This window comes from Aricia agestis, chromosome 16 (genome assembly GCF_905147365.1).
Source record: "Aricia agestis chromosome 16, ilAriAges1.1, whole genome shotgun sequence".
Lineage (NCBI taxonomy): Eukaryota > Metazoa > Arthropoda > Insecta > Lepidoptera > Lycaenidae > Aricia > Aricia agestis.
Genome location: NC_056421.1, coordinates 14,860,611 through 14,911,164, shown reverse-complemented (window position 1 = coordinate 14,911,164; position 50,554 = coordinate 14,860,611). Strand labels below are relative to the sequence as shown.

The following is a 50,554-nucleotide window of genomic DNA, read 5'->3' as shown; positions in this document are numbered from 1 at the left end:
CAATATTGTAGAGAATTTAACAATATATATAATATTGTTCTTTGACAGTTTTCTGATAGCTGAACCCGTTTTCATAAAAAATAAGAAAAACCACGATTTAGCATATATGAAGGCGAGGAGGGAATGATGGGGGGGAAAAAAATATTTTTTTGGCATGCTTCTATATCCACATTAAAGCACATATATGACAACTACATAATTTTCACTGTATTTTACTGTATTTTTAATAAATTTCTTGAAACCCTTAGCTCTAAATCTAAGCAATTGTAAAAAGGTAAAAAAACGAGTACTTGAGTCGGACGCGGCAAGCTGTAACTCTGGAAGTAATGCCTCTACGACTATGAAATAGGTGTCATTTTGTAGCTCAGTGTATAAGGTATCTAACTTCTTTAGCCTATTTTAACACCACTCTTGTCGTTTTCCTATAAATGGAGCAAGAAAAAAAAGTTAGCATTTTTTTACAATTTCCTAATACGTTGGTGGCTGTAAACAGAAATTTATTAATCTTACCACTATATAATGTATCGTTGTGTAGGTAATTTATCGACGATGATTTCTTCTTTGAAGAGTAAACTCCTCAGTCTTATCGTTCTCGTCGAAAATTCGAAAAACCGAAATGAGGGAGATAAAAAGAGGGGGAAGGGGGGAAAACATTATTTCTGGACGTGCTTCCATATCTACATTGAAGCACACATATGACAGCTACATTCATGCCAATTTTCACGCTTTCTTCAGGATGGGACCGTATTTTATGTTATGGACTCCTACTATAGGGACACTGGCTCACTAACACACCCAGTACCACTGCGGAGCGCACGTCTATCCGTCCGTCACTGTCACTGTCACTATGCAACTGATACTGACTACAGATATTGACTACTTGACAGATGAATTATATAGACTGCATACCTACTACTGGTGTTTATGAGACAATGTTAAGTATCTACTATGTAGATATGTCGCAGGCGGATTGTATATTTAGCCGTATTACATTACGGCTAGCCGTTTTAAAAAACGGCGCCGTTTTGTAATGCGGCGTGTCGACGTTTAGCCGGATTGAGTGCGGCTGAATAAAAAACCGCCGGAATGCATTCGGCGCTATACGTCATTCAATACGGCTAGCCGTAATGTAATAAGGCTACAGACAATGACATAAGAAGTGTTTCTTATGTCATTGGCTAGAGACTAGTCGCCTTTTTGACAGTTTTAGTTTCGTAATTCGTTTCTTAACACTAGGGAATGTTATTATTCGACAAATTTACTATTCGAATAATTCGAATATTTTGCAAAAGTTTTCGAATAATTTGAATATTATTCGAATATTTAAAATTTTTTGAAAAATGCTGAAAACTCTGAATAAAAGTAACAAAATAGGTTGTACATGGTAAACACTTTAAAATATATATTTTATGTCGGCTGTACACTCTCGCCGAGAGCTCTCGGGCGAGAGTCTCGTGCGAGAGCCCCTTGCCCGAGTGCGATCATGTACATTCGCGCTTAGTTCAATTGCAGTTATGAACTCAGAGAAGATGGACCATTATTTTTCTCTATGCATCGAAAGATATCAATGTAATCCAAAGATCTATAATCATATTTAATTTTATTTCTCACAGATAATGACGTTTATTATTGTTATTTTTCTGTTCTGCACTGTCTAGCGGCGAGACTAGTAGTGAAAAAACGCGAGAGTGTACAGTAATGCGCTCGCTTTCCTCGCGAGACCCTTTGTCTCGGGCGTAAAATACCGACACCGGACCGAGAGGGTCCGAGACAGGCGAGACGAGGCGAGCGCACCCATTTACACTCTCGCACTCGGGCCGCCTCGCTGTGTCTCGGCGAGAGTGTACAGCCGACATAAAGGTTACAGCTGGGCAATTAACGAAAGGCTGTAAAGTGTAAACCGTTTTCGATCATAGCACCTTTTACTTTTCTCATGTGATTATGCTTAATCTTGCTAGACAGCAGTTGAGATTAAATAATAATAATATGATATTCGACGTTATGGTATCTGTTCATTAATACTAAGCCAGCTCATCCGTCTTTTTGATATTTTCAATCCACGTTCACCTAGTTCACCTTCACCTGTGTCAACGTGGCTCGAAATTATAAAAAAGGGCCACTAGAAAACAAACACCACAACAAATAAAAAATATTGCAACGAAACCCTAGGGGAGGGTGAAACAATCCCAGAGCTGGTGACTTTAGTAATATGAAGTTTGATAACGCTAATAACATAATATTAAGGAGCCATCGACATTTTTGATACTGTGCTAACTGTTTCAATTATCAGTCGAGTTTTATATACACCCTTCTTCTTCAGAATTTTTTGCTTATTCTCTGAGTGCTTACCAAAATTTAATGAAGTATAGGCCACTCATTGCAGCATTGTTTTATTTTGCAATCATGGTCACTCTATAACTTACGTAGGAGTACGATGCGGCTAAACGTGGGCCGCCTTATTGAAGAACGTATCGCAATTACAATCCGGCTAAACGTCGACACGCCGCATTACAAAACGGCGCCGTTTTTTAAAACGGCTAGCCGTAATGTAATACGGCTAAATATACAATCTGCCTGCGACAGATACACTGCGCATACACTACAAGCTATATTATTGTAAAGTTTCATTAAAATCCATTCAGTAGTTTTTGCGTTAAAGAGTAACAAACATCCATACATCTATACATCCAAACAAACTTTCGCCTTTATAATATTAGTAGGATAGTATTATTTTATAATATTAGTAGATCGATCTGTAAGAATATGAATTTCCGATTATGAAATTCCGGCTGTGTGAGGCCAGCCTTAGGCTGCGTTTCCACTGAAGCGGAGCGGAGCTTAGCGGTGCCGAATTGACCAATCACCATGCTCGAAATCTTCTTCTGAATTGGTTAATTCAGGCACCGCTAAGCTCCGCTCCGCTCCGCTTCAGTGGAAACGCAGCCTTAATGTCCTTTACGTCGATATTCGTACTGACAGACATCGACCTAATTTTAGGGACTACTGGGCCTTCAAGGGTTTGCGTTTTTTGTCGTCAAACGTCCTATCTCGTATTACCGCTCATCACGATCGCCTCACAAGTCACAGCCACTCACAAGACAGCCGAGCGATGTACGAATTGTCACGCCATGTCACGTCCCTCGTGTTGCGGATACGCACGTTACCATTGTTGTGGCAGAGCGGTCAATTCGCCGACGTGACTACACAGCGTCGCCTGACGACCGCGGCGACCGCCACACTCCATCTCAGACGCCGCTGCACCAGGATAGTTCTATCTTGGACAAGGTTTGTATAATTTTGTTTTTGTGTAAGTATAAATTGATACGTAAGCGGTACAGTCGGCACCGTACGTTGGTCAATTACGTGTTCGATACGATGATGATGTCCCACAAGGGCACAAGGATGTTTTGGCGCGTGGCCGAAACGATAGGTAAAGTTCCACTTGTGAATTGAGTCAACTTGATGATTGATGATAGGTTCATAGAAAAGAACAAAACAATATTCTCTTCCTTTTTAACAATTGACAATTTAGGTGAATTTAGGTAGGTATTTATTTTTTATCATAATGCTACAATGATATTCTATGTTACTAACGTAACTAGATTGGAAGTTTACGGTAGCAACGCGTTGCCACTTCGAAGATGCCTGCAGGCATATCTCATATACATAATGACATAACGAATATATGACTTGACATTGTCTTTTGAACAAAAAAGTGGTTACGCATTTCTGAGAATCTTTTGTAAGACATTGCTACTCTAGTACCTATTTTAGAAACTATTGTAATGCTACATTAATTCTGCTCTATCCCGACTCCCGAGTTCCTACATCGGCCCTAGCCCCGATCGAGCGACCGGGCCGTCATAATTCATTTATTTATATAACATGGGGCCCTATTATGAGCTCTTAAATCCATTCACTTTACGTCCTTATACAGTCAGATAAGGACGTAAAAAGAATGGATTTAAGAGCCCTTATCATTATCTTTGACAAAACCTGGGTTAATCCACGCAGGTCAGTAAACAGTTGTAAAGTAAATGGTTCTGTTTCGGTATCATGTCCACTTTTACTTCTGAATGGTTTTAACTACGACAGTATAATATATTATGTCTATGTTTTAACCTGTAATATTTGTCTCTGAACTGGATTAAGAAATGTCAAACACGAACGTCAAATTTGACTAACCGAATTGTTTTTTTTTTTAGGAATTGAAATGGCTTAGCCATAACGACTAACGGAAAAATTGTAAATCAAGATGAAAATATAGTTTAAAAAAATATTGATATTTTATATTATAAAATATACTATTTTCTAATATATAACGTGGTCAATGTAGGAATAGTTACTTTTGCACCGATTTATTGTATTTAAAGGTAATTATTATAAATGTGTAAATGGTTTTATTTATATTTTTTTGGTATTTTATAAGCCCTTTATCAAAACACTGAGAAAATAACACTCCTTCATGTTTATATTATCACAAGCATGGCGATCTAGAGGAGAAAGTATTCTCTGACATTGGCAACTAACTGAGTCGGCAATTAAAAAAAAGAAGAAGAAGGAGACAAAAAAAATAATAATAATTAGATATTGATAATAAGTATAAAGAGATTATGTTTTAAGCAAGAAATTGATAAGTTTATTATTACCTATACCTATTTGATACTTACGCTAAATAATCTACCTTAAAAAAGTCTTAGAAATGCATCAAACTTGTAGATTACAATTACATGCATTACAACAGAGTTGATGTCATGAGTTGAACATAGTTTGTTGAACTTGAACTCATTCTTGAACACCTACGTTTTTTTGAGCTTTCAAATAGGTATTATTGTAACATAAACAGGCAATTTATAAGTTTAATAATCCCCTTTTCGTGCCTTGTAAGGCATTTTACATTATTAGTACTGTGTACGCTGAACCAAATATTTTTCAGGATAAAGGATGATTGCTAACACTGAGATACTATAAGTACTACATTTTATAATAAAGAATTGCAAGTGTAATGATGACGAAGTCCTAGGAAGATAATATATATTCACTCAAAAGCTTAAATTAAAAGAAATTTAATAAATACTCGTTTTTAAATGTTTTTAGGGTTCCGTACCTCAAAAGGAAAAAACGGAACCCTTATAGGATCACTTTGTTGTCCGTCTGTCCGTCCGTCCGTCTGTCAAGACCCTTTTTCTCAGGAACGCGTGGAGGTATGAAGCTGAAATTTATATCAATTACTCAGGTCTACTGTCCCTTGAAGCTGTGAAAAAATCAAACTTCTAAGCCAACGCAATCAAAAGATACAGCCGTTTATGCCGCAAATTTTCGACACTTGCAAGGGAATCAAAACCTACAGGGTGCTTCCCGTGAACTCAGAATCTTGAAATTTGGTACGAAGCAACGTCTTATAGCATAGATAAAGGAAAAATTACGAAAACCATAAATTTTTAGTTACATCACATAATATATTTTTTTTAATAATTTTAAACTTACTACCCATTTCCTCATAAACGCGTAGAGGTATTAAATTGAAATTCATACCAAATACTCAGGTCTATAATACCTTTAAGCTGTCGGAACCCTCGGTGCGCGAGTCCGACTCGCACTTGGCCGGTTTTTTTTCATTTATTTTCTCACTTAAATATACCTACCTTAGATACATATTCATACACAGCTTTCATCAATAGGTACTATATTTGTCTTACACCTTATTATCAACCTAGTATCAGAAAGGCAAGTGTTAAATCTCTTTTATATTATACTTATAAAAATATTTATACAGCGGAAATCTTAAACAAGGTCTTGTCACTTAAAATTAAAGAAGATGAATCAAATATCCCTTGTGTAAATATTAATTTATTATTATTAAAGGAGTTCAAATACAAACTTTTGATGAAAGATAAAAACAATATTATAATTTCAGACTTTTATTTGGCAAACCAATAACAATTAGAAACTGCATTGCAAGTTGCAACTATGGGAAATTGCCTGGGATATCTCAGACAGAGAGCGGTCAAGGGTTTTGTGTTCTTTGTGTTGTATTATGTTGTAGAATGCCTCCCGTGTGAGTATCTCTATATACTCACACAGGAGGAGTTCTGAATGTGTCAGAATTGCTCCTCAGTCACACACTGACTGCTCCAACGCAAATGCTTCAACGCGTGACCACTCTGTCTGATAGGTCCCTAAAACGACCACATCTTTTTAAAATGTATAATACATGAGGACTTACTTAAGTCCTCATGTATTTTAAATTTTAATGTAATAATATAAAACTAATATTATTATTATTGAGGTACAAAAGTATTTTTGGTAATCCATACTAATATTATAAACGCGAAAGTATCTCTGTCTGTCTGTCTGTCTCGCTTTCACGCCAAAACTACTGAACCGATTGCAATGAAATTTTGTACACAGTTATTCTAGAGTCTGAGAAAGGACATAGGCTACATTTTGATGTGGAAAATATCTTATTTCCATGAAAATATCGATGAAAATTAATTCGCATTGCGCGTGGCCAGCGCTCATCCCGGGGGTCCTGGGTTCGAGTCCCGCAGGCGGAACAAAAAGTTTTCAATGTTCCTGGGTCTTGGATGTGTATTAAAATAATATTTCAAAAATCTTAAGTATATTATTTTATGTATAATATAAAAAATCCAGAAATATATAGATGCAATGAACATTTTAGTTCTAATACGATTCAACAGATGGCGTTTTATTTTTTACTTCATTGTAACATAGAACTAATCATACTTATTAGTTACTAGCTGTTGCCCGCGACTTCGTCCGCGTGGACTTTAGTTTATAGCGCGCGGTGTCAACAAAATTCGTGTCAAATTTAAAAACTTTTTAAAACCCTGGTAAGTGGTACCCCTCTTAGGGCTACACCGGAATGGCAGCGCTGAAAGTGCTCACCTCGCCGCTGCCATTCCGGTGTAGCGCGGCCCTTAATTAATCAAAATACCCAAAAACAGCTGTGCAGTGTGCACATAATCTATACTAATATTATAAATGCGAAAGTATCTCTGTCTGTCTGTCAGTCTCGCTTTCACGCCAAACGCCAAAACTACCGAACCGATTGTAATGAAATTTTGTATACAGATAGTCTAAAGCCTGAGAAAGGACATAGGCTACTTTTTTACTGGAAAAAAGGGGGTGAAAATGCCTAAATTTGTTCAAATTAAGTTAGTTCCAAAAATTCATAATAGATGGCGCCGTGCGTCTTCTATATCGCGCTGACGCTTGCTCAAAAGTCTTTCTATAAGAGGTAGTCTTTACTTATGTATCGCTTCGTGATTAACTTGAGAATACTTAATCCTTTTCCAAAAATTTGGACACTTCGAATGTTTAGTTTTTTGGTTTTAATAACGTATTATTTTCACTAGAATATATGCTATAGACTAAAATATAACTTATTAAATAACTAACCACCTAAATAGCAATATAATTTAAGACTAAAAAGTATGTAATATTAATAAATAAAATTACTAAAATGTAAACTATTCAGTAAGTGTTTATTGAATTGCTGTATTTGACGTAAAAGCCAGCCAGCTTATGTCAGTTGTGTTGTCATGAATTCATGATACGAAACTACTAGGTACTCAGTTAACAATGGAGAAGTGAGTTTTGTGTCACGTGACCACTGACTGGCTGGAAAATAGAGGTCATGGTACCAAAATGCGAGCCAGTCAGTATTCTGACTGGCTTTAAGACTTTGGAAAACTTACAGCTAAGCAATGTCGGTGGCAATTTTATGTATGAGATTATTGCCAGAATGAAGTACAGGTTGGTCTTAATTCTATATAAGTACCTATTATACAATTGAGAGTGCAATACAAAATTAAGTCCGTCGATAGATAATATTATTTGCAGTGTTGCCAACTTAGTGGAATTTCCACTAGATCTGGTGGTTTAGACGTACCTTTCGACGGGAAAAATTTGGTTTTAGTGGCTAGTGGATTTCTTAGTGGATTCGATAGCTTCGACGTTAAACCACTAGTTTTTTTAATTATGTTTCTAATCCTTGAAGTCGCACACTGGAAACTTAATTATATTATTATTATCTTTATTCGTTTTGCCGCATTCTAACGCTGATATAGAGCGATTATTTAGCATGATGAATGTTGTCAAGACTTAACAGAGAAACCGAATGAAGTTTGATCGCCTTTCTTTCGTGCAATCTGCAAGGTTAGCACGCGAAGGCAAATGCTGTAATAACAACATAATACCAAATACCGTACCTATTACAAAAATTAGAACTAAAGAAATTTATTCTTCACAAACTAAACAAGTAAATGACAATGATTCTTCTAAAGACGTTCGTAAGCCGCGCGCGGCCTACGACTGTCGTCGGCCGCGCGCGTCTAAGTTAGAAACGGTGCCATACATTTTCATACAATTAGTGACCGACCGAACTTTCGGTTTCGGTTTCGGCCAGTTTCGGCCAAAAAATATAGTTCCAGCCTTAGTTTTGGTTTCGGCCAAAATATAGCCGAAACCGAAACCGAAACTTATGCATCGTTCGGTAAACTTCGCAGTTAACTCGAGCTTGCTTGCCAGCGAGGCCCTGGCTCAGATCGCCACCATCTATTTAATCATGTTTTGAGATTATGTATTCCAGATTAGACCCAAATCAAAAATTAGCACTTCGTTTTATTTTCATTAAATTGTCTTTACTTATTTTTATCGAAATTATATTATTTAATTTTATTTCTACGATAAAAGCAGGCTTATTTAATATATATAACTTTTGGAAAATTATTTTCATTAAATTGTCTTTACTTATTTTATCGAAATTATATTATTGAATTTTATTTCTACGATAAAAGCAGGCTTATTTAATATATTATATAACTGTTGGCAAATTACGTTTCCCAAACAAACGATTTAGTAAATGCTATGATAAATTGATTATATTGTGTGTGAACTTTATTTACTTAAGAATTTTGTTTGACTGTCAGATTATAAGATATCTTAGGATATATCTTGTGAGATTTATCTAGTAAATCATCTCGCCTCACTCTTTTTTGGACACGCAATTTCTTAGGACTTACCCTGCTAGAATCTTATCTAGCCCACTTCCCCGTAAGCTTCACTCTTGCGGCCCTCAGTATATTTTTCAGGTTTAGTGGCAAAACGCCTTCTGGAGAAAAAAAAATGTGACGTCAACTGCAAGTTTGCTTAGTCATTTCGTTTTGAACTTCGACCGCGGTCGTGTCCATGTCTCCCATAAAAATAAAATACTGTAATTATTGAGTTTGTTTTCAGTAGTTCGTCGTTCAGTAATATGTCTAAGGGAGGATTTCACCAATCGCACAACTTCGTTTTATAAAACTTAGTTCTCATTAAACGCGTTCCTACGGGGATCAATAAAAATGCAAGAAACGATAATATAGAAACTACCCAAACGCATCATTTTTTTCGTCTATGATTTTCGATTCGCCATGACACTACATTGGCAGGACTTTAACGGCTTTAATGAAGTTTAACCGTGCAACATTGGACGTTCTGAAGATAAAAGTTCTCATTGAACAATGAACGCGTTTATATGGCGACGTGAATCTCGTTTTGTTTCAAATAGATTTTACATTCTTCATTTAATCGCGATTAATGAATCTAAGTTTACGTTATACGTTTGATTGATGATTTTTATACATTTTTATCATCTTTAAGCCTTGTCACGTTGTTTTAGTAACAAATAGCAAGAAACGATAAATAAGCTAACCAAACGCATATCTGTGAAAACTGTCAACTTAACAATTTTTCGCCTATGTTTTTCGATCTGTCATACACTACACCGACAGGACATGACATTACATGTTTTATGAAGTTAAAACTCGAATATTGGGCGTTCAGAAGATAAAAATCGGATTTTCTGTGAATGAGACGAAACGCATCTACTTGGAATCGTATAAAAAACGGAATATAGTACAAAAAGTTATTCGAATATAAGAATAATAATATTTATGGTAAGAAATGTCGCAAAAAGTAAAAAAAAATAATGTGGTACTTTTTCTTTAGTTTAAAAAATTGTAATTTATGTTAAAAATCAATAAATTTCAGTAAATAATCGTAATTTTGAATGTTTTATCAAGTTTCGGTTTCGGTAACTAAAGTTTACCTTAATGTAGTAACAAAAATGATTATTTCATAATAATAATGACGTTGCTGTTGTATTATTTTCAAATTATATTCAGATAGGTTTTTTTTTTTATGAAATAAGGGAGCAAGCGAGCAAACGGGTCACCCGATGGAAAGCAACTTCCGTCGCCCATGGACACTCGCAGCATCAGAAGAGCTGCAGGTGCGTTGCCGGCCTTTTAAGAGGGAATAGGGTAATAGTGGAGGGTAGAGATGGGAAGGGAAGGGAAGAATAGGGGAGGGTAGGGAAGGGAATAGGGTAGGGGATTGGGCCTCCGGTAAACTCACTCACTCGGCGAAACACAGCGTAAGCGCTGTTTCACGCCGGTTTTCTGTGAGGACGTGGTATTTCTCCGGTCGAGCCGGCCCATTCGTGCCGAAGCATGGCTCTCCCACGTATAACGGTTGTTGTAATCTTTACGTTATTTAGTGGAATTCTGGTGGTTTGAGAGGCCATTTAGGTTTTAGCGGTTTCTGGTGGTTTACGCTGCTGAATTTGGTGGGTTAGTAAAAAAAAGTTGGCAACACTGATTATTTGATGAGTTAAAAAAAAATGGTTTCTAATTTTTATTGACCTTTAAAATAAATGTTAGGTTAGGTCAGTAAACTAAAATAGTTATATCTAATAATAAAACAATCAGAGTGAGAGATTAACAGGAAGTTAAATTCTCTTTGTGGGTAGGGAATAGGGATTAGGTATTGACGTTTCTTTATTGGTCAGGTATATAAGAAGCTCAAATTGCTCCTCATAACACGGGCATGTCGTGGAGTAGGCCAGGCGGTCGGACAGGGCCGGGCGGCTGGCAGGGTGAGCCTACGGATCTGGCACACCGCACGGTTATCGACACGTCCGGACTCCGGACTCCGGAGCGCTCGCCCGAGTGACGTAAGGTGGGTCCCTCTCGAGTCTCGAGTCGATATTACTGAGATCGCAGACGTCACCGTATGCTAAACGGATTAGGAGGGCGCAGGCGCGGCGGGGCGGGGGCGGGCGGCGGGCGCGGCGCCGCAGCGCTCCGGCCCCGCGGCAGCCCCGCCGGAGACGGCCGACCGAGCGGCCACCGCGACGACCGAGCGCCGGATCGCGCCCGACGCGAGTGCAGCGGCACGTGCGGTGCCGCGCTCACGTAAACATTACGTATCGATCGAGTGCCTCCGCTGCACGTTTCGCCATGAAAACAAATTATGTTTCCGTTTGCGCTGCGACCGCGCGACCAGTAGCACGAGCGGCCGATCGCCGCGACCTCGCTCCGAGCCGTCGACCTTAACGTCGCGGGGACGGTCGTGGTGTCGCGAGCGCGCCGGCGGGCGCCGGAGTGAAGGGCCGCCAGGGCCGGAAACGACGAACGCGAGTGTCGGTGGAAGTGTGTCGGGTGATGGTGGTCGGCGGGCGGCGGCCTGTGGAGCCCCGCTCGGACCCTGCGACCGACCGTATTGTGTAACACTCGGGGGGGGTAAGTGGTTTACGAAAACCCTCAAGCGTGTCGCAGATCTAAAACCGTTTCCGTCGCCGCCCGCAGGCCGCATCTCGCACCTCGGCCCGTCTCGAGCCGATCGGCGCGCGGCGGAGCGCCTCGTCCCGACTGGCGGTATACGACCGAAGGTGCACGTCCGTTTGAGTCGGTATCGCTCGCACGCTTTATATAAATCTCTGAAACAAACGATTCTCAATCTGAACCTATCGTATAGATTCTCAGTCTGTGGGAAACTACACGGTAAGGGTAGTTCTTCACCGTTAATATAATAATTTCCGTGATCCATCGCAATTTAGCGGCCGTATAGGATGGTATTAGGACTGCAGCTTGTAGAGTGTAGACGCTGTAGAGTGTAGAGCCAACATCCGCGTTAGTCAATCGAAAGCCTGTCGATTGTTTTTCTGTCATTAGATTAGAAGACGTTTGAGTGAGGAAGGAATAAGGATGCGGTTATGTAAGTGCAGGGAGCGTAATACCATTCTCAACTCGGCTTCGTCCGTGGGAGTTTCGCTTCTGCACGAAAGCATGCGACGGCTGTTTTTTAACCGACCTAAAAAAAAAGGAGGTCCGTTCAATTGTTCAATACGACTCGTATGTAGGTATATAAGTAATTATAATATTTACAGAACTGCCCAGTTTTCGTATAAGTAAGTATTAAGTGGTATTAAGTATGTTCTAGTCTATAATACCAGCGTCTGAACTTTACTAAATTTCAAAAGTGTATCTAATTGTATGTAGGTATGTTTTTATGGTTGCATTCGCATATCTCCGGAACAACAAGTCCGATTTAAGTACCTACTTAATTCTTTTTTTGTTGTACAAGGTATTGTTCAACTTCTGGAATGCTACAAGTTTCATTAAAATTGGTTCCGTATGTTTTTAGATAGGTAATTTTAATTTTCAAATTACCTACGGACAAATTAACGTCGATTTTATTATCCGACTTCCAAAAAGGAGGAGGTTTAAATATGTTCGGCTGTGGATTTTTTTTAAATAAGTACCGTACTATTATTTATATAAATGGTCATGGGCGTACCGAGGGGGGGACGGGGGGAACTGCCCCCCCCCCCCCCCCCCTGGATCATGTTGACGTTCCTACTAAGTATATTATCTAGTACTTTTATCTATAAAAATTAAAAATTAAGAACGAATGTTTGCCATTTGTTTGCAATACAATATTTTTACTAAAAATTATTAATTTTTTATTCTTTATAAACACCTACTTATGAAAAATCTGATTTGCCCCCCCCTGGCCCAGAACCTGGGTGATTTGCCCCCCCTGGCACCAGAACCTGGGTAATTTGCCCCCCCCCCTGGCTCAGAACCTGGGTACGCCCATGCAAATGGTTTTCAGAATAATTTTTCCCTTAGTAAGTAATATTAATTATTATTTCATTGTTACTGTAAAGAGTTAAAACTTAAGAGAGAGAGAGAGAACAGTGTGAGTTAGTCGTTGGACCTACCTAACCTTTTATTTTCATATTTTTCCTATATAATATCCTAATAATTTTAACATTTAAATTTTGTCAAGTTATTAACCACGCATGGATACCTTTTTAGCATCAACAAATCGTCGACTTTACATTATTAGGGCAGGTTCAACGTCAGAGTTAATAGCATGACTGTCAGTCTTACTCACAGAACAAGTTAAGTGTCTAAACACACTAGGCCGAAGTTACGCGGCGTAAATTCCGCATGATTACGTCCGCAATGTCAAAAGCATACAAAATACGGACGGAACGCGACGGAATAGTGTGTCATCGGTAATTTAAAATCATGCGGAATTTACGCCGCGTAACTTCGGCCTAGTGTGTTTAGAGTTTAGACATTCATACTCCTACCGGAGCGCGGAGGTCTTACTGGTTCTCTACGTTATACAAGTAGGTACCGTTAACCGTACTGACTATACAGCGTATTATTTTTACTACAACCTCTACTGCTACTATTGCATACCTATTACCTACAGCTCGGGTTCGATATTTAAGTAGTCGACTTTACTAAGTAGAAATTAAAAAAAAAACTATTTTCACACGCAATTAATTCGCATAAATAACTATTTACATTATAAATACATATTATACTTAGGCTTTTTGTGATTTTCTAAAATTTAGTCTATACAGATTACAGTAGGTATGTATACTATACGCGATGCATGTGGCATACAGTTGTAATTCTTCCTTCCAGCCCCCTAGACAAGTGGCAAAACGCTAACGCTACAAAATGTATGGATTTGACATTAGTATTCGCTAGCGAAGCCATGACTTTAAATGTCAAATCGCATACATTTTGTAGCGTTAGCGTTTTGCCACTTGTCTAGGGGGGCTGTGCGTCGTGTTACGTGTTTATCCAATCCAAGTATCGAGAGAGACGACGCGTACGGCGCGCGGCGCGAGGAGACAGGAGGTCGGGAGCAAAATACGCAGCCAGACAGCGTGTCTCCTTTCAATGTTTCGGTATGTGATTAGTGATTACTGATGTCGCTAACTTGTGAAAACAATCGATTATTAAGTTATTATGAAATGATTACTTTTGTAACTTTGTTGAATAATCATAAGGTCCATAAATAACGTAACATGAGCCTTAGGATTTGTAGCCCCCCTCCGTGAGATATTGTACAATTATTATAATTCTTCTAATTATTGTTATAATTATTCGTCCGTGGCCTAATGGGTAGACCTTTGGTTCGCACTCTTAGAGGGTGCAGGTTCGAGCCCGGGTGGAGGCGTGTACCTATGAGACATTTCTGATCTCGAGTACATAATACGGACGCTCGTACGGTGAAGGAAAACATCGTGAGGAAACCCGCACATAGTTGGTCCCAGACGTATTAACTAGTTGCGCTTGGGCAACCATACGGACATTTAAAAATCTTGTCCCAGGTACTACAGTATTTGAGGAGTGGTTACTTCGCTCTGAAAAATACTTTTAATCGGGCTTTGGCCACACATTCCCACCACTGTATCTCCTGTGTCGATCGACAGCGGTATCCAACCACGAAAACCCTTTGGTATGATCTCAGGGAGCCCGAGGGACATGCTAAAGCTGTCTTGGGACTCGCAACGAAATTAATCAGAAGAAAATAGAAATAGCTTATTTTCGTAGTATTAACCGGACCAGTAGCTTAGACCCTTTCGAAAAAAAAGCCTTCCCCCTTTAAAGCTGTCTACACACCAAAGCCGCCGGGCCCGGCGGCCTCATTTTGAAACGAGCTTCTTGACGTGGGAGAGCCATGCTTCGGCAATGGGCCGGCTCGACCGGCGGAATACCATGGGCTCACAGAAAACGGGCGTGAAACAGGGCTTGCGCTGAGTTTCGCCGAGTGAGTGAGTTCACTGGAGGCCCAATCCCCTATCCTTTCCCTTCCCTACCCTCCCCTATTTCCTTCTCTACCCTCCCCTATTCCCTTCCCTACCCGTTTTCTCGTTTGCCCCCTTATTTCATAATAAAAACCCGGCGGCTTCGGTGTGTAGACAGCTTAATGCCTTCATGTAAAAATTACCCTCGCTTTAAGAATGTTAAGCCCATTTTAGTTTCTGACGACGATATACATAATAATATACCTACCTAAGTAAAATTATTAGTAGAATATTTCAATATTAATTTAGTATTATTTACATAAAATGATCTAAAAAGTTTGAAATTTGACTTAACCTCAATTAATTCTGTACTCAATTTTCATCCGTTTGTAGTCGAACTGAGATCCTTGACGTAGAACTTAGGGCCCGTAATGATGCGCCCCGGTCTCAAGACACGGTTCGGCTCTGTGATTGGGGTTCAGGAACTGCAGCCATTTTAAAGATTTGAAAAATAAAATATTATATTCAGAAAATTGCTTATTTAGGTAAATTATAACCGGAGAAATACCATGGGCTCACAGAAAACCGGCGTGAAATAGCGCTTGCGCTGAGTTTCGCCGAGTGAGTGAGTTTACTGGAGGCCCAATCCCCTACCCTTTTCCCTTCCCTACCCTCCCCTATTTCCTTCTCTACCCTCCCATTATTCAACTTCTTAGCTTTCATGCTCTGCGAATATGTCAGATTACTCTTGCTGTCATCGAGTAGCCCAGTAGACCTTTTGACAGGAGGATCACCGGAAGAACCAAAGACCGTACCAGACTATGTCTGCGATTTAAGGGAAAAAATGCGCTATATACACGCCATGGTTCGGGAAAATGGGTTACAGTCAAGTGAGAACATGAAGACCAGATACGACCGGAAATCGAATACAAGCGGCTTCGAAGAAGGGACACTGGTGTGGCTGCATAACCCGACTCGCCGAAAAGGGAAATCTTTAAAGTTGCAGACCAAGTGGGACGGCCCATACAAAGTGGTTACCCGATTGAATGATGTGACTGTGGGCGCGTTACCATGGCAGTAACAATGATGCTCGGGACGAGCATCTCTAAGAGGGGAGTAGTTTTACGGTACACGGTATACGGACACGTAGTGAAATCTAGCGACAAACCAGCGAAACTTACCGAGGGAACACAGACAACATAAATCGCCTACTCGATACTAGATGGCGTTAGGTGTACCTACGAGTATTTTCTAGAAATATCCCATACTTGTTTACGCATATCGGGTTTATTCTGGGATATTCCGGAGAGTTCTGAGATTCGATCCGGCCCGTATAAGTAGTCGTAGACAGTCGGGCCGATAATTCAGTTTAGTCTGAGCCATCTTCGAGACGACTTCGGATTGAAAACAAGTGATCAATAGTGAGTGAACCAGTGAAATCTACGACTTGGCTACGACCTAGGACAGTGATAGTGCTTATTGTTTTAGACCTAGTGCTTTGTGTGACCTAACGTTTGTGAATAAAGTCTTCAAGAGAGTCACCAGGTCTTTCTCTCCAAATCCTTCTCTCCAAATCCTCGAACCCTAGCACGTAACAATATATTTTAGACAACAAGGACTAACTCATTTAATTTAGTGTAAAATAAAATATCTGTGACTTAGGAAAATATGAAGCTTTATCCATACTAATATTATAAATGCGAAAGTATCTCTGTCTGTCTGTCTGTCTGTCTGTCTCGCTTTCACGCCAAAACTACTGAACCGATTGCAATGAAATTTTGTACTCATTTATTCTAGAGTCTGAGAAAGGACATAGGCTACATTTTGATGTGGGAAAATATCTTATTTCCATGAAAATATCGATGAAAATTAATTCGCATTGCGCGTGGGCAGCGCTCATCCCGGGGGTCCTGGGTTCGAGTCCCGCAGGCGGAACAAAAAGTTTTCAATGTTCCTGGGTCTTGGATGTGTATTACAATAAAATTTCAAAAATCTTAAATATATTTTATGTATAATATTATAAAAAATCCAGAAATATATCGATGCAATGAAAATTTTAGTTCTAATACGATTCAACAGATGGCGTTTTATTTTTTACTTTATTGTAACATAGAACTAATCATACTTATTAGTTAGTATGTTTTTGTTTATAGTTTTTAATACGTTAGAATATTATGTTTAATAATATTATCACTTGGTATAATAATAATCAATCTATCTTATCTTATAGAACTCCTACTGCATTTCTAATATATGTGACAAGTTGACATTAGAAGGCGCTCTAAAATAAAAGAGTTCGAGTGTACCGTGTTGGCCTATATTCCATCCAGAAAATATATCAATGCAATCAACATTTTAATTCTCATATATGAAAACAGATGGCGTTTTATTTTTTACTTTATTATTGTAACAGAACTAATCATACCTACTTTACTATATAATATTGTTTTTATTCATAACTAGCTGTTGCCCGCGACTTCGTCCGCGTGGACTTCAGTTTATAGCGCGCGGTGTCAACAAAATTTGTGTCAAATTTAAAAACTTTTTAAAACCCTGGTAAGTGGTACCCCTCTTAGGGCCGCGCTACACCGGAATGGCAGCGCTGAAAGTACTCGCCTCGCCGCTGCCATTCCGGTGTAGCGCGGCCCTTAATTAATCAAAATACCCAAAAACAGCTGTGCAGTGTGCACATAATCTATACTAATATTATAAATGCGAAAGTATCTCTGTCTGTCTGTCTGTCTGTCAGTCTCGCTTTCACGCCAAACGCCAAAACTACCGAACCGATTGTAATGAAATTTTGTATACAGATAGTCTAAAGCCTGAGAAAGGACATAGGCTACTTTTTTACTGGAAAAAAGGGTTGTAAGGGGGTGAAAATGCGTAAATTTGTTCAAATTAAGTTAGTTCCAACAATTCATAATAGATGGCGCCGTGCGTCTTCTACATCGCGCTGACGCTTGCTCAAAAGTCTTCCTATAAGACGTGGTATCATCTTACATTTAAGTTTCGATTTTTTTCGGTTGTTATATCTATTCTACGGTATTAAATAACTCAGTACTTTATCTGTGCAGTGACGTAACCTTAAATCTATTAATGATAAATAGTTTATGGGTAAAGTTGTGTAATTGGAGGGCTAAATAAGCTTTAAAATTTGGCATAAATTATAAAGTTTAATATAAAAAAATGAAATACTTATTGTGTGCACACTGCACAGCTGTATTGATTTAAGGGGTACCAAGGTTTTTTTATAAAAGATTTTGGGCAACAGCTAGTTTTTTATATTTTAAAATGTCCCTGCAGGCTTACCTAACCTTTGAATCGTCAGTGCTTTATATAAAAGCTTCTTTTGGGTATACTAAACATCCCCTATCTTAATCTGACAGATCCGATGACATTCCAATATTAAAAAAAAAAATTAACCCACCACGTGAGAAATCTGATTTCTATAAAATGATAACTAGACATGTCGGAAGCCTATACAAGCTTAATCTGACACGCTCGAGCTTATCCCGAAATCCCCTCTTCCCCTCCCCAACCAGGCCTCCCTTAAGGGCAACTGGCGCCTGTGTGCAAGAAAAGGATTTTAGCGCCCCTTTAGGCAAATTTTTTGGGTCCTTGGTTTTGGCGCCCCTAAAGATGGCGATTTGGCGCCGCTAAAGATGGCGATTTGGCGCCCCTAGAGGATGGCGCCCGTTTGCATTGCACACATTGCACATATGGTAGCGTCCCCTGTCCCCAACTTTTAGCCGGTACTGACTTCAAAAGAATGAAAATTGAGTACAGAATTAATTGAGGTTAAGTCAAATTTTGAAAAAGGCACTGATGAAGAATAAGAATTATTTCATACATTTTAGGTCATTTTAATAATATTGATTTTGCCTCGTAAGTCGGTTTAAATTTTTTTTGTTATAAAATAATAATTTTACTCTTTTTAGGGTTCCGTGCCCAAAGGGTAAAAACGGGACCCTATTACTGAGACTTCGATGTCTGTCCGTCTGTCTGTCTGTCTCCAGGCTGTAACTCAAGCACCGCTATAGCCAGACTTCTGAAATTTTCACAGATTATGTATATCTGTTGCCGCTATAACAACAAATACTAAAAACAAAATAAAGTTAATATTTAAGGGGGCTCCCATACATTTTTTTTTTGTCTTTTTGGCTCGTAATCCATAATGGCAACTTATAGACACTTGAATTTACACAAAATCCTCAATTATATGTGTACTTTAATACTAAATAATAATATTAAAATAAAATAAATAATTGACGGGGGTCCCATACAAAAAACTAATTTTTTTCCTTATTTTCCTTCGTGCGCGAGTCCGACTCGCACTTGGTCGATTATTTTGTTTAGTTTTTAGTTATCTACGAGACCACAAAGTTTTAGGGCCGCGCTACACCGTAATGGCAGCGGCGAGGCGAGCACTTTCAGTGTCATATTATGATTTTAAACTTTATCTTCATTATTGTAATACACATCCCACCAAAAACATGAAATGTAAAAGGAGCCAAGCAAAATATTGCATAGCTATGCAATACTTCTGTCGTAAAATGTTTTCAGATCACATTCAAGCCAAGCCATCAACTTATTTTGTTATTTAAATCAACATTCAGTAAGGGTCCCCGCAGACTTACAATTTAAAGTTGGCCGACTATCGTACAAACCACAGAAATAGATCAAGATAGAAGTGCCATACGCTCGTGTTCATACAAATTGGAGCGACATGGAGCTTCTATCTTGATCTATTTCTGTGGTTTGTACAATAGTCGACCGACTTTAAATTGTAAGTCTGCGGGGACCCTAAAGGTATCAATAGATTTCTTTATTTTATAATTATTATAGTGGCTTGGCAATAAGCAAATATAAAACTGCATATTTGGAGGATTTCATACTTAAACAGCAAGCGTAAAGTGTTTTAACTTTTAGTATGTAACGAGTTAACGACGCATGTTTGCCGATGGTACCCAATAAATTCAATTGGTCCCTGATTCTCTGCTCTAGCTGGCTCTAGTGCTCATTGCCAAGCCACTATAATAATTATAAAATAAGAAATCTATTGATACCTTTACTGAATGTTGATTTAAATAACAAAATAAGTTGATGGCTTGGCTTGAATGTGATCTGAAAACTTTTTACGACCGAAGTATTGAATAGCTATGCAATATTTTTCTTGGCTCCTTTTACATTTCATGTTTTTGGTGGGATTTAATTTCTTTTTTGTAGGTTTTTTTCTTTTCTTTTCAGGTCACGTTATAACTTTTCTGTACTTAGCTTAGCACTCATTCTTTATCTCCTTTATATTTTTTCTTTGAGGCTTCGTAATTCGTTAGTTCTAAAGGTGGACGACGTTACGTAAATACTTTTGAGTTCTGAGTCGACTATGATATTCATATATAATTGACTCTTAAGCTTTAAGAGCCCATATGACCCTAACTTGACTACATACATTAACCTAGATCTCAAAATCTGTAAGGTCTAGAAAACTGATTTTTTGACACAAGTAACTTCAGTTCTTAAAGATTAAATGCTCAAGACGAAACACGATTACTCAAAAAATGCTCGATAGTTTCTTTTTTACAAAAAACCTTGTTTTAGACACATTTTTGCTTGGATCTTCGAAGTTTTCTGTCTTTTCTTTAATATTTTTTAATATCTAAAAAGGTATTGATAAAACCTAAATTTGCTCAAAACACTTTTTTTATAATCAATATAGTTCGTCTTTTATTCAAGTAAAACTAACTCGGCGATGATTCCGCGCCGTCCTTTTTCACCTGGCATATGAAAGACGGGCGTGAGTGTGAAGAAAAGAAGGACGATGTTTGATTTTTTGAGTCAGGTGAGCTCTTAATACTTGAACATACTTGAAGGTGGTCATTTTTAGCATTACCGTTAAATTAAAAACACGTCATGTTTTAATTACGTTATTAGTTGATTGGGTCATGTTATACGTATGACGTAGCACTCGCAGGCCGCAGCGGCCGACTACCCAACCGGCGGGGTGACCCGCGATCCCAAACTCAAATATTATGTACTCCGCGAACAGTTTCCGTTTCGACTTGAAACGATTTTCGATCACGCAAAGAGCTCCGAAGTTCCAATTCCGACGCGAACGCACGCTCGGCTACATATTTTTACTTTTCATGGAAAGTAAAAACTAAAATATTATTAACATTTTTTTCTTCCAAACTGATACAGGATACTAGTCACACGACTCATCGGACGATCGGCATTCGGCTGTTTTCTTAGTACGAGTATATTATATAACCCTTCTGCGAGCGGTACACATGTTTTGAAGTTAGCGATCGCAATTCGGAGGTCTGACCTCAGGAGTCGGGAGTTCAGGCGTCAGGACTCGAGTCGCGTCGGGTCATTCGTTAGTGATGCTACGACCTACGACGTGGGCGGCAGGCGGCAGCGCAACTCGTGACATCCTGCAAACTACAACTTAGCAATCATACAGATTATTATTAAACGGTGGCTCGTATAGTAGCTGTATACAATATTATCTATATATCTATACATATAATAAAACTGTGTAAATGACAATTCTGTACATTAAAGATATCCAAAAAATAATAAACGGGGGCTGTTACTACATCGCTATAGAAGCCAAAACTTTGATTAACATGCGGGAGGCTTTGCCCCCGGCCGGTACATGGGGGGGCTGCGCCCCCCCTCCTAACCCCCCGCCCTCCTGGTAATGTTGCCAAGCAAAAACATGTTGCGTCGTTAGTGTTGAGTTTTAATTCTTATTCCTTAGGAACAAACCAAGTTATTAATTAATAGTGAAACATCTGAAACATACAGATTTCGAGTGTCATTTGATTAATATGAGGGAGGCTTTGCCTGGATATAGACAGACGGACAGGCTGGTATTATATCTTTGTAATCGGGTTCCGTTTTTTACCATTTGAGTAAGGGACCATAAAAAGGAGAGAATTATCCATTTCCGTTATTATACTATGCTAACGCCTACGAAGTCGCGGGAAACAGCTATCCATACTAATATTATAAATGCGAAAGTGTATTTTGTTTGTTTGTTTTTTTGTCCTTTCTTCGTAGCTTAACGAAGCAACCAATTGACTTGATTTTTGGCATCGACTTAGTTGAAAGGATGGAGAGTAACATAGGCTACTTTTGGTCTTGGAAAAACATCATGTTTCTAAAGGAGATTTGCAAGAATATTCGTATTGTACACGATTTTCGAATTCCACGCGAGCGAAGCCGCGAGCAAAAGCTAGTAATATAACGGATGTACCAAATAATTATGCAGAACTCACTTTAATTAGAATAATGAATGTAGGTAGGTAATATAATGGTTACGAGTAGGATTACGAATAATGAATTTGAAAAACACTTTAGTTGAATTTAAACTTAGGTAAGTGGTCAATATTCCAGCAGCTTGGCTGCCAATTTGTAACTATTTACTTTTTATAGGTAAAGTGTTAATACATAGACTCTATAGCGCCATATTATGTGTTGTAACTAGTAACCTACCCGGTTATAGAGCATACTTTAGCAGAGTGTAGAGTATTTGTAAGTGCCTATGGTTAACTAGAGACTAGAATTAGGGGCTGTTTCACCACTTCCTGATAATATTGTCTAGGCCAGGGGTCACCAGTTAGTTTCGCTCGGGGTTCATTTTAAGAAATAAAATGAGCTTCGCGGTCCACACATTAAAAAAAATATTATGCAAAAGTTTACAAATCAATGAAAAAAGTGTCAATTTTTGTAGCTAATTATCTCTCTGATGTTAGGAGTGAAATTGGTGTAAGCTATTGGATTTTAATCCTGGAGATGTTCATCGAGACCGAAGTTTATTTTAAACGAAGTTATAATCTTTGAAAATGCTCGGTCCGCACACAATGGGTCGGCGGTCCGGATGCGGACCGCGGTCCGTCATTTGGTGACCCCCGGTCTAGGCTATCCACAACTCGACTCGACTGATACTGGTAACTGGAATATCTGTTAGAAAAGTTGTGGATAGCCTATTCGGTACTTATCAGGAAGTAGTGAAACAGGCCCTTAGTCACTTAAATAAAGATAACAATAAACTTTATAAACTTCCTACATTCAGTTAGTTTATAGTTTCCCTATTTTATACAAAAGTAACACAAATAGGTCAGAAAAGGAGCCGTTTTACTAGTCTTAAAGGACTTTCAGGACTGGAGTTGGACTCTGCGGCGAATCGCCGAATTCTAATCTACATAATTCAAAATCGAGCAGTCGAGGTACGAAACAAAAGTAAAATGTGTCGCGGACCGTGGTGGCGTGCACGCTAACAATAGGTAATCGATGTCCGCGAGGGCGGGCCGCGGGGGGCGCCCGTGGCCCGCCAGCAGCTAATGCTCGGCCCGTAGAGCGCTACTTATCGCGCCCGCTCGTCGGAGGCGAGTGGCGCCGGCTGCCGTGTCAAGGCGGCGATGGCCACTCGAGCCGCGAGACGAGAGCTCCGTTGCCACTCCGCCGCCTGCCGGAGAGCACTTCGCTATGCTGATTAGCTCTCGAGTCTCGTATCAAAATATCAAAGTAGACTCTACATTCTACAAACATTATTATCTTCAGCGAATCGAGAGTCCCAAACGTCGTCGTCCGAGTATCCTACCTCTACCCCTCGGTCTCTCTTTTCCCTCTACTTTCTGATGAGTAGTTGATTATCCATTCTCTACTCCATTAGAGCTGGATGACCCGGTGACATTTCCCTCGACTTTTGGGTCGGTGATAGTAACGGGTACTCGTCTGGCTGATTATTATTATTAGTTAGTTCGACGAGTAGTTAATATAATATTGTCGTACGCTGGGTTCGTCGAGCGTCGAGCCAATGGTTTACTACCTCAATTTACTTATGTTATTATTGTCGGCTTAAGCCGCTGCGCTGCCGGGTGCCCACTAATAGCTTTAACCTTTTGCCATATTCGATGTGCTAGCGCTCATCGGTCTTGACAGGAGAGTGACGAGCGACGGTGTCGTGTTGCAGGTGGGCGGCGTGTTGTGGCGTGTTGCGGGCGCGCGTGACGTGACGGCGGGGGCATGCCGGGCGGCCGCCGGGGGCTCGTGGCCCCACAGAACACCTTCCTGGAGAACATCATCCGCCGCTCCTCCTCGCAACGTCAGTATAACCCTCTGTACACGCTTCATTTTATAATTATGTAAACAAAAAGACTAATTCAAACATGCAATTTAAAGGCGGTATTAGTTATTACCGCGGTACGGTAAACGAGATTTAAGTCAGACTTAAATCTCGCTTATCGTGCAATAAATAAATACTATTGCACATCAGTCGCATTTGATCCAAGCGCTGCGCAGGCCAAGTCCCAGCAGGCCGCGCGCATGCCGTGCACTATTTATCTAGACATGAACACTTTCGACGCACTTTTGCTCAGTGTCTATTGCAAGTGCAAACAAAAATGAAACCTACGTAATTATATACTAATGCTTAAACAGTATACTCAATTTCATAGACCGTATAGCTTCGGTAGATCCTGAAATATGCTCATGTAAAAACAGCTAATTCTGGCACTCACTCACTCACTGACCGGTAATAAGAACCTCGAGACCACTTCCAATTTGTCCTAGCGTTATGAAATTTGGCACACCGGTCGTGTGTTATGACTGTGTAGATTAACAAAAAAATGAGAAATTTAAGAAATTTATTTAAGAAATCGGTCTAGCGTGATTCGGTTCATCTACGAACTTCAGAGGCCACTTCCAATTGTCCTAGCGTTATGAAATTTGGCACAGAGGTCGTGTGTTATATGTAGATTAACAAAAAATTGAGAAATTTAAGAAATCGGTCAAGCGTGAGTCGGTTCATCTACGAACTTCAGAGGCCACTTCCAATAATTGTCCTAGCGTTATCAAATTTGGCACACAGGTCGTGTGTTATATTATGTAGATTAACAAAAAGTTAAGACATTTAAGTAAGAAATGTGTGTGTTAAGAAACGTGAGTCGGCTCATCTACGAACTTTAGATAAAAATTCTTATGTACCAGTGCAGTGATACAACGAGAATACGATGAGGAGGGTGGGAGAAGGAGAGGGGGGGGGGGGGGGTATAAAATAGTGTACTTCTAAATTTGAACTTGGCAGGTTTTCGTGCCATACGTAACACTTGATTAATTTTATAATAATAGTTACCTCGGTGGTCCTCCCCAGGCCTCGGGGATGCGTAAACGCATTCCCACAAAGAAAAAAAAACGGTAATATTTATATAATTAAATTAACCTGCCAAGTTCAAATTAGAAGTATTATGGATCAGGCTGTCGATGAAGATGATTACGATCGATGAACTGCATCTGAACTTGACAATGGTTTGGATTTCAACTCTTTTTTTTAGGCCAAAAATTAGCCGATACGAACTTGGCCCCATTTTAACAGGTATGTTTTTGGTGGGATATTATATTATATGCGTAGGGCTGATTTAGGATGAGCGTCCGAGGTGTATAGTCTGATCACTCTGACGGCTCGAGCGCGACGCGACAGCAGCCGGCCTGTCCCTATAGTCTGGTGTCTTCGACGGATGCGTAGGTGCTGACTACTGTTGGCAGTGTTGGCACACTGGTCACTACATCGGCTGCTACATCGTTGACGTGAGTCGGGGCCGGGCTGCAGGAGAACGTATTGATATGCAGAGAAGGGAGCTCTGGAACGCAAACTCCTCCAAATAATAAATGAGGCGCGCGCCTGAATGTTTGATGCACCGGGCCGGTACGCGTCGACTCCCTCTTCTACATCTTACCGTCTGCCGATTTAACATTTCATTAGCCGACTCGAAACTCCCGATTAAACGATACATAATTATTTTATCATGTTTTATCTGAATGTTTTCATTTTTTTTCTACACAGAAAGCACCTGTGATGTTAGTTTTGTCTCTGTTACCACCCAACGGTGGACTGGTAGAAAATGCCTTATGTGCAAGAAGTGTAATAAATAAATAATTAATTAAATAATAATGTACATACTCTGCTCCAAACCAAAGGAAAAGACAAAGTTTGTAAATAATATTATTTTTATAAAATTGTAGGTCGTCACGTGGGTTGGGCTGTTACAAAAAAGTTTTTTTAACTTTGCAAGCGACATCATATTATAACGTTTTATATGCATGTATGTGCAGTTAAAAGGATAGGAAAGCACGTAGTAGGACACCGAATCAGCCCGTCATCGAGATGGAATTGATGGAATGGAAAGAAACCTAAAAGTTAAAACTCTACCTGGAGCCCGCTAATGATCAATATCGATCAACCGAATCGCTCCAATTTCCTAGACTTTTTTCGTTTGAACATCTCGCGGGAGCCGCTGTCTTTGGCAAGCAAATTAACCACCTGCAATATTTATCGCCTGATCCGGGGCTCGAGGCGGCACTCAATAATTTTGTACCAAAATTTTAGATCAGTGTTGTTTTTTTATTAAATTAAGTAGTTACGCCGTAAAAAATAATTCAATGCAAATTGTAGGATACACGTAAGGCTGTAAATTGTCGCAACGGGCTTAAAAACGTTCATAACGACACTACGGTACCTTCCAGGGCTCTACCCCCCCTAACTCATTCACAGATTAAACGCTTTGGTGCGGATGAATTAGGGATTTAAAAATAAGTATAATATGCTATTGTAACATATCGCCGAATACCCTGATCCCGGGATTAGCGGCCGCGGCTCGCGGCACACGGCCCGGAGATACACAATATAAACGAGAGTAACGTCTAATGTATTGCCTGTTTTAACTTTTATATCGTTATAGACAGGTAAGCTGGATAGGTAAGCTCCTCAGGTTTTAAATAAGTAGTCGAGACTTTCTCATCCGAATTAAAACCAAATTTTCTCAGGAACGTATACAAAACTTACTTAAGTACGTATAAAACGGTAGCATGTTATACAGCATCGTGCAGCTGTCGCTGCCCGAAGAACGTTACATACTTAGATTAAGAGGATACACCAGGGGCTAGAGAAATGAAAAAAAAAGTACGTGTAATATCTATAGCTGTCTGCCTTACCTCAAGCCTATACCGCAGAACGCAATAGAGACAACTGCAGAAAATCAACGATTCGTTGTCCCATGATTCCTTCTCCAAAACTTAACCGATTTAAGTATTTTTTTAATAAACGATTAAAGAAAGGCATGAGCTGTGTTCCTATGTTTTTTTTTTTTTTGTATAATCTAGCCAAATCTGTTTTCTGGATGTTTGAACACAGCGGAAAATCTGGCCATTTTTTTTGGGTTTTTGAACGTTCATATCTTATTTAATAATTAAATCATGAAAAAAAGGAAAACATAGGGACATTGTATTAGTGGCCGTAGATATTCAGGAAAAAAATTATAACTCTACTAGCATTATCCAGGGAAGAAACAGGGGACAACGTTTGTATGGAAAAAAGGGCGGTGTGGACTCCTCTTAAGGCGAGCTTTTAGAAAACAAACTTTCCGTTCGTCGGATAACGACGCCGTGTGTGGGTGTTGCAGCAGATAGCAGCTTCCTGCTGGCGAACGCGCAGATCGTGGACTACCCGATCGTGTACTGCAACGAGACGTTCTGCAAGATGTCGGGCTACAACCGCGCCGAGGTGATGCAGAAGTCGTGCCGGTGCGCCTGGATGTTCGGCGAGCTCACCGAGAAGGAGGCCGTGGAGCGCGTCGACCGCGCGCTCGACCACCACCTCGCCGACCACTTCGAGATCCTGCTCTACAAGAAGAACCGTGAGTATACACCGTACTCGTACACACCGCTACACGCGCTCGTCTCCCGACTTTACTCGTTTGCTCCTTATATCCATTGTATCTACTCTCTTTCGTGACGGAGTAACTTAATATTATAGGTGAACTAGCGACCCGCCCCGGCGTCACACGGGTACAAAATATATAGCCACTGATAAAATGATCAAAATCGATAGCCTATGATCCTTCACGTGGTCTACTTCTTATCTGTGCCAAATAACATAAAAATTGCTCCAGTAGTTCGCGAGATAAGCCCCTTAAAATAATTTCCCCCATTTTTTCCACATTCTCCTATTAGTCTTAGCGTGATAAAATACAGCCTAGCCTATAGCCTTCCTCAATAAATGGGCTATCTTACACTGAATTTTTTTTTCAAATCAGTAGTTCCTGAGATTAGCGCGTTCAAGTTAGCCCTTTCAAATAATTTTCCCCGTTTTTTCCACATTTTCCTCTATTTCTTTGCTCCTATTAGTCTTAGCGTAATAAAATATATACTATAGCCTTCTGCGATAAATGGGCTATCTAACACTGAAATAATCATCAAAATCCGTTGCGTAGTTTTAAAGATTAAAGGGAACAAAGGGACATGAGGGAAAAAAAGCTACTTTGTTTTATAATATGTATAGCTGATATAGATGAATTTGAGCTGCTAGCTGTCCGCCTGAAAGGCGACACGGTAACGTTAAGCCGATGTTAAAACCGTCCGTTGCATTTTTTAATATAGTCAATAGATAGATAAGAAGCTGTGGTACAAAATAATGGAAATGTTTTAGGTGAACCTGGCCTCGAAACGATGTAACCGCACCGCGGGGAGCGTTGTTTTTTATCGGTTTAATTAGGGCGAACATGTCCCGGCATCGTATCCTATAGGTCGCGGTCGTAAACGTCGACGAGCGACCCGGGCAATCGGGCATCGTCATGTCACCTGAATCCTGATACTCTACAGCTCCACGTTACATTCACATTTCGAAATAGTATTCGGTATCGTTTAAGTTGAAATCATCGTACCTTCTCACCTAAGAGGTGTGACTGTGGTTCCAGGCACGCCGCTATGGCTGCTGGTGCACGTGGCGCCGATCCGCAACGAGCGCGAGCTGGTGGTGCTGTTCCTGCTGACGTTCCGCGACATCACCGCGCTCAAGCAGCCCATCGACGCCGACGACCCCAAAGGAGGCCAGTATTACCGATCACAACCGACTACCCAGCCGAGCTTATAACATAATATAACTTGTAACCCTATCGTGCGGTTCGCCCACCATTCTTTAGATTTTTCAAGTATTTTTAAGTAAGCTCACCGCTCAGGCCTTATGGTCGTAGGTACTCGTATGTAAAGCCGAATTGACGTTGCGAAACTTGTTTTATGACATTACTAGCTGTCCCGGCAAACGTTGTTTTGCCATATAAATAATTTTTTTATGAAAAATAGATGTTGGCAGATTTTCAGACCTACTCAATATGCTCACAAAATTTCATGAGAATCGGTCAAGCCGTTTCGGAGGAGTACGGGAACGAACATTGTGACACAAGAATTTTATATAATATAAGTTCACCAGTGTCACCCATGATTTATAGTTTTATAATGAGTGCATTGGTTTTGTGACATTAATTATGTTTAAGTATACATTTTTTGTAGAAAATTATGTCACGCACTTTCACTTTCGAGTTGCGAAAGTGACACTACTTTCCTTTCACGTCGCACATCACGTCAGCAGAGCGTCTGCCCTGCTGCTGACGTGACGCGTATTTACGCGCCAAAATGGTAAACTCATTCATTAACGAATACCAGCGTAACGACTGTCTTTGAGATCCAAAACACCCCTAATATAAAAATAAAGATGCTATGAAAGCAGCCTACAAAGCTATCATGGAAAACATGAGACATTTTATAATAAATAAAAAATTGATTTTTTTAAAATAGCTACAATAGACAATAAAAAAAACTTTATAACATATTCTGTACTATAACGTTTTGCATCTAAGAATAAAGGTTTGATCTCGACTAAGCCAAGGCGTTGATTATAATATTGTTTATTTCATGACACTATTATTTTAACTGCAATGTAAATTCGGGTTTTTTTTTTTTTAATGAAAGAAGGGGGCAAACGAGCAAACGGGTCACCTGATGGAAAGCAACTTCCGTCGCCCATGGACACTCGCAGCATCAGAAGAGCTGCAGGTGCGTTGCCGGCCTTTTAGGAGAGAATAGGGTAATAGGGGAGGGTAGGGATGGGAAGGGAAGGGAATAGGGGAGGATAGGGAAGGGAATTGGGCCTCCGGTAAACTCACTCACTCGGCGCAACACAGCGCAAGCGCTGTTTCACGCCGGTTTTCTGTGAGAACGTGGTATTTCTCCGGTCGAGCCGGCCCATTCGTGCCGAAGCATGGCTCTCCCACGTATAACGGTTGTTGTGGCCTTTACGTTATTTAGTGGAATTCTGGTGGTTTGAGAGGCCATTTAGGTTTTATGCAACGTCAGTGTATGACAGATTTTCATAAAAGGCATTTCTCGAGGTTCGGCCCCAATCAGTGTTACATATTTCGGGCGACTCGACGGCGAACAGTGACGTGGCTACTCCCGCAGGCCTGTCGAAGTTCGCGAAGCTGGCGCGGTCGGTGACGCGGTCGCGGTCGGTGCTGGTGTCGGCGCTGCCGGCGCTGAAGGAGCCGGCGCGGCAGAGCCAGCTCGCGCATGTCAGTACCCCTCCCGGCCCCCCCGCCGCGACACACGCCACACTCGCGCCGCATGTACGACACACGCACTACGCCCGCCCCCGCCCCCGCTCCCCGCTAGTAGCACACCCCCGCACCCCCCCCACCTCCGCCGACGACACTGACACCGCCGCTCGCGTTTGCGTCCCCTGTCAATGTCGTCGTATCAGTAATCCGAAAAGAGAGGTACGCCAACAAACACGTCGCCGACAACTCGACAGGTAACCGTGTATGTTGGTGGCGCGGCGGCGAAAAGATTTTGCGTACGCATGACTCAAAAAACGCCGACGAACACGGCCATAATTAAAAATCTTCCTGAATATGATCGAAATGACATTCACGTCAAATCTTCCGCAGCCGCAGGCCATCTTTTCCTACCTCAAAATATCCTCGTTGACCTACATATCGATTATTTAGTCTCGCCCTCGCATGTTTGAGCTTCCTCCCTCCTTGCGCCGGTAGCAGTAGCAGGGTAGCTCCGAGCTCGGGGCGAGCGCGGCGAGTGCAGCGTGTGTGCGGGTGTCGCAGGTGATGTCGCTGTCGGGGGACGTGCTGCCGCAGTACCGGCAGGAGGCGCCGAAGACGCCGCCGCACATCCTGCTGCACTACTGCGCGTTCAAGGCCATCTGGGACTGGATCATCCTGTGCCTGACGTTCTACACGGCGATCATGGTGCCATACAACGTGGCGTTCAAGAACAAGACGAGCGAGGACGTGTCGCTGCTGGTGATCGACTCCATCGTGGACGTGGTGTTCTTCATCGACATCGTGCTCAATTTCCACACGACGTTCGTGGGCCCCGGCGGCGAGGTGGTCAGCGACCCGAAGGTCATCCGCAAGAACTACTTCAAGTCGTGGTTCCTCATCGACCTGCTGTCCTGCCTGCCCTACGACGTCTTCAACGCCTTCGACCACGACGAGGACGTGAGTGTTTCAAACACGACGGATTTTGCGCCTCGAGCGTCGATTTCTATTATTTATACTGGGTGTTCTGGTTAACACCGTTCATTCTTGTTGTTTGAGTTCCCAGCATTGTTCTCATAAAAAAGTTGTTCATTTTGCCGGGGTCATTTGATGGTTTAATGGATAACGGTGTTAACACAAACAACCTGTTTATGATTTATTCGATCAGTCTCTAACTTTTATTTGCGATCTTCCAAGAAACTTTTTTTTAATGGGGGGAAGCAGAGTAGTTACATATTATATATTTTAATATAGTAGACTGTACGGTGAACTTACATTATGTTATTATTTATTTTTATTAGGAGCAACAGCAGTCTTAATTGTTATGTAGTATAAATAGGTAGGTAACTTACACAGTAGGTATGTTACACACGTTATGTGATCCATTTTTACCGTTACAAAATTATAACAATAGAAGAAAAAGCCAATAACAGTCGGCAACAACAACAACAATGTCTATGTTATTTAAAATAGCTAATGAATTATACCGGTAGAGCAGAACAGCTAAGGAACGAGTTACAATGGGTCGGTTTAATTAACCCATCAATCCCCAAGCGGCACCCGGCTGCCGCATAACAATTGAAAATTTATTGTGTCTGCGATTCCCACGATCATTATAGGTATTACATCGATAACTAGGAAATACAAGGTACACACAAGTAATAAGATAGGATAACAGAGGTATTTACGATTGCAATGTTGCAGTAATTCATTCTTTGATTAGATAAAGAAGTAAAAGAAATATAGGCGTGTTTGAAATTTATAAATGTTAAGTTGTATAAGCGAATGTTACCCTCGCTCTGCGCTCACCAGCAAACATTACAAGTGACGCGCAGCTGTTGTTTACTTTTATTAACAGTAGCGCGTAATTTGTAATGTTTCATAGGATTTCCGCTTTTAAGTATGACGTAGGTAGTTTCAGTGATCGGTCGTGTGACGCGTGACGCATGTGCTTCAGGGCATCGGCAGCCTGTTCAGCGCGCTGAAGGTGGTGCGGCTACTGCGGCTGGGGCGCGTGGTGCGCAAGCTGGACCGCTACCTGGAGTACGGCGCCGCCATGCTCATCCTGCTGCTGTGCTTCTACATGCTGGTGGCGCACTGGCTGGCGTGCGTGTGGTACTCCATCGGCCGGTCGGACGCCGACTCGGGCCTGCAGTACTCGTGGCTGTGGAAGCTGGCCAACGTCACGCAGACGCCGTACGCGTACGTGTGGTCCAACGAGTCCGACGGGCCGGAGCTGGTGAACGGCCCGTCGCGCAAGACCATGTACGTCACCGCGCTCTACTTCACCATGACCTGCATGACCTCCGTGGGCTTCGGCAACGTCGCCGCCGAGACCGATAACGAGAAGATCTTCACCATCTGCATGATGATTGTCGCAGGTGCCGGACCTCTTCTGTTATTAGCCGGGCACGTGCGACCCCCCCGCAGCTTCCCTTACCGTCTGCGCGGGGGGCCGCACCCCTCCCTCCCCGTCTGTGAGCTTTTCGTTCGTCCGTCCTCGCACCTCGTTTCCTTATGTTCGTTTCGTTCGCTAGCAGCTGTCGGTCGCACTCCGAAGTCGGAACGTTCGCCCCGAACGATCCGAGCGGCGATCCGGCGGACAGCGACGTTTCTTTGCCGTTCGATTTGTACTTTAATTTTATAATAATTTTATTTAACCCTTGTATTTTTTATTATCATATAATTTACGACTACTACAAGAAATAAAACTTTTAATTTGAATTTGTCGTCCCGATTCCCCCGACCTCTGTGCGGGCCCACGAAGCGTCGCCGCGCCGTGTACGGCACGCGGCAGGTGACTCCTGAAGGAGGGCGTCGGACGGTGCCGGAAGGTTGCGGTGCCGGCCAAGTGCCGGCCGATACTCTTCACGTCGGCCGACACTTCGACCGGAACCGAGTGGCCTCCTGCAATAGAAACGTAGGACACTGAATCCTGATAATAAATAACAATCGCACATTCTTAACCAAACTTTCATAACACAAAAAAAAAACAGTAGAGCTCTTGGAAGTCACGAAACAAAAAAACATTATAAAAATGTGTTAAGACTTAAGACGTAAATCGTTTTTAATACACAGTAGAGACATTTAACAAACATCAATAATAGCTCCCACACCGGTTTCGGTGACGGTGGCCGGTTTCATTGAATCCGGGCCAGCTACGCAGGAGTAATTTTATAGTGACCGAGTGTGTGCGCAGTATACAAGAGCACTCTCTATTCCTTTACTCTCATAACCCAGTGGAACGGAAGACCGACACGACCGGCGAGAGATCAGGCGCACGACCGACTTTTTACATGCCCATCCGTCGCATGAATCATCTTACTTGTCAGACAATCAGGTGATCAGCCTGCATTGTCCTAACCAAACTTGGAAATAACATGTTTCCAACGCGGGAATCGAACCCACGACCTCCGAGTCAAGAGCCGCGCTCTATACCACTAGACCACGGAGGCGTTCAATTTTATAACTATGACTCTATTAGGGTTACTACGAGTGTTTTTGCATTTTGTGCGTCCGACACAGCGTCACGTCCAGAGTAAAAATTTTGCATTTTTGTTTAGTAACGGTTTGGTTATGAACGTGCGAATGATTGCAACGACGTACATAGCTCTATAGGGCTGAAGTCTGCCTGCGGCGCCACCCCGCGCGGTCGTCCGAGGACAGCGTCACACACCCGAGCGGGTAGTGACTAGTGAGGCCGGCAGGTGATCATCTGTGTTGTTCTACATCAGTCGTATCCTCGTGTGTAACCTCACTCGTGTACTGTCAACTGTGCCGTTTAATCCCCCGAGTTGCGCAGATAGTGAGTGGCGGTGCTGTGTTCTCTAGCGCTGCTGTACGCGACGATATTCGGCCACGTGACCACGATCATCCAGCAGATGACGTCGGCCACGGCCAAGTACCACGACATGCTGAACAACGTGCGCGAGTTCATGAAGCTGCACGAGGTGCCGAAGGCGCTGAGCGAGCGCGTCATGGACTACGTGGTGTCCACGTGGGCCATGACCAAGGGGCTCGACACCGATAAGGCACGTTCTCGGTTCCGTAATACTAGATTGGATTTCAGAAAAAAGTGCAACTTTCGTCGACACGTGGAGTATGCGCAGGTGCTGAACTACTGTCCCAAGGACATGAAGGCGGACATCTGCGTGCACCTCAACCGCAAGGTGTTCAACGAGCACCCCGCCTTCCGCCTCGCGTCCGACGGCTGCCTGCGCGCGCTCGCCATGCACTTCCACATGTCGCACTCCGCGCCCGGCGACCTGCTCTACCACACCGGTGAGAGCATCGACTCGCTCTGCTTCATCGTCACCGGCAGCCTCGAGGTCATCCAGGACGACGAGGTGGTGGCCATCCTGGGTGAGTCGCCCCGCCCCCCGGGCCCCGCCCTGCCCCCTCCCCCGCACCGCCCCGCACTAACCACCCGCGTTCCGCAGGCAAGGGCGACGTGTTCGGCGACTCGTTCTGGAAGGACGCGGCGGTGGGGCAGTCGGCGGCGAACGTGCGCGCGCTCACCTACTGCGACCTGCACACCATCAAGCGCGACCGCCTGCTCGAGGTGCTGGACTTCTACCAGGCCTTCGCCAACAGCTTCGCCCGCAACCTCACGCTCACATACAACCTTCGGCATCGACTCATATTCAGAAAGGTATGAGCTACGGAAAGGTATGAAAATAAAAAACTAAGGAAACCTAACTCCCATACTTCGACCGTTTTGAATTTGGTTCATTTTCGCACACTAACATATTATGACAATAGCTACGAAACACTAACAATCAAATTTACGAAATAAATAAAGCCGTTGACATTCATTGTCGCTTCTACGGGGTGTAACAAAACTAAGAGATAAAATTTAGGGTGTGTATGTGCCTTATATAGAGTTCAGTGTGTAAGTTCAGCGCTGATAGAAAAATATTTTTTTGTGATTTGTATGCATACAAAAGTAGATAAAAAAGTTGTTATTTCAGCGCTGCTACTTTTGCAGTGAACTCTATAAATGAGACTCATATACACACCCTAAAGTATTATCACTTAGTTTTGTGACAACTTGTATATTTACAAAAAATTGTATACCGAATACATGCAAAAAGTACTTAAGAGGGCGACTAACCCCAAAAATCAAACATCGTCCTTCTCTCTTCACACTCACGCCCGTCTTTCACATGTCAGGTGAAAAAAAAACGACGCGGATTCATCGCCAAATTAGTTTTTTCTCAATAACTCGATAAATATGCAACATTTTAAAAATCCGCTAGGTCGATCTCTCAATGATAGAATTTTATACATATAAAATATTAACTTAGTTCAATGCACGATTATGGCAATAAATAAAAAAATCGTGAAAATTAGATGCGTCTATGTGATGTTTTTCTATCGAGAAAATTTTAAGATATTGTGTTTTTGCTCAGATCGAATTCTCGGAAATATAATGTGGTATCTAATTATAGAAAATGAGGCTTATTTTCAAGCATAAAAATGAATTATAAAATCGACACTTTAGGGTTAGTCGCCCCCTTAGCATGTATTCGGGTCACATTCGCGGTCTACAGACTCGCGGACAATTTGTTTTGACACAGTTTAACTCTTCCTTAGTTTTTATTATTCGTAGGGTACATGAGTCTCTTTTTGTACGGATGCACACCGAACAATTTTACCCTAAAGTCAGACGTGTCGTAATGGACTAAACTTGACCATAGAATCCTTCACCACACTTCGGAGTCTTTTTTAATTAACTTGTATTTTCCGTATCAATCGGTTGTTCGAGCCAAATACGAAAGATTCCAAGAGTTAAAACGCCTTTTTTTCACTTTTAATATTTTTGGGTATTTCTTTATTTATTTCAATACCAAACGTTTTATGGAACTATTCGTTTTTAAGTAAATAAGTTTAAGAAAATGTAAACTACTCTTTGTTCCAAAAACAAAATAAAAATATATAATATTATATTATAATCTGTCCAGGTGGCGGACGTGCGGCGCGAGCGCGAGCTGATGGAACGTCGCAAGCGCGAGCCGCAGCTGGAGCAGGCGCAGGACCACCTCGTGCGCAAGATCTTCTCGCGCTTCCGCCGCGAGCGCAGCGTCGCCGCCGCCCCGTCGCGCGCGCCCGCCCCCGCCGCCGCCGCGCCCGCCGCCGACGCCGAGCGTGGCGACACGGCGGGCGCGGGCGGCGCGGGGGCGGAGGGGGACGCGGGGGGCGGGGCGGCGGGCCCGGGCGCGGCGGGGGCGCGCGGCAAGTGGGGCCGCCTGCTGTCGGGCGGGTCTCTGGACGCGGGCGAGGCGCCGCGCGCCGCCTTCACCCGCTCACTGAGCGCGCGCGACCGCCAGCCGCCCGCCGGCGCGCTCGGCGTCGCGCCCACCGAGAGCGCCGCCGCGCTCACATTGAAGGTGTTTATTGTTTTATGACAGTAAAAAGTAACATTTAAAATATGTCTTCGGCAAAAAACCCCGTGAACCGCAAACAGCAGCTGACTATAATATTTCTTTATTTTTGGAAGGTTTGCCAACAATCGATAAGACTTTAAAATATACATATAATATAGTATAAGTAACAAATTTCGCTTAATTATTTGACATTCAATGTTCCAACTATTTGCCGACAAACACTGCCGGAGCCAATACAATTTACAAGTAACAATCTTTATGTAATAAATTTAAAAAAAAAAAAACGACATATAGTAAACTTAAAATTTGAAAATAATTGGAGAAAGATTGTCGTAGGATTCAATTTTTTTATCTAATACTAGACATTCGGAGTGAGTGACCTGCCTCATACGGCCCGGCGGTCACTGATCGACATCGATACAATCGAATATGACACTACAGCATATGCATACTGTTACAGGCTGCGTTCGGTCGCAGCAGGGCGAGCAGCGTGCTCGGTGCGACGACGCGGCGGGAACCCATCGACGAGGAGAGCGAGGAGCGTAAACCCGCCCCCGCCCCCGCTCCGACCGCGGCGCCTGCCCCAGCCCCAGCCCCCGCCCCCGCCCCCGCCCCCGCGCCGACCGCCCCCACCGCGGCCCCCGCGCCGACCGCGCAGGACACGGCGCTGGCGGAACTGCGGCGCGACGTGCGCAACGAAGTGCAGCGACTGCAGCAGAAAGTATGTTGTGTGAACTCTAATATTCGTTATGGCCTAGGATCCCTTTATAGAAGGACCTTCACCGAGCTGGTTAATGGATGAAAAGTCTTTTATATTCAATTACGTATGTCAAATGATTAATTGCAAGTAGGTTGCCTAAAAACATTCAGTCCAGAATAAAATAATAAAAAATACATTTTTCTGGTTTGGTTAATAGACAAATTCCATACCAATCGAGAGTATGAAGCCCGTAGAATATGCACCAGACCGGTACTAGTATCGATTTACCTGTCTACCCAAGAGTTGTGGCTCCATACTTTCAATTAGGTAGTATAGAATTCGTCTATTAACCAAACCAGCGAAATGTTCAAAAAACATTTTTTTTTCTATATTTTTTTATTCTGGACTTTAATTTTGAAGGCAACCCACTTGCAATTTTGTTGACATACGTGATTGAATATAATTTAATACTTTTCATCCATTAACCAGCTCGGTGAAGGTCTATCCTAGGCCATTATTTTATAAATTATAATTGTTTATTATTCATTTGTTACTCTGTCAGTAGGTATACGTATTTATTTTTTATGGCTTCGTACCCAAAGGGTAAAAACGAAAAAAAAAATATTATTGTACTATTCGCTCGTATTGCTAAATAAGTATATATACCTAATTAAAAACAATTTTTCCAACGAAATAATAATTTAATATTCAGCATTTTATTGTTATCTCATACAATATTTCTTTAAATATGAAACAATATACTAAAAAACTCTTTCCTCAAGTTTGCCATATACATTGATGCAAATTGATGCAATAATGTATTATGGTGTTTTTTTAATGTTTATACTCTCGTTTACTGTTTTTCTCCCATGGTTGAGAGATTTTTGTCATACAATAAAATGTTCAACTTTTCAAGGCTTTCCATTTGGTAATATGACTGTCTCAAAAAGCTACATTACCTACTGGGTACGATATTGCAAACTCACTGCTTAAATTCCGAAGCGAAAACGATATAAAGTGACGTTGACAGTCTTGTATTTTTGTTTGTAAAAAGTTAAAAATAAAAGATTGTAGCAAAGTATTAACGAAACGATTGTGACGTCACTTTTTGTAAAAAAAAACGTTCTGATCCACGTTCTTTCAAATTCTTAATATTATAAAAAATAATATTGATTGAGGTGAAAATATTACAATGCGCCTTCTTCTATGTCTATGTAAACACAAATAAAAGACCATATTACGTGCACTGTTTCCACTATATTCTAAATATAGTGGAAACAGTGCACGTAATATGGTGTTTAATTTGTGTTTGAAATTAATTTCCACCAAGAATCGACACTACAAGCAATTATAAGATTCTTCTATGTTATTTTTGCATAGTAGACGTAATTTATTGAGATAATATATTTTTTATGTATCTTCCCAATGGAAACCTCATCTCGTTTTCATTGTTTAATGAAATATATAACAATCACAGTTGGGGAGGGTGGAGGAGCTGCTGACGATGCTGGCGTCGCGACTCGGGGCGGACCCCAACGACGCGACCCCAGACACGGAGCGATCCGACCGCACCGACAGATCCGATCGAGGCGAGAGATCGGATCGCACCGACCGAACGGATCGAGGGGAGAGGCCCGACCGAACCGACAGATCCGATCGAGGCGAGAGGTCCGACCGCACCGATAGAACGGATCGAGGAGAGCGATCCGAACGTACCGATCGCCCGGAGAGGACGGACAAGAGCGACCGCCCCGAGCGGCCCGACCGCATCGAGCGCCTCGACAGAGACGGCGCGCTCGCCAGAAAAAGGAGGACAAAAGTAACATTCAATTTTTGTATAATTATTCCAATTAAGACAATCCTCCAGTTACTGGCTACTTCAAAACGAGTAAGAAAAAACAATAGGAAACAAGTCTATTGCAAAAAAATAGTAAAGCTAGTTTTGAAACGGCCAATAACTACATGGCTTTCCTTAACTTAGAATATTTTTGTAATTAAATTATAAAGTGTGCATATTTCCGGCAGGCGCGGAGCAAGGGCGCGGCGCCCGCGGTGCCGACGCCGCCGTCGCCGCCGGGCGCGGGGGGCGCGGGGGCGGGGGGCAGCCCGGGCTCGGCGTCCGCGCGCCGCCGCGACTTCGTGTAGCGCGCGGCGGCGGCCGGCGCCCCGCCCTAGCCCCGCCGCCTGCCGCCCCCCGCCCACTGAGGACGCTCGCGAGCCTCCGCCGCACCGGCCAGCGCGGCCGCTCGATTTTTTGAAGCAGCTTTTTACAATGAACGTTGGTTTGCAATCGAACATATTGTGATTTTACACTATCACTCACTCCGGCGTGCCGCGCGCCGGCGTCGGCGACGAGCGGTGAGCTCGTCGCTAACTCGTGTCCGTCTAGTCGAACCTCCCCGTCGGTGACGCCCGCGGCGCGGCTGCTACTTTTAGCGTTTAATTTAAGTTTAAGGAATGAAATGTTGTGATGGTAACGTACGATACTCGGTTGCGATATTATCGCAGTAGCGTCTTGTAATATAAAATATCGGCGCGGGCGGGTGGAGGGCCGCGACGTCGCTCGGTGCCGCTCGGTGCCGCTCGGTGCCGCTCGGCACTGCTCGGTATCGCTCGGAAGGCGTCGCCGTCTCCACCCGAGGGGTCGGTAAAGTCTCCGAGAGGAGCGCCCGTCGAGACTGCCTTGTGCTTTAGCGGCCTGCACTGTTGTAGCAATACTACTTATACATAGTTAAATAGAGTTAGGCGATTTGTAAAAATATGTAAAATATTGTACTGTACGCGATATATTTTTGTGCAATACTCTTCACACACAATCGTGGCATTAATATAAAGTAAGTCGTCATCACTCAAACGACCAAATATTTTCTTACTTCTGAAGCATAAAATGTTGTATAGTATGCGTGTCGTCACAACTCTGAGCTTGTCCGCCGCGGGGGCGGGGTGGGGCGGGGCGGGGCGGGGCTGCGGGCCACGCCCCCACTGACCGCACGATACACTCGCTTCACTAAGCACGTGCTCAAAATTAGTCTTTACAAAGGAATAATATCTAACGCTTTACGCTACTCGTACCTGTCCCAGAACCGAGGCCGGACCCCGCCCGGCGCCCGCGCGGCCCTCGGCCGGCGCCCGCGCAGCCCCCGCGGCCAAATTATTGATACTGTCTTTACACGCTTCGAACACAAGTTAATTATTATGGTAGTCGATATTGCGTAAAATAGTCGTATAAATTGAATGAGTTTTTCGTATGTACCTAAGTATTAAGAGTCTATATAAAGAGTTTATTTCTTCGTTTCGAAATCGCCTTGTTATATAAATTATAGCCGGGGAAGTTTATTTCTGTAATCGTCGGTCGTTAGCGAGTGATCCGTTCCTGATACATATCTAACGAAAACGGCGCAACATAACGTAGACGCGGGTCGCGACGACGAGCGCGGCCGCCGGCGCCGGCACCCCTCCCGTCCCCTATTCAAGGGCAATAGGGCCCGGAGCGGTGTCCCGCAGCGCCCGGCGCCCGGGGCGGAGTCCCGCCGCGCCCGGCGCTCGGGGCGGAGTCCCCGCGTCCCCGCGCACGGCCGCCTCGCGCCACCGCCGGTCACACGCTAAGCCGCTGCTCCTATTGTCTTTTTATTAAGAATATATCGAGATGAACTTTACATATTTTGTTTTACTACCCCGACTCCCTCCCCCCTCCCCCTCCCGGCCCGCGTACGCGGCACTCCGGTCGAGCTTTCTCGTTCTAGACACGACTTTAAGATATTAAATAAAAGGATCTGGCTCAGTTTGGTTACCTTTATAAAGACAAGGAACGAGAGATAATATTATGACAATCTTTAAAGATATATAACTCAACGGTGACTGACTGACTGACATCTATCAACGCACAGCCCAAACCACCCAAACGGATAGGGCTGAAATTTAGCATGCAGGTGATGTTATGACGTAGGCATCTGCTTAGAAATGACTTTGATCAATTCTACCGCCGAAAAGTTGTATGAAACTATATTGTCAATTTTAAACCGATCAGGTTGAGATCAAAATACCTAATTATTATAATAAATAATAATACTTCTTAGCGAAAGCGAAGCCGCGGGCAAAAGCTAATGTACGTTAAGTATTATTATCTAATAATTAACAGTACAATTAAATATTAATTACCCAATTATTAAATAATTATAAGTATTAGGTATTATAGTAAACCTAGTTGGTAAGGTATACTATGATAATATGTATAATTATTATTAGATATAGGTCTACCAGAATCTGATGGCAAAAAGTGAGGAAATAAATTGACTCTAGCAATACCGGGGTAATTGGAATAAAACATTTTAATCATAGATAAAGTATTAAGTACCTCAATGATTTTAATCCTTTTTTCCCTTAAGCAGCTTATTCTGTGTGTAAAACATGCAAATCTAAAAATTTATCCAATGATCAATATCCCTGATGTCCTAAAGTAATTGTTATTTAAATATAATTGTAAAATGTAACTCTTAAGCCGACTTAGTCTTCAGGATGTAATGTAAGGCTTATAAAATAAATAAGATTAAAAACAAAGGATATTCCTTTTAAGCGAGTGCTAGCAGAAATCCCCTACCCAACTTAATGTGCGATATTGTCATCATCGACCTCAGAAAAACAATTTCGCTATATTATTTGCATGCTGAGTCTGCCTGTGATTGGGTCTGCACCTTAATAAGGTTCGTGTTGTAATATTAGTGAAATAAGTTTTTTATAAGATGTAGACCAGTTGGCAGACCAAATAAATAAATAAATATTTTTTGAAAATATGCCGTCAGCCCTCAGATTCTGGTAGACCTATATAAATATAATATCTTCGTTGGTTCTGACTTCTGAGTGTAACATGATACAAAATAAGATAAAGTAAGACGACACGACGGATTTTCATTGCGTTTGAATGTCCATGACTTTTTATTAGAATATTATCTCTTTAGAGTAGTAGGTGATAGCAATATCACTATATATTGCTATCACCTACTAGCTCAATGGCCAATGCGCTCCCTTTAGCCGCTGCTATCTATCGATACCTAGGAACAAAATATTACCTAATTCTAACACAATATCATACAACAGACGTAAATATCTCGGTCAAATATTGTAATATCCAGCAAGAAAGAAGGGTACGATTTAGATGTCAGTGCGACCGAATACAAAAAATGAGCGCATCTCGCCGTCAAACAATTAGTTTGGTGAGATTTAAAATGTAACAATGATATGTAGATTTTTTTTATGAATAAATATATTGAAAAAAAAAATAAGTTGCATTAGAACTAAAAGTAATTAGCTAAAAGCTGCCTAGAAAAGCAATTAAGTATTATATTTTATTAATGGTTACATTGGCCTGCCAAATTAATGAAACATATCTCACACACAGCCCAAAGGATTCATTGGCATCCTAGGACCTAGATAGCACTAATAATAATGCAATCGATGGGGATGTCGCGCGGTGTGTGGGCGGCCTTACGTAACGCGCGCGTGCGCGGTGCGGGGCCGAGCGGCGCGGGACGGCGCGGGGCGGCGTGCGCGCGACGCGGGTCGATGCGGTGCGCTGCGCGGCGCGGCGGCAGTCTCAGCCCGGCTGCGAGCGCGAGTGGCGGCCCGAGCCCGAGTGCGTGTTGCGATGAAGGTACAGACGCCCTTCCCCGTAGCGGGCTAGCGCGTAGCGGTATGAGGTAGCTGTAGCGCGGCCCCGGTAGGTGCCTGCCGTCGTCACGCCGCTCACCGCTCGCCGCCTCTACGTCGCCGCACCGACCACCCTGCCTCCGCATGACCCGCTGGCACATCTTCACCCGTTTATTGATTTTGGCACAATTCATGTCGTCACTTTTAACTAAATTTCACGACTTTCACGTATTTTCACTATTGTAATTCCTCACGGCCATCTTGCATCTTCACACGAAATGCATGTACGTTTTATGTCTATAATAGTTCACCTATAGTACTTTGTGAAGTAGCTCAAACATTTTCGAAACCTCCATTGTTACTTGTTAGCACTCGACACTCTTTAGTGTAACTTAATAATGTTTCAACATTATATTATTATGTTGTACCTCTTCAGTTCATTTTATTTTTATCCCACTAGTAGATAAGTCTTTAAATATTCGCTCAAAAATAAATATAAACGTTGCAGATTCGACGTATATATTCAGAAACAGTTTTTAACATGTGCCTTGTAGGGTGATTTCCAAAACAAAGGCTATAATATAATATTATAGTCAATATTTTTAAGACTAAAGAGCAAAAGTTCCTACTAATGCATATTTATTGAGAAACAGATATATTTACTAGAAATGACTCATTAATGGTAAATGTTTTTTTTTTCAGCAACACCGAGAGATATTTATAATCTCATATAATGCTAAAGTTACCCAAAGGCCTTAAAAAGAAGAAAAAGGGTAAAAAATCTAAGCGGAAAGGTGAAGACGATCTATTCACAGAAGAAGAATTAGAGAAATATAGACAAGAACAGCAGCGAAAACAAGCGGAGAGTGGAGAGGCTTCGTCTAAAGAGAATGAAGAGTGGTCAAAGTTTAAGGATTTAACTACTGGAGTAGATTCGGTTCTCAAAAAAACCCAAGGCGATTTAGACCGAATCAAATCAACTTCATTTTTTCAACGTGTGCCTACTGGAGCAAAAAAAGTTGAAAAAGTCGTAAAGGAAGAGCCTATAAGACCAGTTGTTGAAGTAACCGAAGCGGACTTTCCTCAATTGGTTGCTGCAGCTGCAGCAGATGCTGAAGCTGAAAGTGGAGATAAAAGTGATTACGGTGTAACAGACGACGAGTCTGACGAAGACGACGATCAAGACGACATATTCGATACTTCTTATGTTGATGCTGTAGAGCGTGGTGAAGTAAAACTTGCGTATGTGCCAGATTCACCCGACGACTTTAAGGACGACGATATATTCGACACTTCTCACGTAGACGCCCTTATAAAAGGCCAAGAAACCAAAACAGCTAAAGGAAAAAAAGGACTTGACATTGGAGTTGCTGTTGAAGTTTTAACAGGACGCATTGATAATGTTACTATCACTACTAAGAAATCCAAACGGGTTATTCCAGGTGATCTGTTACTAGAGACCGTTGATAGAGAAGCAACACCTGTTGCTCCAGTAATAGAATCTGAACCTGTTGAAAAAAGTATCTTAGATTTGGACACTGATATTCCAATCAGTAGTCCAATTGACTTAAGTGTATCTTTACATACTGTGCTATTGCAGCAACAGAAAAGCGAAGCTCAAGAAGAACTTGAAGAAGCAAAAGAAGAAACCAAGCAACCACCGGAGGAAGAAACTGAAATTGACGAGTTTACATTGCTAGCAGCTGAATCTCTTGAAACAAAAACTGAAGTCATAAAACTTGAAGAAAAAGAAATTGTTCTTGAACCGGTTCTGCAAGAATCGTGGTCAGCATTTGAGGCGGATAAAAATGAATCGGTATTTGCTGAAGGGATTGTTGAAGACCAATTTGATGTCTTAGACCCTTATATTGATCAAGACGATCCGTTTGATACAAGTTTTGCGGACGCTGTAGTACCGAAAACTACCGAGCAAATAAAACAGGAAGCTGTTATTTTAGAAGACGACGAAGATTTTGATCCAAGAGCAGAAGAATATCGTGAAAAATATAATAATAGAAGAAAATCTTCAGTTCGAATTCATCTTACCAATCCTGCTGGTATTAGGGAATCAATTACCTCTGATGATATAAATGACGAAGATAAGCAAGCTCGTGATCTTTTAAGTAGCAGTGTAACGGATTTAACACAATTGGGTGATTCTCCCTTAGATCCCTTGGATATACAGGATAATGAAATTGATCCCTTTGACACCACCATTGTCGATAAAATAGTGGCACCAGGCAAAGTTGAATTGAAGTTGTTGGAACAAGAACTTATTGGTGAGACAAAATCAGCCCCTATTTACAGAGTACCAAGTGATCCCGACTTTGACCCTCGTGCTGATGAACCTAAAATTGTAGAAAGAAGGGCATCTCGACCTGAAAACCTAACGGTCAATAAAAGTGTAGTTTTTGATATTCAAGGAGAAGGCCTGACTGCCCCCGATCAAAAATCAAAACCCTCTAAACCGTTAACACCATATTATACTCGAGAAGTTTCAATCACTGAGGATATTAACGAACAACTTGATTCTAACGACAACACAACACAAACACTTACGAGAACAAGATCTCAAGAAGACTTGGCAAAAACTCAGGAATACCAAGCAAAACGGAGACACTCTGAATTTCCTCACAATAGTGCAAAGAGTGCATTTATTGCCGCTGATTTACTACACGGAAGTTCTACTGATATTCAAGTCAAAGTATTGACACCAACTGCTCCGATTACTGAACACGACGAAGTAGACGAAGACCCATTTGATACTTCATTTGCAACTAACATACAACCTAGTCGTATTGAATTAAAGTTATTAGCCAAAGAATTTTCTACAGAGGAAAATTCAAACAATACCACAGAGCAAGGCACAGACTTGTTAGAACCGGGAGATGACTTATTCCAAGTAAAAGCATTATCACCTGAACCGTTGAGTGCTTCAAAGGTACCAGAAGAAGATTTTGACCCTTTTGATACATCCTTTGCTAGTGATTTAAATCCAGGGAAAACTGAGCTAAAGCTTCTGGAGTCCGAATTTCTGAATTAATTGAGAATCAAAATGGCATTTAATCCATTTTTAAGTATCAACGAGCCGACGGCTGCAGTAACTACCGATGATCTTAATCCATTCATGATGGCAGACACCAATGTTGAAACGTTTGTAGCCGCCGAAAATCCATTTGCAGCAAGTAATCCTTTCTCAGACTTCGGTGTAGATTATGAGCCACCGGCTGGTGACACAGTTCCTATGAATATTTTCGGTGGCGTTGAGGCTGCCAGCATAGGCGCCAAGCAATTTGATGATACGCCGTCAATGAACATATTTGGCAATACGCAAACTAATACTGAGCGCATAGAAAAGCCTACCGAACTAGACCTAATTCCTCCAATAGTCGATTGTACTTTTTCTGAAGATGACAGCAGCAGGCACCAGCCACCAACAAGACCCTTACCTCCTGAGACGCAAAATTTAATTTTGAGTGTAACTGGCCAAATGGAGTTCACAAGCTCTGACTTGCTCGATCGCATTCCACCAACTCGCACTCCAAGTCCAGTGTCTGTGCGAGATATACATTCACCGAGTCCAACACCTGAACCGGACATGCTAGCAGAACCTGCAGTACCAGATTCACTAGACATAAATCGAAATAAGCCTGCGCGTCCCCCACCCGCTCGTCCACCGCGACCTGCGCCGCCTCCGAGACCTCAACAGCCTCCTCAGCAACCACCTCAGCAACCTTCTCAACCGGTTGTCGACGACATCAATCTTTTTGATGCTCCAGTACCCGTGACAGTTAAGCCAACAAAGGAAGCAATCCTTAGTCTTTATTCCGCTCCTAAAAAAGAAGAGAAACAAATAGATTTTTTGAGTGATGATATTCCAGATTTTCAATCTTCTGAAGTTGAGATGATCCCACCAAACGTTCAAGAGCCAGCTGCGACCATGGACTCTTCTAATATATTTTTTACAGAACAACCTGCAGCCAAAAATGATACACAACCATCCGTAGCCAACTCGGAATTAAATCCGCCCGAGGAGGTACCAATGGATTGTTCAGAACCTCCCACAGAATTTAATACAACATCTTTAAATGCATCTCCATTTGCTGATATAACTGATAATGATGACTCTCATAACGGGAAAAGTGATCAAATTACCCATGAAAGTAATCCCTTTGAAACCAAAGTTACCGAAGATAATAATGTGTTCAATACGGAAAAAACGGAAATGTTGGCAGACTCTTCACAGCCAGAATATACAGAATCTCCATTTTCGATGCAGAACGATGCTTTTGAATCAGCACCAACAGAAATACAATCAGAAAATATATTTACATCAGAGCCATCGAACGTATTCCAGGAGCCAACAGTTACAAGTACAAATATTTTTGGCGATAATCAAACTCATTTAGTATCACAGATGCAATCTGCAACAGCCACTGACGATTGGAATACAATTCCAAGTGAGAATTTGGCACAAGACGCTTTTGCTGGATCTCAAGATGCCTTTGCTGGATCTCAAGATGCCTTTGCTGGGTCTCAAGATGCCTTTGCTGGATCTAAAGATGCTTTTGCTGAATCCCAAGGGGGATTTCCAGAATCTCAAGATGCCTTTGACGCTTTTTCTGCAAAATTTGACTCTGCTGGCGGAAATCAAATGAACACGGGTGAGTTGTCCTAGCGTTTTATGTTAGTGAACTAATCACGAAAACAAAACACTTATTTTTTATTTTATTCCACAAGCCAAAAAAACTACTACTTAAATAATAATAATAAAACTTTCCTCCCAACATAATGGCAACAAATAACAATACTTTAATTTATATTTTTTATTCGAATGAATCGCATAAATCATCCCCCACGCATGCAGACGCATGGGGAGATGACGGGAGCTCGGACGCGGGCCCGGCCGGCTTCGAGGCGGAGGCGTTCGACCCGTTCCTCAGCATGGGCGCGCCGCCGCCCCCCGCTGCTACTCCCCGCCTCGATCACCAGGCCTCCAAGGACTCCATCGACGACACCTTCTCAGTATTTATCAAGTGAGTTCGCCATTTAAATGTTAACGTTCACTACTATACATATATTATATTATGATACATTAGCGACACAGTTTTTGTTAACCCGATTAAAATCGTGTAGACCGAAAGAGAGCGACGCCGGCGGTCAGGACGTAGCGGTGCCGGTGCTGGCGCCCCCGCCGCGCCCGCAGGTGCTTCCGGACTCCCCGCGCGTCAATCCCTTCGACAAATCCGGAGGCGAACCGACACATGAGAGTTACGAACCCGAAAAAGGTATTCTGGCAAACTATCTCCGTTAACAACAACCGTTAATTAGTTTAAAAAATTGTTAACGCTTAAAGTTCCCCTGCTAGACCACACGGTCCAAAGAACTAGCTCGTAAGCTTAGATAAATTATTGATCTCGCGCGCGCGCGTCGTAGCGCACGCGCGAGACCAATCATTCGTCTAAGCTCGTAAGGTAATCAAGTTTCCCTTAGGCATTTGAAAATACATTTTTTTGCCTTTGTCTTCCGAATATAATATCATGTGAGGTCGCATTCGCAGGCGAGACGCGCGGCAGCGGCGGCGAGACGCCGCCCACGCCGCTGTTCGACGACGACGTGTCGGTGCCGCTGGAGGACTTCCCGCGCATCAAGTACGACGGCCCGGGCTGGGAGATGCACCTGCGCCAGCCCAACAAGAAGAAGATCACCGGGCAGAGGTATCCGCCGCTTCGTCAGGCCGCTCATACTAGGGCTGTTTGATAAGTTCTCGGCTTTACGATTTTTTTTCTATGAAACGATTTAAGTTTCTGTTTTCAGTTCTAAATTCAGTCTTTAACTAGAAGATATGGCTTTAAAAAATCTTATTACATTTCTTTTTTATGACTAAAAAGTCGATTAAAAAAAACTTGCAAAATAATCGACCATGTCTCATTGAAATGTGAATATCTTCGTCCCTGGTAATTATAATAATTATATTCAAGTTCAAGTCAAAATTTTCTTAAAGTGAAATTTATTTTACACAATTATTTATTTTTAATAGAAAGCTTTGCAACTCGGGCGGTAATTAACAACAATCCGATCATCGTATTCATAGGACACTACTGCACATTTTTTTATAGCAAAGGCCTAGAAAAATACTGTTTACCTTTAGAAATGTTCTTTTCTTTTTGAAAATAAAAGAAAAGAGAACACCCAAACTCCATAGAAAATTACCCAAGGCCCGGCGCAGAAGGCCCGGCGCAGAAGGCCCGGCGCAGAAGGCCCGGCGCAGAAGAAATGTATCTCAGTTATTTGTGTATTTTATGTGTAACATTTTTTGATAGGCGTGTTTGCCGCAGGATGTGGCTAAGATAGAAAAAAATGCTTTTAGATTTTTTCAGCCGCTAATTGAAAATTACATTACGTTGAACATATCGACTCCAAAATGTCATAAAATAGTAATGAATTATGTTTATAAAATACATAATTATAATAATAATAAATAATAAATCTTTATTTTTCAATAAAATCACATACAATATGACTAATATGAGTCAACCCCATTAAGCATAAGATTACTTGTGTTTTATTATTATACCGATCTTTCTTATGTATATGAAAATAAGTATACAGGGCATGGGCGCCGGCAGAAATAATTTCCAAGGGGTGCAGATTTTAGTTTTTTTTCTTTTCTTTTTACTTTTTACGAACAACAGTGACTCTATTTACGTCAACAGAATATATTATACATATTTTAGTGCCGAAACATTACGAACTATCTTTGTACGGCTTTCAACATACAACTTTTTTATTTCAATAATTCCTGTTGATCCCGAGATTCCCAAGGGGTGCAAGTGCACCACCTGGCGCCGCCCTGCCGGCGTCCATGATACAGAATGTAACAAAAATAAGTGATAATACTTTAAGGTGTGTACGTGTTCCTTGTATAGAGTTCAATGTAAATTACTTTTAGCAGACAGAATTTGTAGTACCTATCTTTATTCCTAAAAGGAAAAAGTAAGTGTTTTTGTAAATTTAGTGATTGTTTAAAACATTTCATAAAAGTAATTTAAACTAAAATTGTTAGGTAAACCTGAAAATAATAAAATAGTATTTTTTTTACTTAAGCCACTTTTTACGGCAATAACACATGTACATTTCTTTTACTAAGTATACAAAAAAACTGAGATACCTTACTTTCGTGACGGAGCTTGGGCTTTTTTGGGTGTTCGTCTTTAGTAGAGTTTAGTCCCTAACTAAAAAATTGCCGCCCTAATCTGTAACACTTACTTTTTCAAGAAGATTTCTCTATGGCCCAATTTTCCACCCTCATTGAAAGAGTAGGCTAATATTTGGCTTGATATTTATTAAATTGTAATAATAAATAACTCATAATTATAAAAAATGTAATAAATGTTGAATCTCTTTGATACAAAATATTTTCAAAAAATTAATTTAATTTCCGAGCTATCGGATACTTAGATTTTTGAAACGTCAAACGAAGGCAACGAACGACACGAGAAACGCGGCAACGGTTTTGCAGAGACATTTT

The 50,554-nt window shown here is 41.8% G+C and overlaps 3 protein-coding genes across 4 annotated transcripts in view; all 3 read left to right on the top strand.

Moving 5' to 3' along the window:
• The first annotated feature begins 11,184 nt into the window (after positions 1–11,184).
• LOC121735063 (potassium voltage-gated channel protein eag-like) lies at positions 11,185–39,525 on the top strand. Its single transcript, XM_042125730.1, has 14 exons — positions 11,185–11,588; positions 23,886–24,017; positions 27,370–27,603; positions 28,663–28,794; positions 30,203–30,312; positions 30,859–31,254; positions 32,252–32,675; positions 34,126–34,325; positions 34,404–34,656; positions 34,734–34,945; positions 36,258–36,683; positions 37,141–37,401; positions 38,858–39,199; positions 39,406–39,525. Exons 2-14 carry the CDS (start codon positions 23,939–23,941, stop codon positions 39,523–39,525), a joined length of 3,189 nt encoding a protein of 1,062 aa, XP_041981664.1. The 5' UTR covers positions 11,185–11,588; positions 23,886–23,938.
• A 3,443-nt stretch (positions 39,526–42,968) lies between these two features.
• LOC121734753 (protein stoned-A) lies at positions 42,969–46,066 on the top strand. 2 transcript variants are annotated; one of them, XM_042125362.1, is made up of 2 exons: positions 42,969–43,027; positions 43,726–46,066. In XM_042125362.1, exon 2 carries the CDS (start codon positions 43,757–43,759, stop codon positions 46,064–46,066), a length of 2,310 nt encoding a protein of 769 aa, XP_041981296.1. In that variant the 5' UTR covers positions 42,969–43,027; positions 43,726–43,756. The 2 variants fall into 2 exon arrangements, with proteins under 2 accessions (XP_041981296.1, XP_041981297.1); XM_042125363.1 differs by having other exon boundaries at positions 43,000–43,093.
• Positions 46,067–46,078: 12 nt separating this feature from the next.
• The window catches only part of LOC121734751 (protein stoned-B), a 12,640-nt gene continuing 8,164 nt past the window's right edge, over positions 46,079–50,554 (top strand). The window contains exons 1-4 of the mRNA XM_042125360.1: positions 46,079–47,687; positions 47,891–48,059; positions 48,160–48,311; positions 48,584–48,740. Coding sequence (XP_041981294.1) covers positions 46,079–47,687; positions 47,891–48,059; positions 48,160–48,311; positions 48,584–48,740 — 2,087 coding nt within the window. The remainder of the gene's footprint in view (positions 47,688–47,890; positions 48,060–48,159; positions 48,312–48,583; positions 48,741–50,554) is intronic.

Excerpts from the sequence above, each read along its gene's own strand:
- LOC121735063 (XM_042125730.1), top strand. The coding sequence starts at position 23,939 with ATGCCGGGCGGCCGCCGGGGGCTCGTGGCCCCACAGAACACCTTCCTG. Across the intron at positions 34,657-34,733 it reads CGAGGTGGTGGCCATCCTGG|GCAAGGGCGACGTGTTCGGC; the intron begins GTGAGTCGCCCC and ends CGCGTTCCGCAG. Across the intron at positions 34,946-36,257 it reads ATCGACTCATATTCAGAAAG|GTGGCGGACGTGCGGCGCGA; the intron begins GTATGAGCTACG and ends TAATCTGTCCAG.
- LOC121734753 (XM_042125362.1), top strand. The coding sequence starts at position 43,757 with ATGCTAAAGTTACCCAAAGGCCTTAAAAAGAAGAAAAAGGGTAAAAAA.